Source organism: Scomber japonicus, chromosome 2 (assembly GCF_027409825.1).
Source record: "Scomber japonicus isolate fScoJap1 chromosome 2, fScoJap1.pri, whole genome shotgun sequence".
Lineage (NCBI taxonomy): Eukaryota > Metazoa > Chordata > Actinopteri > Scombriformes > Scombridae > Scomber > Scomber japonicus.
This window is the reverse complement of record NC_070579.1, coordinates 19030984-19082108: the sequence shown is the minus strand read 5'-3', so window position 1 is coordinate 19082108 and position 51125 is coordinate 19030984. Positions and strand designations below refer to the sequence as shown.

The 51125-nt window shown below is 37.8% G+C and overlaps 3 protein-coding genes across 7 annotated transcripts; 1 reads left to right on the top strand and 2 right to left on the bottom strand.

Annotated features, from left to right (window-relative positions):
• The first annotated feature begins 233 nt into the window (after window positions 1-233).
• cisd2 (CDGSH iron sulfur domain 2) lies at window positions 234-4872 on the top strand. Its single transcript, XM_053332426.1, has 3 exons — window positions 234-398; window positions 3219-3433; window positions 3652-4872. The coding sequence occupies exons 1-3, from the start codon at window positions 296-298 to the stop codon at window positions 3739-3741; spliced, it is 408 nt and encodes a 135-aa protein (XP_053188401.1). The 5' UTR covers window positions 234-295; the 3' UTR covers window positions 3742-4872.
• Window positions 4873-5132: 260 nt separating this feature from the next.
• Window positions 5133-17104, bottom strand: si:dkey-162b23.4 (sodium/hydrogen exchanger 9B2). 4 transcript variants are annotated; one of them, XM_053332424.1, is made up of 13 exons: window positions 17028-17104; window positions 15439-15692; window positions 14422-14623; window positions 13561-13731; window positions 11906-12048; window positions 11360-11487; window positions 10310-10485; window positions 9800-9906; window positions 9132-9281; window positions 8802-8910; window positions 7287-7423; window positions 6767-6986; window positions 5133-6466 (listed from the first exon to the last, which is right to left on the bottom strand). In XM_053332424.1, the coding sequence occupies exons 2-13, from the start codon at window positions 15559-15561 to the stop codon at window positions 6408-6410; spliced, it is 1725 nt and encodes a 574-aa protein (XP_053188399.1). In that variant the 5' UTR covers window positions 15562-15692; window positions 17028-17104; the 3' UTR covers window positions 5133-6407. The 4 variants fall into 4 exon arrangements, with proteins under 4 accessions (XP_053188399.1, XP_053188397.1, XP_053188400.1 ...); XM_053332422.1 differs by lacking the exon at window positions 17028-17104 and adding an exon at window positions 16407-16616; XM_053332425.1 differs by lacking the exon at window positions 17028-17104 and adding an exon at window positions 16407-16616 and having other exon boundaries at window positions 6806-6986.
• A 121-nt stretch (window positions 17105-17225) lies between these two features.
• On the bottom strand, window positions 17226-27832 carry bdh2 (3-hydroxybutyrate dehydrogenase, type 2). 2 transcript variants are annotated; one of them, XM_053331237.1, is made up of 10 exons: window positions 27798-27832; window positions 24961-25054; window positions 23346-23424; window positions 22486-22582; window positions 19621-19729; window positions 19208-19268; window positions 18924-19037; window positions 18333-18391; window positions 18062-18154; window positions 17226-17513 (listed from the first exon to the last, which is right to left on the bottom strand). In XM_053331237.1, the coding sequence occupies exons 2-10, from the start codon at window positions 25030-25032 to the stop codon at window positions 17460-17462; spliced, it is 738 nt and encodes a 245-aa protein (XP_053187212.1). In that variant the 5' UTR covers window positions 25033-25054; window positions 27798-27832; the 3' UTR covers window positions 17226-17459. The 2 variants fall into 2 exon arrangements, with proteins under 2 accessions (XP_053187212.1, XP_053187220.1); XM_053331245.1 differs by having other exon boundaries at window positions 27785-27813.
• Window positions 27833-51125: the final 23293 nt, after the last annotated feature.

Genomic DNA, 51125 nt, shown 5'->3' with positions numbered 1-51125 from the left:
TGGTTTTATTTTTTCCTAGGACGGCGAAGTTATGACCCGCCCTACTCATCCGCTGATTGGCTTATATTGATACTCTTAGCCAATCCCACACATTATTACAAAATTTAACAAGCGAAGATCACGACCATTAGCCAATCAGAGGCAGCGTAAGGCGGGTCATGACTTCGACGTCCTAGGAAAATAAAATTGACGTACCGAGTGTCAGCCTGCGCTCAGAAATGAGCGCAATGACATAAACGATCCCCAGGAACTATCCAAGTGAAACACAAAACCTGCACCATTGAAGCAATTCAAGATGGTTTTAGAAACTATTTCAAGGATAATTAAAGTCCAGCTGCCAGCTTACCTCAAGAGGCTTCCACTTCCGGAGACGATTGGTGGATTTGCGAGGTTAACAGGTAAAATGAGCAGCAGCTGTGTTGCACTTCTGGCTGTCCTGTGAGATGACTTTTTGAAATCTTCGGGGGGCACTTTTCTCTTTTTCTCTCTTTACCGCCAGTTAGCATACAAAAACAACTCGGGCATAGTTGTGTTGAATGTCAGTGTCCTACAGAGACTGTATTGTGTCTAGAAGTTCTGCTTGGCTCACACAGTATCTTCTGTCGTCGTTTAATTGTGCAGTCTTGTGCCGCACTTTCAACTAATTGATGACCTTAAAGGACATACACTGCTAAAACCAACTAAAACTAACAGAGGAAACAAAAATGCTGATACAATTTTGACCTTTACTATCAAGTAACCACAAGTAACAGCCTGCCCTAGCTGCTCTGTAAACTAATATCCTGCTAATCAGATATGGAAATATGATACCGTTTTCCTCTAGCATAGTTTGTGAGCAACTCAGTTTGTCATCTGATTATAAATGATGCACAGAAATGACATTTAGGCTTAGATTAGAGAGTAGCCTAGACACAGACTACTTCAAGATCATTGGCTTTGCTGGTCATGATCACCCCAGCAAATTGGAGAACTGTCAGCTCAAGTATGGGATATATGAACATTTATTTTTAGGGGCTAATATTATTTTGAATATTTTACATCAAACAAATATGAATGCATCACTTGTTAGGGATGTGCCTGTTTAACTCAGCAGATGGGTATTGGGGCTGATATAGACCTTATTGAGCAGATTGGGAATTGAACATAAATGTACCTAAATTGCATACAGTTTCTTGATCATTTAGTATTTCTCTACTATCATTTACATTCATTCAGTAATGATGGGCCACTTAGCTCTTATGGTAACTGGCCTCACGTTACCCTACATACAAATTAGGGCCCAACCGATACTGGATTCTTAGGGCTGATATCAATATTAGGGAGTAAATATATGTGATATGTTGGTCAGTAATCATATAGACATAAACACATACACACATTGTTTTGCAACAACCCCTTAAATGTGGTTATCAAACAGCTGTGACAAAGATGTAGTAGTATCAATTAACGTTATTGTATAAAATGATGTCAGCATACTGAAACAGTAAACTTCACTGGGAATTTAATAATTATCATAACTATTAGTCAACACAGATAATAAAAAAAGTATGTATATATTCAAATTGAATTTAAAAAAGGTGGAAAGTCAAAGCTCCAGCAACACACACATCAGGGTCATGATCCTGATGAAGGATGAAAGCCCAAACACATTGGTTTACTGATAAAGTTATCCTATATTACATGTGTTGCTGGAGCTTTGGCTTTCTTCAGACCTTTTTTTCCTTTTCCATGCATCTTGGAAGTAGGTGAAGTTGTGCCAGAAAAAACACCCTGTTTCAAAAAGGATCAGGCATACATAAAATGCTGCCTATATAACTTAAAAAATTAAATAATGGTGCAAATCAGACAACATATACGCTGACCGGTCAGGCTCTAATAAAACTAAGTCCAACTTATATGTATAGCATTTGCATTAGTTAAAAAAGATAGAGCACTGGTACATGATTGGCAGATAATCAATATGTTGTATAGTGCCTCAGTTTCAGAAATCTTCCGGAACTCTGTTTGCATGTAATTTGACCCATAGCTGCATCCGTTGAACTGAGGACACAGGGCCTGGCTTATTAACTTATTTGCAAATCTTCAACAACGGCTGTCAAGCATCCTGTAAAAAAAAAAAAACAAATGTGTTTTTACACAGCTTCTGCTTGAGTACAGGTTCACAGTATAAATAAAGGGCAGTGTTAGGTAGTTACAGCTGCGCTCCAGAAAACTGAAGTGAAAGTCCATCCTGAGACCGATCAGCAACTTCAGTTTAACCTCTCAGCTAACAGACGTTTGGAGGGTGTCAAGTTGATGCTAAAAATAACCCAAGAAACCCAAAAAGCTGAGCTAGGCCTGTGTTGCTGCAGTATTTTAGTGACAAGTGCCTGTCTGGATCAAACACACAAAGACTACAGTGGGTTTTTACTGAATGATAGATGTTGCCAAATGTAGTCTTTGTTTTCTGTCATGAATGAGTGATTGAAACAACCAGTGTAGATTGGAAAATGAAAGCTTTATTAGGTTTTCCCTTTGTCTGAATGTGATGGCATGTCACCTTTAAGAGATTAAGGATTAGCATTTTCCCATTAGGCATCAAAAGCCCGTTTTATTAAAAGCATTGTAATTGTTATAACAGTATTATCAAAACTTCCAGGAGTCAGAGTCTAACTCGTAGTAAATGACATAACTCAGCTGATCCTCTCTATGATTCTGTCTCCTCTCCATGTATGGAGGACTGTAGGATGGGTTATTCCCAAAGCACTTTTCCAGACTCGATGTGGACTTTCCCCTGATAGCTGTTTGTGAGAGATGACACTCAGCAGTGATCAAGTGTAATAATAGAGTACAAATGCAGGTCAGAGATACCGATATTAGGGAGTAAAACAAAAAAGACTGTTAATCTGTTATATATACAGAATATAAATATATATAATAGAAAGTGAACCAGTGAATGTTTAACCTGAATAATGACAGAAACAAATAATCAGTAATCAAAATACTAGCAGATTAATTTTCTTTGAGTGACTAATCAGTTAATTGACTAATCGCTTCAGCTCTAAATGAAAGTATTGGATGTCAGAGCCCCTATTAGGCCAGTCACCAGAAATGTATTTTTAATGTATGGAAAACTGTGGTTTCACAAGTTCACACTATCATTGCACCACGTACACTCGTTGCCATAATAATTCTGCCGTCTGTGATAACGTGGCGATGTGTTTTTAATGCGTGTGCAGTGTCCGAGTGGCTCCGGTTGTTGCCTCTCCTGGGTATCTTGGCTTTGCTGGGCTATCTGACCATTCGCCCGTTCCTGCCTAAGAAGAAGAAGCAGCGAGACAGCCTGATCAACCTGAAGATCCAGAAAGAGAACCCCAAAGTGGTCAATGAGATAGACATCGAGGACCTGAACAGTGCAAACGTGTGCTACTGTCGCTGTTGGCGCTCCAAAACTGTAAGTTGAATGAAACACAGTGTCCATGTCTGTGTGTCTGTGACAGTCTAACCAGCACAGCTATTTTTATTTAAGACACTATTATTGTTGCCTTTAATACTGGAGTGATTCATTTAAAACTCCCATGTATGTTTTTTTTGTTTTTTTTTTACTTCAGCGTAAGAGACATGGCTTCTGTATTTTTACTGATCAGTTAATTTTGTTGTTTCCTGTTTTAGTTTCCTGTTTGTGACAAGTCACACTTAAAGCACAATGAGCTGACTGGAGACAACGTGGGACCGCTCATACTCAAAAAGAAGATACTGTAATTGACCATTGATGGGAGTTTTCCTCTCACCTCCCCAGTCTTGAGTTTTCACTTCTTAACAGTTTCTCTCTTTTTTTTTTTTTTTTTTTTTTTATTTACAAAAGTGTCAGAAATGTGGAGTCTTTATTTTTGAAGTGGTCCTAATCTGGTGACACAAATGTAAAAATACAAATTTTGCTTATTTTTGTGCCCATTGTTAACTTTTCAGTTGTCATGTCTGCAGTAGTTTTGTAGCTCAGAAAAGTATTTTTATATAACTGTAAGTACAATTTTAGTCATGTCTCAGCCTTTTTTGGAGTCATTTATGAATCATTGGGACCACTTTGAGGAGAAAACTTGAAACATAATTGCAGTGACTTTATAATAGCTTTCAATGGTCGAAACTCATCAGGGGGGAAAATGCCTTTTTTTCCCCCCCAGATAAATTGTTGAAGGTTAGTAGTAAGAGTTGAATGAATACTTGTCCAACCTCTAATCCTGTAAGTTTGTTTAACCATTTTGTACTGTAAGTTTTCACTCTGGTATTATTTAACAGCCAGTCTTTTTTTTCTTTCTCCCTTTTCAGTGTGCCAAATGTTAACATGCTTTCAGGATGTGAAATATTCTCTTATAAGTTATTGTGTGTATGGGATGCGACTTCACATGCATTTTGTCCACAGCCTTCAAATGATAGAATTGGAGTTTTACCACACTTTGTATTGAACTAAGTTGCGTTCAAGCATTTCAAACAACCACACAGTTGAGTAAGAATCTAGTTTTAACCTCACTGCCTTTTTGAGGTTTCAGAGTAACTTTGCATTGTATAAGACTTTTGCTATGTATTCTTCTCTCTAGCTTCTATATTGCCAGAATAACTGTAAATAGTGAACTTCCTGCTAGAGTATCTCCTTAATTCATCAGCAATATTTTATACATAAATGGTTTATGTGGTCAGAACTGTATTTGCGTGTGAATGACTGAGTGTTTTATACTTTGGAAGATAATGATTTTAATATATTCATGCTGCGTTTTAATTATATAAAAAAAACATAAGGAGGTTTAACTTGACTATTTGGACAAATACAATTGAAGTTTCACTTCCCTTCTTTTGTTACTACAACTGAGGAATTCTTCAAGTAAGCTTGAGTTGAAATGTTTAAAATGGGAACTGAGATGACACATCACTTTCAAAAGTGTCTTACTCATTTTCCACTCATTTTCTGGCAGCTCTGTATGCCTGTACAAAAGCACAGCAGTCATTCAGTAAATGATAGCATGTTAACATGCTAACATTTGGTAACCAAATATTGCCATGGCAGAGACTACTGTCAGTTTTATTGAGTAATAAACCTACGTATTGGATTTTTAATAAATAAAAAAAATTCAATTAATCAGAATAAGTGAATAGTTTGACCTGCTGGTGACACTAGAGGAAGGTCAGGGAATCAAAAATGTCTTTAGGACTCAGTCTCTCAGCACCATGAATATCTGTACAGGATTTCATGACAATCTACACAATTATAGCTGTTGAGATATTTCAGCCTGAACCAAAGTGGTGGACTGACGGACATGTCCATCCCTAGAGTCATACCACCAGCACAGCTTGAAAAGTTTTGTTTAGAAACCAAAATGTTAAGTGATTGTGACTTGAATTAAGGACATTACAGAACAATATCTTACATAAACAATATTACCATCTAACACCAAAAGAAAATATTTGACAAACTATTGCTCAGTTTTGTATTTTATTATAAATAGTTGCTATCCATACACAGAACATTTTAAATTAGGCAATTAAAATACATTTAAAACAAATCAATAACATCTTTACATTGCATACTTGTGATAAAAATAAAAAATAATTGACGAACATGATGAAAAATCAACTTTGTTCCATAAACTAAAAAGGTTGGGTTTACATGAAGTTTGAATAGGGGTATGACCATTGCTGATCAATCAAAACTGACACACAGTGGTGAATAGCTCTTGTAATAGGAGTTTTAGAGTTTGCATATGACTGAGTATAAACCAATGTCAAGAATTATACATTCTCTGCAGCCTTTGTATACACCAACCATTCTCACCAGCAAAACACATTGCTAATACATTTTTTCATAAACATCTCACAAATACACAGCTGTGCAAATATCGTACTGACTGTTTCACGCCTAAAGACTTAAAATGTATGTAAACCGGGCAGTCTAGTTTAACATGATTAAATATTGCTACTGTTGGTACATTCAGTTATGTTAACTCTCCAAAAGTAACTGCTTATAACACAAAATACAGTATTACCAGCTTTTCAAATCCAAATAGTTAATTTTTACCGATTGGTAGCTATAAAAAGAAATGGGCAAATTCTGTTGATAGGAAGAGTTTCCACCTTTACAAAAATGTAAACCATATTTATGCCTTGCACTTTCATTTGTGACCAGAAACAAAACTCTCACAGTGTTCATAGAGCAGGATGGTGCGGACACTCAGATGTCGGTCATTTGTTTGGAGCTTGAGGCCTGGAAACCACCAGAGGCTATAAATACAGGATGATTCATGTGTTCCTTCAGGATAGCAAACAGCAGTAGCTGACAGATAGACAGACAAAGTGGGCCACTCAGTGGCTAGAGGACAGTTCAAATAACCAAGGTGTGAAAGCATATGGAAAGTCTTGCTGGATAAAGACAGCTGAGGTCAGAGAGTACTCTCATAGGTGACAGGAGTCTCATTGTCATCTTCACCGGCCTCAGTGCCTATGAGAGATAGGGAGGGGATGGAGAGGGAGTAACAAGAAGAGTGTCAGTGCAGAGCCAGTGTTCATATATTAACAGCAACAATGCCACTCTTGTGTGGATGTAAAGATATAAAGGCCTTTGATGACAGGGTAAACACAGCCAAACTAAAACTATGCAAATCTTTGTGTGTGTGTGTGTGGAAGCAGCTATCACAAAGGTGGAGAGGAGAAAAGGATACAAACTACTTTGACGCGACTACGAGGCGAGGCTTTAGAGGGGTGCTGAGCTGAGTTGAAATATTGAATGTCCTTTACCTACCTAAGAAAAAGGCTGATAAATTGGGTTTGACTCGCTCACCACAGGAGTTTTTGGGTTTCTGCAGCAGGTAAGGTCCAGTGAGCCCTATGATAAGAGCTCCTACAGGGGCTGTGAGAAGGATGGCGAGCACAGCCACAGTCAACACATCCATCCCATACTTCTGCAGCTCCTCGTTGTTCTTTGTCCTTGCCATGTCCAGAGCTGTGGAGCCTATAGCTGCCTGATGAGCAAAAGGATCGTTTCCTCTATAATTGCTCATAGAATGACATTTACAATACTTAAAATACACCTGGTGAAGGCCTGGTGAAGGACTGAAACGTTGTGATCTAATAAATATTTCAATAGTGAGTGAGACTGTGCAGATTCTTCTCATTGTTTTCAATTTATCAACACTTGAAATGAGGAAAACATGTTTAATCCAGATGCTCTCAAAGAAAAACACCCTGAACTGAGCACAAAGTTAAACTCCTTGAGGGAGGAGAACAATGCTGGCAAATATTTCAGCATTGACATACTGTACCTGCACTGTGGCTTTGGGCATCCATGCTAGGGCTATGAACACCTTTTCTTTCATGTTAAAGCCCCCACCCAACACGCATACAAAGGTGAACAGGACTCGAACCAGCAGGGCAATGAGCAGAGAGGCTATACCCAGACCTAGACAGATGTAGGAACAATACAGAGATTATTATAAGGTTGGAAAAAAAAAACACGTTGAAAATTAAATTATGCTCAAGAAATGTACTAAAAAGTAGTAAATAATAAAATTGTACATGTAGCAGATGTGCAGCGATTGAATTTTATTCCTCAAAAAGCAATAACAATATAAACGTCTCTTAATGTCGCATTAATCTAAACGTCTGCATTAATAGACACACACACACACACACACACACTCTCTACAGCGCACTCTTGCTCGCTCGCTCCAGATTCCGGGAGATTGTGTCTCATTTGTGTCCTACTCTGTCTTTGGTTATACACCTAAGTGCAGCCACTCGTTGGCAGGGAGACAGAGACAGAGAGAGAGAAGCGCCTGTTCTGCCGAAAACCACTTCAGTGAGGTAACGCCACATTTTTTGGCAGTAACAGCCTTGTAACGGGGGAAACAGTAATTAATTTGATTACTCGTTACTGAAAAAAGTAACAGCGTTAGTAATCATTTATTCCACTAAAGAAATATGATAACAAAAATATTTTTTTCAGCAAAAACTGGAACCTCTGTTTCCATAAACTTAACAGAAGCAAAGCTGCGAGCACAGAGTCATGGTGTAAGCACTACTGAGTGTGTTTCTTTGCAACGTGTTTGACCAGAAGTGCACGTGTAACCTTGATACAGCATAGCGCCACACTGAAAAAAGACTGAAGCAGGGTCAACACATTTTTAATAGGACTAAACACATGCAGTTTAGGTAACCACAACTGCTTCTCTCTTTTTATCAGCTTACAGCTTTTTTAAACATGTGAGTTCAGATAGATTTCTTGTTTCATTCTGTGTCCCTCAGGCGCTGTCTTCTTAAGCACAAATAGAAAGCATACAAAACACACTTATCAGCATCACAAAAATCATTTCTGGACAAGATGATGCTCTGAATTCATGTCACAGTGAATTTAGGATGTATTTGTCAATAACAATATTTTACAAGAAAAATGTCTTGCTGCAATTGTTAGGCTCTAATTACAGCTACTTGTAGAAGAACAAAATGTGTATTTTGCCATTTGTTCTTGCACAAACAATGTTATTTTGTTTGGAGAAGATTAAAAAATACTCTCCAAGGAGTTCCCAGATGGACACTCTTATAAAAAGTGTGCAGTATACGAGTACTAACAGAGTTGGAGATTAATATTTACTAGACTCAAGAGACAGAACTCCTCTTTTGGCTATGCAAATATATTTACATCCACACAGTCACATTTGAATCTCACGTTGGTAACAGCCATCTCTCTGAATGTCAATTTGGAGTGTGTGTGTGTGGGTGTGTGTGTGTGTGTGTGTGTGTGTGTGTGTGTGTGTGTGTGTGTTTGTGGTCAGTCTCACCAACTGTGAGTCCCTCCAACTCTGAGATGCGAATTTCTGCTCCAATTAATCCAAAGAGTAGTGGCTGAAATATGTCCCAGGCCCACCCGACCACTTCCTCTACACGTTCCTTAAGCCACAAAGAAATGTTAGTAAGGTTGTCTTTGACATGCAGCATTGCTAACAAATAATCACTGGTGTACTTAGGAAGGACATACTGTACAATCTGGTAGTTCAATGTGCTTTAATAAATCATTATGTAATATACATTGCCAAGTTAATATAGTCAAACTTCAGCTCCAAAGATGGATAACTACAAATTGAAAGCTAAAAAATGTTATGTGTTATTACCTTATCTTTACCCCAACCGAGCCCAGCCAGGAATGCCAACACCAGGGTGCAGAGGCCTCCAGAGCCAGGAAACCCAGCCACACCGCTGCCGAACACGGAAAAGACAGACAGACCAAGCACCAAGAAGGATCGCTTCATCACTATGTGTTTCTAAGGGAAAAAGACAGTCAATGATTACATACTGAATATTAAAAAGGTAACATTTTTTATTGGTCGTGTACACAAAGCATACAGTACAATGTGCAGTGGAATGCATCGTAGGCCCTCTAGTTTAGATTCCTACTGGTAAGATTAAAAATGAAATATAAAAATTGTAATTAAGATAAAAACAGATTACATACATACATACATACATACATACATAACATACATATATATCATCAGGTATGTGGTAATTGATGACACATCATACATAGTGATGGCTGATCTCTGAATCTACACTTCAATCATAGCGGAGTCTCCTTCATTTTACTTGTGTTTATTTTCCCACTTAAAGCACTCTCTTCAAAAGTCAGAGCATTAAATCAGAGGTGGAACACTTCACTGACTTTTTTCAGATGCCTTTGTTTGCTCTCCTCAACTTGTTTCATGCACAGGCTGTGAAGTTGTGCAAGGACTAAAGCATAAAACCATCTAATATCATTGTAATGATGTAAAAGCATGTCTACCTGGTCAACACTAGGAAAGTATTGGATGAGGAAGCCGAGAAGAATCCCAAGAACAAAGCCACCGCCCACCTCCAATACACCTCTCAGCAGGTTGTACCAAGTGGAACCTATAAGGATCAGCCGGGAAAATACATAAATGATATACAGGAACTGAACAAATTAATGTCTAAAAGATGTGTAGACAATATCATATGATAGTGACAGGGCAGAAATGTCTCCAAGCAGAATGAAAGCTTTTACAAGGAGTCACAAACAGACTGCAGATACGCACAAAAACCTTTATGTTTTTAAAATGTGCATCCCAGCACACTTGCACCCTCTGCTGAGCTTCCTTAAAACTGCAGAAGTCTGTTTATCTGTGCTTCTCAGTGTTGACCTACCCTGCAGTATGTATGTCACTCCCCCTGGAGTTAAGTTGATGTTGTGTTTCAGAAAAAGAAAACTCTACTCAGCAGTCATTTTCCCTCCCTTCTCTCTACACACACGCAAACACAAACATTGATACGTTACCTGTGGCGAAGGCCATTCCCAAGCATGTGGTGAACCCAGTGATGGCAAGAATGTCGTCGAAGCTGCCTGCTGCCATCAGTAATGTGGGGATGCCCTGCTCCAGGCCATAACCGTCCTTCTGCAGCACCAGCATGGCAGGAACCACCACAGCTGGAGACACAGCGCCAAGCACAAAGCTACAATGTGGGAGAGATGGATTGTTTATTGACTTACTTAACTCCTGCAAAGACATAACAAATACAGAGATGCTTTTAAAAGGAATCAGCCTTTGAATGAGACAGAATCAGTAGAACATTCCTCTAGAGGTTGACTAAGACAAAACAGACATGCGAGTTGAGCAGACGGGGGAAAACATTTGTTCTGGCTACCATCCACCCTTCACTGATAAGCAATGCATTCAGAGCAGAAATAGACCATCAGTGAATAAAGCTGCAAACTGCATGTTGCATTGCAGCTACTGAGGGTGCATGAATGCTGATAAGGCAGAAATATAAGAAGTGCTTATTTTGGAATGTACATTTAGCTTATCATAAAGTTGATACCCTTGTCCTGTCACTCAATCCTCACTCATCCATAAACTTTGTGGATGAGGTTGTAATGCAACCTAGTGACGCTTAGGGATCAGTGTGCTTTCTATTCTCTGCTGTATAACGTATACTTGCCATCAAAGTCTATGTCTTATTTCTAACGCTTGATATTCTCACTCTGTTACTATGTTACTATCTGACTCAGAGGAGTAAGAGCTGAACACTCTACGCCCATGGTAGATGGGAGCAGAGTGAATGGACCAAATTAAACACTTGGTAATGAATAAAAATGCATTATTTCTATTAGAAAAAAAGAGAAGGGAAAATACATGACGATTTCTTTTGACACAGAAAAGGTCAATGTATTTGATACCTATGGAGATCCAAAAAGGTCATATATTGTGAGGGAATGCAAATTAAATTCAGAAAGGAAGTAAATCACACTGTTAGCTTTCAGGGGCTCATCAGTATCAATGCTAGTAAATAAAAAAATGGAGAGATGGAGAGGAAGTGCTGTATTTACCCAAGGATGAAGCCCCATACCCAGGGCAAACCCATGAGGAAGTGAGACACCAGAGCGATGGTGCTGGCCTCTATTAAGCAGGGACCGATTGCCACACGCACACACACACCTTTTAGTTTCCTCAGCGCCTGATGACACAGACACATGCATTATTAAAGAAGTTCTAACAGTACAGACACAGAGAGTATGAAGTGTAGTGCACCAGATTTAAACTGTGGAAAATTCACAAAAAAATATTGCTCAATAATTAATCATACACTTAATTTTTCAAGAAAAAATACAAAGGGTTTGCAGATTACATCTTCTCCAAGGCATCAATTTGTGACTTTTTCCCTATTTTATATTATTGAAACTGATCAAATTATGCAATTTGGACAAGACATTCCTTTGTGTTTTGGTAATCTCTGATCAGCAGTTATGATAACTTAAGATATTTTGTAGACCAAGTGATTAATTGATGATATGAGATAATGCTAGTCTATATCTCTGTAAACCTTTCTCAGGTTTCTTGGACATTAAACTTAAACAATGGAGTAAGTGTCGTACCGAGGGGTCCAAGCCCAGACCTGCTCTGGACAGAATGACAGCCAAAGCTATGTTCCTCAGAGCGGCAGACCATTTGAAGTCAATGAACACCCACTCTTTTACAACTGGGATGTTTCTCAGCATGAAACCCATCAGCAGCATACCTGCAACAGAGAAGAGGTTGTAAGAGAGGAAAGGTGATCCTTTTTACCCTTCAATCCTGTTTATTCTTTGAGTCTAACTCTCACGCAACTAAAGAACAAGAATAAAGCTCATGTGTTACCTTTTGAACTTGCTGTGTTTAAATTGGACATTTGAGATACTGAGGCTCAGTGCGGGACTGTGAACACTGTCTTAAGATGATAATAATCCAAGTACTGTATCAACAATATCTAAACAAAACCTCTAAACCTTCATGATTCATCTGACCATTGCTCTGTTGAAATCATTCAACATGGCTAAGAATCACATTAACACACATTATTGATAATGACAGAATTCAAAATGTCAAGAGATTTATGAATGTACAGCCATGTGATGAACAATAATAAGCAAATTGATGACTGATGATAACTTTAATCCTTCAGACTGACCACAATCACAATCCACAATTCAAATTATAACACACTAATACTCTTGGTATTCGCTGCAAAAAATGTCAAAATACAGAACTAGACACTGAACTGGCAAACAAAACTACACAGGAAAAGAAAGTTTAGAGAGAAACAAACTCCAAGATCTATCTAGGTTGAACTTCAGTTCATCTTTTGATGGTATTTACAAATGAGGAGTGGCACCAACTTCCGAGATTTATCTTAATAAGGGTGCAGTCAGAGGCTTATGACTTCTGAATGCAAAACATAGGAAATTCTTTAACACCATTCTTTATTGCTCAAATAAGAAGGCCTTATGCTATCTTCCCATCAATTATGTGCTTTATAAGCCACATTTTATTATGAAAATTTAACTTTAGATTACACTCCACAAATGAGGCTTATGGAACCAGATCATGAAAAAGACTAGTATGCTGAAGAACACTGAAATGCATTTTCAAACTAATTGGGCCATAAATAGGCTAACCTACAATAAATACAAGCATAGCAAAAAAGAACAAAACAAAAAATATTAGTAGCTACAGTGACAATCCGGTGAACCGGCAGCGAATGTGCACTTGAAGAAAAAACTAACATGTCAGATAACATGATGATACAGTTATTCAGGACAATTTGCCAGTACAAGCTTTTGATCCTGATGTAGAATGAGAATTAGTAGATTAATTTGTTATATGATACGAAATGAACGAGGTAATTGTTCGAAGATGTGTAATACTTATTACACTATTCTCCTGGGCAGGCACACGGGCTGAACATCATCCTGATGCTGGCTGAAATATCTGACTTGGTTATCAACCTGCTACAACAGTGGGAACAATAGTGGGAAATAATGATTGCACAGCTGAGCCTTTACGCTTTAATCTGTATAATTGTTCTGTCAAGAAATGTGGAACATTTGCCCTATCAAACAAGCAAGAACACCTTTACCACTAACAGGTTTAGCATGTATAGCATCCTTATTATTACTAAATATCACCTTGGTGGAATAATCTGTGTAACTAAATATAAAATAAAAAGGTGCACAAAATACATAGAGCAAAAATAATCATTTCTTAGGCTTACCAAGGAGGGGCGGTAACGGTGGAAGTCTGGGAAAATGGATGAGACCAACCACTTTCCCACCGATGAGTGCGGCGATGAAGAGCACTGTGATGCCAAACAGGTTTCCTCCTGGAAGACATTCGTCCTCTGTGACAGACCAAACCACTCCAAAGAGCACACCTGCCAAAAGGACTGGGGAGGACACAAGAGATGGATTAGATTTATGATACGTCATTGACAACAATTATGTGATCATGATAGGGCTGGGCAATATGGATAAAATCAAATATCACAATATTATTGACCTCGATATCGATATTGCAACAATATTGTAGGGATGACTGTTGGTGCTTCCACAAAAACATGCATTGTTTGTTGAATAAATAATCATCAGTAATGTTCATATAATGACTAAGTGGGTTAAAGGCAAATAATAGAACAGCTAGAACAATCTGGAAAGTTCAGAAAATTACATCATTTTACTGTTATGCCACTTTCAAAACCAGGAGAAGATGACTCTTCCGCCATATCAGGATATTACAACATCCAAATTCTATAATACTAAAATTTGTTATTATTATTATAAATTCTAATATTGCCCAGCTCTAAATCATGAAGCATTTTACCTATTTGCTGTGTTGTAAGTGCCAATCACTTCCTCAAAAGAAAGACAAAAAAAAAGAGTGCTTTTTACTCACAGTCTGTGTACACATAAAATATAAATCTGTGTATTTATTCTCTATAAAATCGCTGCATTTATCAGATAGTTCAAAGTATATAAGAGACTGGTGTTATTTGCAGGTTTCTACCAACTCCAAGAGAAATAATGGAATGACATTAAACTAATGTCCTGAGCCACCAGGAGGTCCCTCCTGTGCATACCTTTGGTAACCAGAGAGGCCAGAAGGCCTCTCGGAGGACATGGGCAATATCTGCGAAGCAAGGGGCAGCAGACAACTGGCGGGTCTGTGTTGGTGCCGGCATCCACCACAGGGTTGCGTGGAATAAAATAGGTGGTTTCCTCTGTGACATTTGGAGTGGAGCAGCGTCGTACCACTACCTGGATTTGGTTCACATTTAGGTGCTGGGGAAAAATATTTATGACAGAACACATCAGTCACACACATTTTTATTACAGTATTTTATTACAGTCCTCATGATGATGTAACATGTTGCATTGACTCTTTTCACTTGCTGGATGAACTGTCGATAGCTTTCTATGCCTTACAAATATTATCTACACCAATATTTACCACAGTGGAGGTACATAATCATATCTGGGTCTTGCTGAAGTAACCAGACAGTCAAATTAAAGCAGGCATCTTACATAAAACACTATATCTAAGATGTCACACTGACACAAATATAAATGCAGTGCTTATGGGAAAGATTAGAGGAAAACTAGTAGATAACTGTAACATATGAAATGCCAAACCCTTATTAAGCGTTGTGCCCTATCAGTTTGTTGACACAGAGGTATGTCATGCCAGCTGACACACTATAGTTTTTTAATAAATAATTGACTGAGGGCATGATCTCGCCATTAGGTTGATAACTACAATTATGAAGAAAACTCTGTGTCACTGCTCAAGTGTGTGACCTCTGGGTGTATTTCAAATAACTTTCACATTTCAATTACAGGAAGAAATTATCTCAGTTTTAAATAAATTAAAACATGGGGGACTTTTATAAGACAAAGAGGGGAAATCCCATGGCAGTAGTCACATCATTATTATGCAGCTTCAAAGTTCTTATTTAGTGAATAAAAGACAGCAAATCTTTCTATCAAGAACCAATATTTGTTGTTTCAAACAAACTTTTCATTCTAGTCAAGGTAATTTAAACATGAATAAAACTAGATAAATTGTATACACGGTTAATACAGGTAAAATACTTCACCTCCACATGGTTTCCTGCTGGCAAAGCAATTCTGTCCAGCAAGGGGCTCGGTGCTGGACTAGGTGCTGGACTGGGTGCTGGACTCGGGTCCGGGGTGGCAGGTTTGGTCTGATTGTCCTCCATGGGGATTGGCTACAGTAGTTCTGGTCCACTCACTTCTCTATCACAATACATTAAGCCAGGAGGTGGAGCTGGCCATTGAAGGGCGTCTCCTTCACTTCTGCTTCTGTGTGTCCAGCTCTGACCACGGGCTCCTATTCATTCAATTTATCAGTAGAAAAACAAATTATTCTTTACTTAATCACTCTGAACAATAGTATTGGCACAGCTGTGAAAATTGGCATGGCATTAAATAAATTTAATCTCTCACATGGGCCTGTTTTGCCAAAAAAAGTGTTTAACAGTGCTCAATAAGGAGGGTTTTCATTTAGTTTCACTCAGGCTGGCATGTCAAACTGAGCGTCTATAAGACACCTGTAAAAACTTTTGGTTGCTGTGGGTTTCAACCTTAACCTCAAACTAATCCTGACTGGCATTAGTTAACACGGTTACTGAAGCTGCGGCATAATGTTGACATGTACTTTAAACTAAACTTGCGACCCACAAGTGTACGTTACTACAATGTTTTGACAGTAGTTAACGGCGACAGACGCTCGTTAATCCTATTGTGAACCGACCACACTAATCAATACTTACAGCTCCACCATATGGCGTATGCCGCTAGCGTGAAGTTAGTTAGCCGAAGTAGGTTAACGTAAAGTAACTGGATGCTATGGCAACTGGGCATCCCTCCACTGCAAACACCACACACGTCCCACTGCACCTCTATTAGCTAACATAGCTGAGCAAATGTTTGATGTTGGACTGTATTTGCGTTTGAATGGGTCGATATCAGCACTGCCTACACACGTGGAGAGGTGCAGACTACTCAAATGATAGCTAACAAATTTAGCCTGGCAAATCCATACCTCGTGATGCGGCGTGCCACTGTATCCATTATCGGACACGGACATGTCATTTTACTAAGCTAGTTTTAGCGAATTTACGGACCATACGATAGTTAACGACGTACTACAGCAGAGTATTTTACAATAATTGCCTGCACTTTAGCGTTGCCATGTACAATGGTTTCTAAAACAGCGTTACATTATATCCGGGAATCAGGCGAGGCTCTTATGTGTTCAGGCCATAGACTGTATATAGTTCAGGCTGAGTCCCCACTGATGAAGTCACAGTAACGTAAACGCATCACAGGAGTGGCTAACGTTAAACGTCGACATTGACCGTCCAAAAAGATCCGGTGACCGACAACATCTGATATCAGACTAAAAAAGAGAAGCATCGTTTAATTTGACTCAGTACTTTGACATATAGTTGGGTTTAATTAAAAGATAAATAAATCCTGTCCGATATTGGATGCCTCGCCTCACCAGTAGCGGGCAGTGCCCGCTAACAGCTGTAGGTGAAACTCCACATAAATTACCCCCCACTCAAAAAGCACCATAGTTAACGACTGAGACAAGTTCCTGACCTTCACGGCGGGACTCCTAAAATACATAAAGATATTAAAGAAAGAAAAAAACGCTCACCTCATATCGTAAACATTGTGAAAGCGTGTGAACTGACAGTGGCAGCGCTTCTTGTAGTCCTGTGTCAGATAAGGCAGCCGGGAAATGGGAATGAGGCGGATTAACAGTAGACAAACAGGTGTGTGTGTGTGTGTATGGGGGGTTAGGTTGAATGGAGAAGTCACCCAATAGTATTAACTGAAGACCCACTGATAATGGTGAAGACACAGATGGATGTTTAATCATATTTCATATTAATCACACTGAAATTCACACAATGTAGCTGTGACAGTCAATTTGTTTTGGCACCACATATGCACATTAGCAGCACAGATTGAAGTTTGAAAATCTTAAATAATCTTTGTAACATAATATGCAAAATTGATTTAGATTCATTTGCATCAAAAAAGAAGAAAAAAGGACACAACTGCATCCACATATGCCACATATTCTTCACAGTCTCCAGCCTCCATCGATGATTTGCTCGGTCCCGGTCACATATGCTGACTGCAGAGGAGGCAAGACACATGTCAGACAACTGGAAATGATTTCACTGATAACAAATTAACACAAATTTGTATGTATATCTTTAATCCTAACATTCTGGTCTTAATATTAAAAGATAAAATATAAAAAAATTCAGCCAGACACCAAAAAACACAACAAAATGAAATACATTGATTTCTTTTATTGTTCTCAATTCATAATGTATCATTATTTGGTAAAATAATACTTTATACCCCACAATGATTTTAAATTAGTTTTAAAGCCTCTACACTGTAGTATAGAGTTCTGGTAAGGACATTCTGAATCCTATATTTATTGTTGGCCTAAAGGCTATTTAATGAAATATAATCTAAAAAATTGAGAATCCTATGAATAATAATACATATAAATATATAAAATATAAATAATCACTATGTGTTAGTTTTAAAGAATCTTAAGTCACAGAACAAATACACAAACATCACTCTCGTGTCCTTGGCATTTCCAGCCCTGCTATCAATATACCTCATACATGCAAGATATCATTTCTGTTATCTCTAATGACTCACCTCATCTGAGGCCAGGTATACACAAAGGTACGCCACCTCTTCAGCTGTGCACATTCTGCCAGTTTTCTGTCTTGCCATAAAGTCCTTATAAGCCTGAGGAGTCACAAAGAAAGATGAGTCATAGATGTAGCATTCCTTATCTTCAACAATCAATCATCAGGATTTCCTCTAGTTGAAACCAAGACAAAATGAGGCTGTTAATGACTCAGGTAGGGATTACTGTCAAATGAAAAACTAAGTAAATTTTGGACCAAATCAAAGCCTACAGTACCTGTTCTGGGTCTGGTTGGGCTTGGATCCTACCCCTCAGTGATGGGGTATCAACAGTCCCTGAGGAAATATTAAAGAGCAAGCCAGACTTTCAACTCAATATATACTGAAGACAGAAATGCAGATAGGCTTTGACTAATTTGATGATTTTTTGTTTGTGGAAAAACCCTTCCTGGTGGACAGGGCACAACATTAGTACCAGACACGCATATTTTACCAGCCAAATAGTGGTAAAATATGTAAGCAGCTGGTAGATTTTCACTCACCAGCCCAAAAAAAACCAATGGTAATTAATGTAATGGCTTGTAAAATTTGAACATTCACTAGCCATTTGGCTGTTGGACAAAAAAGTTAATTTTATACTTGGCTGTTTGGGCTTTCAGCCTAATGGGCAAAAAATAAATCACTCATTTGTACAGAAGCTATTTAGACAAGTGTGCAGGGACAAACTCAAGACTTGTACTATAATTCTTTGAAATACACAATGTCCACACATCATTTAAATCTAAAAACATTAAAGTGGTTGTAAACTTGAGTAAGATTAAAAAGGACACAATGACGTGGTTCATTTTGGAGGCCGTTTGCGACTCACCGGGACAAACACAATTACAGCGAATGCCTTTCTCAATGAAATCAGCAGCTATAGATTTGGTGAGTCCGATCACTGCAGCCTTGGAGGTACTATAGACACACCGGTTCACAACACCTGTGTCAAGAAAACATATGTTACTCACACACAGGCACACGCAAAGCAATTATCTGAGATAAGAGGATTACAATGAACATGGTCATACTTCAGCGACTTAATGTCCCTTTAATTGAGCAGAATATTTGTTATAGAAGCATGTGCAGTGAGTTCTGTGAAAGACCCTTTACCTTTTATGCTTGATGCAACAGATGCCATGTTAATGATGTTTCCTGACTTTTTGGCCAACATCTACAATGACAAAATAAATTAGGAATGTGGCATATGAACTGATTAAAATTGGTATAATGAAGATTAAAATTATGTAACAATCTTTATTTTTAAGTAACAAAGAATTGACAAATGTGCTATGATCCAAGTTAAAATTCTCCTTTGAGATAGTTTGGTTAGTTTGCAGCCAAAGCTGGATTAGTGATTGGGCAGTCACTGCCCATCATGTCACAGGCTCAGAGTAATACTCCTAATCCCAGAGGACAAAGGATGAGAACAAAACGAAAGCATATGTCACTCAATTTACAACGGTGTCTATTTCATTCTCCTAGTAACGGGATAAAGCATGTTAAGCATTTGGCAAAGTGGGCACCTTAGGAAGGAAGGCTTTGGACATGAGGTACATGCTCCGCACGTTCACATTCATTGTGAAGTCCCAGTCAGCCTCCTCACAGTCCAAGATGGAGCCATGGTGCACAAACCTGTAAACAGTACATGACACAACTAATATACCTCATCTGTCAAATAAATGTTAGTTGAAAGACTTCTTGGCTGCCCTCAACATTTTACTGAGCCTCAAAGGTGGGAATTTAGAGACCTTTCTTAAGGAGATTGGCAAAAGGTCAAGGAGAGGTTAAACCTTAACATATAGGGATTTTGGAAATGTAGTTAAGCATAAACAAGCTTAATGTGGAGGTTGCATGTTGGCGGCAAAGTAGAACTGTGATTTATTTGTTATGCATTAACTGTATGTTTAAAAATAAGGCTGGTGATATTCTACATTTTTATTTTCCTCAACAAATCCCACGAAAAGACAAGAACCAACAATGGGCCAGATACAAGAACGTGTTCATATTTTTTTTTCTTTAATTTGTTTTTTTTGATGAGGTAAACCTTTATGAGTGTGCCACGTTGGATTCACCAAACACTCCTATCACAGTCGTAAATTAGCTGTGTAAACATGATGAATCCCACTTGGTGGACACCAAAAAACATCTCACAAGGGCACTCATCAGCCAGGGAGCCAAACTATAACCTCGATCACCAATATTTTAATTAAATGAATAAGAAAGAAAATCCAAGCCAGCTGACTCTGAAGACCAGAGCCAGCGTCTTCTATCGCAAATGTTAGTGACAGCCGATTATGTTACACCTGCTGCTGGACTGCTGTCAGCACAGACCTGCTAACACCTGGGATGACAACACAGGACAAGACAGCAGAAAAAGCTGGAGATCTGGTTAACAGCTCAGTTAGACAGCTACAAGTCATGTTTTATTCCTTTGGAGAATAATAAATTGGTGACTGGTACGACAGGTCTGCACCACTCGTAAATTTTGTCCGTACCTAAGAGTTGTAGCAAGAGTGGGTCATTGGTGAATGTGGCAAGTCCTCGTAAATCATACACATGATTTAGGGCACACTCATACTAGGCAATCGTACCACGCCCAAACACGTTTGCCCCCTAAAATCCGGATTATTTGGCTAGTGTGAGTGCAACTGTACCTTCCTTGAATATAGGTAGGGATGGTTGGAAGAGGTGTGCTTGAGCATGGTACACTTGGTCACACATGCGCACTAGGTATTCATATTTTTCTCCAAAATAAGACATTTTAAACTTCGGGAAAAAAGCCAATTTTCCCAGGAATCCCGGGAAATCGACGATTTTTAAAAGACAACACTAGCTTAGCCCTGGTAATTTCAAGCAACACTAAATGCAACGAGGAGACATTATGCATATATGAGTTCCCAATCCGACCATTTTTTGTGTATTATTTTATCATTATTAAGGCAAAACAACTCAATTTATGTCCATGGACATTATAATGAATAGGCTATAGGCTTAATATTAGTTTGCATACAGCGTGCTGTGTGGACTTCATTACATCTGCTGCATCGCTGCTACCACAATTATGGAATACTAAGTTTATTGTCTGTGACTGTGACCCTCATAAAAGTAATATTTTACAGATCTGCATTATATAATTATATTATATAATACATTATATAGTAGAGCTCTGAGATCTACTGACTCAGGTCAGATAGTTGAGCCCAGAGTTCAAACTAAACATGGTGAAGCAGCTTTTAGCTGTTATGCTGCACACAACTGGAACAAACTACCAGCAGAACTGAAATCAGCCCCAACTGTGAACACTTTTAAATCCAGGTTAAAAACACGTCACTTCTCCTGTGCTTATGATTGAGCTCTTTTAAAGCACTTTACATTTTAATCTTTCATTTGCACTCTATGTCCTTTTAATGATTTTAAAGCTAATTTTATGCTGCAATCTTATATTTAATGCTCAATTCTAGCATTTTATTTCTCTCTTTCTATTTTTCTGTACTTTGTTTTTATTATGGGGGTGGGGGTGGGGGTGGGGGGTTAATTGTATGTTTTAATGTTTCTGTTTTATGTAAAGCACATTGAGTTGCCATTGTGTATGAAATGCGCTATATAAATAAAACTGCCTTGCCTTGCCTTGCCTATAAACTAACAAAATTCGTTCTGTGCATGTTTATGAGAGTAAACTGTCTATATGTTTTTGCGCAACGTATGTGTCGGAGGCAACCGTATTTGAGTACACTTGGGTTTGAGGTAATATGAGTGGGGCCAATGGGGGACGAGGGGAGGGCATTCATGCTTCAGCATGGTACGGAACAATTGGCCCTAGTGTGAGTGCTCCCTTAAGAACAAATCTGTGCGTATGAGTGTTTCTTGCATCTGGTCCAATGTGTTATAAGACCTCCTCCTGCTTGTCTGTGGCTACTCAGCACCAAACTCATTAGTTCCTACTGAACATGTAAATCTTTAAAAACTGGAACCAAATATCAACTTTCATTCTCAAATAAAATAACCAATTTTTCAAAAACAGTTGGGTACTCTAGTTTTCAGCAAATATCAGTCAAACAGGAATAAAAAGTGCACTTGTTGCAACCTAGTTTAATGTTACCATAGGAACATCCTGTTCAGTGGTGTATCTTATTGATTCGCAACAATGGATCTATAGTACAGAGGAAAGTATTCACCTTTACATTCACAGACAATACTTGCTAACAAGATCTGTTCATGGTTGGTTTTGTTCTTTTCATAGGTTTGTTGGCAATAAGAAAATTGATACTTAATTATCATTTAAGCAGAGCGGATCAGTATAACTCCTTGTGGAGATTCAGCATAACATTAACCCTGTAAGGCCCACTGTTGCAGAATTACAACATCACAATAGGAGAAGGTGAACGTACCCTGCTACATTGAACAGCACATCGATGTGGTCATGTTCCTTGGCCAGGGCTTCCACTTGGTCTTTCTTGGTCACATCCACCACCTTAGTCTTGATACCTGTTGATAAAGCAAAAAAATAAAAAGCTTCAGAAATTTTGATGACAATTGCAGCATTTATAAACAAAAAACACATTGTCTTGATTGTTTAGCAGTTTAAAGCAGGTGAGATACTATAGAAAAAATCATGCTCACTGCTTCACATACACACAAATACACACATATTCACTTCAGGCAGCTACCCAGAAAAACCTCTATTGTAAGGAGGCAGTTATATGCAAAGTGCTTTGCTTGTGCGCTTCCTGAAATGAGATGTTAAGAGTGCTGAAAGATTTCAAACCTGTTCTGCCAAGGGCTAAAAAAGGCAACTTACAGACTGATTAGGTATATGTATGTGTATTTACAAAACCAGTCATCCTGTTGACATTTTAAAATTGCCATGATGAAAGGTGTACTACAAAGCTATGAAATCAGCTGAATTTAAAACAGATAACAAACATGTTAGAAAGGGGTTATTGTAAATATTGTAAAAAATATAATAAAAAAAAAAAATGTTGTAGTCTACAGTATGTTTTTATGTTTTATGATATTTAGGTTAAGATATGATTGGGGTGAACACTCATAGGCCATCTCTGCTAAAAACAGACAGGTACCGTTGTTAAGATAAACTATTGAAACGTATTACTGCCAAGTTACAGAAGTTATGATACATGAAGTTGTGAAGGTATTTGAGTGAAGTAGGAAGCCTTTAACCGGGATCCCAACCGTTTCACAATGGTTAACCAGCAGATGGCAGTGTCAGACCTTTAGAAGTGATATCTACCTTTAATGCCATCCAGCTCCTTCAGTTTCTCTCCATTGATGTCTGTAGCTGTGACTTGAGCTCCTTCCTTCGCAAATGCCTAAAGTTCAAATACTTGAGTCATGACCAAGAAGTTTCATAATGCCTGCACATAATGCTTTAAAACTCAATGAACATATGACATATGCTTTAGATTCTACAAAACATTAGGCTATTTCTTTACATAACTAAGGAAAAAAAGAGGCTTTGAGAGAGAGTCAGGGGTAGAGTCTGAACAGCACGTTGAATGAAAAATGTTCAATTCCTCTGACTTCGGGCAATTATGCAGTCCACAGTGCTAATGTCAAGATCTCATTATCAAGCGTCTATAGACACAGACTGCCAATTTCTATCCCTAATCCCTCAAAACCATCAATTTAAATCCATTCTACCTCTGGGTCAAGCGATTGCCGCTCTGTGGTTAAAGATGCAGTCACCCGCATCATTAACCACATAGGAGACCATATAACATAGCTAACCTTTACAGTCTAAATGGAAAATGCTCAATAGATCCGGCACACTACTATGCAACCTTGATACTATGTTATTCGAGCTGAATGATCTCCGATGGCGTAAATATATGTGTTTCTAGATTTCTCCACAATATAAAAGACACAACACAAACACAAATCCCTGTAATACAACACGTCATGTCAAACACTTGAGGGGAATGGAACCGACAATGACTCAATCTGGACATAGATGTGCGTGACATTTTCTAGTGTTGTCCTGTCTCTATCACCAGAGGACCTTGCAACTACAATACATGTATACAGGAGCAATGGACGATGATAAACATACACAACATATGTATCAATCATATTTTGATCATAATAGCTTGGTAAAACTAGGAATTGCACATGCAACAAATGGCATCACAGGCAGGGATGTGTGATTTTTACAGAGCTGTGATAGGGATTATTCTCACATTCTCTGTTACAGTGTGGTATTGAAATTGCTCAGCAGATGACAGGAAGGAGCTAAATAAGATTTGCCAGGCATTGATGAGCATGCTAAGAATGGGTTCGGAAATATTCAGAGACCCCTCTCATCCATTCAATGCATGTATTGTTCTCCTCCCCTCCCCTTGGGAAAAAGGTTGCGTAGTACTAAGAGCAGAATTACTTGTTTTTGTAATAGCACATCCTGAGGCAGTGAAGGCCATAAACTTTATTTAACTGTGTCCCCTAACAGCTTTCTTATTGCACCAGACTGTTTTATTTACTCTGTTTATGCTGATGGTTTTTTATTGTGCAAGAGTATTTTTGATATGTCTATGCTGTGCTGAGATATATCTGTATTCGTATTGTTTTTGTCTACAATGAGCGCACACCAAGACAAATTCTAATCAATGTTTCATTGACATGGTAAGAAATTATTCACTCTAAACCTGAATCTCATGGTACATCATAGTTTGGGTTTTGAATCACCATTACTGTTGCAGTGCAGCATCATTAAAATTTGCAAAAACTGGTTGAACTATGTAAGGAGACTCTAAATATACACAACTTTGAGTTTGCATACAACATGGTATAAAATAATCAATTTCCCCCAGCAATTTAGTATAGTAGTAGAAAGTCTTATTAAAGCTCATTACTATTGCAGCAGCACGTCCAATCCCCTGCGCAGCAGCAGACAACACAATCACTTTCCCATCCAGGCGGCCCATGGTGCACCGTTAATTGCTGCTGCTGAAAAAGAAATACAAAAACAAAAATAGAGCACTAAATAATAATCATAGGTTAATTTTCATGATGAAGCCTCTCTCTCTTAAAAAATTAAAATGTCCTGCTGAGGAAGGTGCTATTAGGAAGGTGTTTATGAAGGTTTATTTGAGAGTAATATCACACCTAAACACAAATCAAACACATGGCTCCTACAATCTGCAATTACTTATAATGTTTCCAAACCATTATTGATTAAAAATCAGATTGTAGGAGCCATGTGTTTGATTTGTGTTTAGGTGTGATATTACTCTGGGTGCTGGAGGGTGTTGAGCAAAGACCAGCCTGGCTGACAGGTTATGTAAGTTCACGTCAGTAATTGCAGGTGTTGCTGATGGGAAAGAAGACAGTTCTTCACTGTGCCCGAACAACAAAGTATGGCTGTGCTTGTTTTAACTTTTTGTTGAAAACGTATTGGAAGTGACAGACACTAAGAAATATGGATGCTGGTGAGAAAATAAACGCATTGTGATGTAAAGAACTGGAAAAGATTGAATATACGTTTTCTGAGTACGCGTCTAAACAAGCCAGCAGTGGCTAAATGTTACCAGTGGTACCTAGTTAATGGAAGCTTTCCCATTAAACTTAACATTATCTTCATTTGACACACAGGAGTTGATGGAGTTTACATTTCCAGCGGTGACAGCGGTTGTTTGAAGAAACTAAAGGAAAATAGTTTCACAAATTGTCGCTTTAACTTAATCTTTGTGGCATTTTCTGTTCAGCCATGATGTAATGATTGACAGGCTATTTCTCAACAATGATCTCTGAGATGCCTCAGAATTTGCAAGATGGTTTTACAGTACAATAGGAAACAGCTTCAAAGGAAAGTCTGAAGTGAAAATCTTCACACAGATTACATGAAGTAGTATCAGATCTTGTGAATCTGAATTTATGAGGCAGCTCTCCATAATTAACAGTTTCAAGTCACAAAGTCATTTTTTAAATTACAATATCATTTACAATGACATGCAGCTTAAGTATTTTTCCTTTCATCTTCAAGGTCAGACTCCTCACTGTAATAATAAAATATTCTTTAATATTCAGCAATGTTAATAAACCTATAAGGATCAAATTAATTGAAAAATTCCACATTTCCTGGTTCACAAAAAAACAGCCTCTCTTAAGATGGAGAGCACTCTTACTTTAGTCTGAAATGGGCAGTTGGAAAATACTGTTTAAAACTATACTTCCCTTATTTTCTCACATACAACAAAAATAGGTGTCAGAGTAAACAACATCATATATTATATGTATCTATTACCATCACAGGCCAACCCAAACTACAGATCTACTTATGTGCGCAGCTAAGGTGAAGCAATGACTATTTCATTTTCATTGGAAGTTTCTGACATGAAGCCAGCAGGTGACCACAGGGTGCCTTTGAGCTCTGTGTTGCAGACCATTGCCTGAATTATCTTTGTGTTTGGCACAGTTGGCTCTTGTCAGCTTTTATCAGTGGTTGTTTCAGCATGTTGAATCAGCACTGCAGGAACACAGTGAGAAACAAGTGCCTATTAAACCAAGTTAGTGTTCTCACCCATTTAGTACTCTTTACCTCTGCTTTTCCTTTTCTCCTTCAACATGATTGAGACTAAATTACAATACCCTTGTTAATTAGACAAATTCATCATTTTGTATTGAAACTATGGAAATACTGTAATCTCGTCTACAGTTTTGTTTTCTTCGCCTCGCTGGATTGTTCCTTGAGGTACAAATACAGATTACATTAGACTTTATTATCGCCTCTCATGCAGGTGCCAACACATGCAGATGTTGGAGGTCAGCTAGCTGTTGGCGATATAGTTTACAATAAGTTGAAGTGATTGATTAACAGGAGATGGGAGGTAATATAACTGTTTTTCTGTGTTGGGTTAGGTTTTTGAGATTGGCTTGGTGTATCAAAGCCCTGAACGTTGTGAGCCAAATCATGTGTGAGCCAGGTAATGCCCATATGTGCACATTGGGCCAAGTGATGATTCATAACTGAGTTGCATGCCAGTTTGGCAGTATCTATTTGATATTTTAGGCTTTTAGTAAGGACCAAGACTTTATGGTGCAGATATGAATGCCAGCTAGCATGTCTGCAATAACACATTTTTTCCATTTTAGTTGCACTATTGTTGTTGTTTCATTGTTGTCTAGTTCACCAGGGTCAGAGAGAAACATAATTTCAATGTCCTGTGCTGTCCATGTAGTTAGAATTGACAATAAAGTGGCTTTGACTTTCAATAATACATCATTTATTAACAGAAGTTAAATGGCTGCGGAGGTTAGAAAAATTGCAGGTGGGTAAAGATTAATCTGAAAAGTTGTTGCCGCATAGGTTTTACGACTGTTGCCAGCGCAATTACCGTATAGTTCATAATACAGGAGCAGACGTATTTTTGGCGTAGCTTGACTGTAGTAATCACGACCGGAATTGTTTTAATGTCAATAGAATTTCTCCTGCGCATACATCTGCATCTAAACAAGTCTGTGCATATCAAAACTATTCTGAATGATACTTTTAGCTATTAGCATATTTAACGGCACTCTGCATTACACGTGTCTGACTATTATCATGGTTACTACAGCGCGTACAAAGGCTGCTGAGGTTGCTGTTCATCGTAAGCAGCCTGTGGCAACTTTCATAGGGAAATATGAGAAATGTTATTTACAGGCAGGAAAGACTAATTGCAGCTTTGAAAAACTCACTCTTGAAACTCACCCTCTGGTCAGGTCAGACACACTGTGCAGCAGCAGAGTTGGAGCCGTCATGTGACCCTCATCTGATCACTGCTATTGGCTGCCGAGCAGGAAATGCACAGAGCAAGTGCACAGAGCAAAGAGCAGAATTCACTTCTACTGGCCGTGTTACATGTAGTCAAGAATGTATGACGTTCAGATTTCTTATATACTGTCTATGATTCAGATACATATCTCCTCTCTTTTATTGAATGTTTTACATTGTATAAACATTTTAGCAACTTATTTTTAAAAGCTAGGTTTTTTTCTTATAGTCTATGGTTTTTTTTAGAGCTATTTAATGCATACATGTAGCTACTATTTCAGTGCATATCAATTATAAATAACATATAATAGCCATATTAATTGTCTGGCTTTTTAAAAAATGCAAGCAGTTATAATAACTTTAAAACATGACAGGCAATTTCAGCCTTTTTAATCTTTTGGTAGGTGTGACTGTCTTGATAATAATCCACTATCTTCAGAGAGACAATTGAAACTGACCTTTGAGATCTGTTATCAGCAAGATTAGCCTAATGGTCGAACAGAGCAATATAAAATATGATCTTAATAATTAGCTGATGTGTCGATGGAAATTATCCTGCGTTTGTCATTTGAGAAGATCAAATGTTTCATACAAGTTATACTAATTAGACTTTCATTGTCTGTGCAAGCAATATTAGATATGTCAAATCTTCATTACTTTTGATGATTCACTGTCTGCTACCATTTTAAACCTCTGTTCCAATTATGCTATAATTCTGTCCTTCAAGTGCTGAGTTCCAGTGGTAACCAATACAAGATTATTCTAACATGAAAACACTCATGAAAGAATCATGTCTTTTGTTTCTTGGTATAAAATCATGACTTTGTAAAATGAATACAAGTGAATTTGTATAATATAATAATATAAATATATATGCTATAATATATATCAATGCTATATATTTTCAACATTTATTATTATTGAGACCCTGATAACATACAAATTCTGATCAATTAGAACTAAACAATATTAATATGAATAAATGCAATAAAAATAAAATAAACATTAAGTAACTTAACTGTTCTGTGTGGTAAGTCAATGCGCACACAGATACAGACACACACACAGACACACACACACACACACACGATAAAATATGTATGAACTATTTTCCATTTGCCATAGGCTTGACCACCCCATCAGCTGTTCTTTAAATGAGACCAAGGGGGAGTGAAGACTCTATCATTATCAAAGATAAGAGGACTGTGAGCCAGTCTGTTACACACCTGAGGGATACACTTCAATCAGTGTACAATAACATGCAAAGATCGAGTAAAGTGCTGGGATAATGACACCCTGGTAGTCTGCACCTCACATATTGAGTATCTAATACCTCAAACTGTAGGATCTATTTGATCTGAATATTTTGTCCAGTGATATTCTGTCTTTATAATAAATGTATGATTTTCTGATCAGTACAAAGTCTGTAAGCAAACAGCAATAAACAAGGTGTTGAAGAAACAGGACATCAGGAAATAAAAAAATAAGTACAATGCTTGCTCTGTAAAAATATGTCTTTATATATTCATTCAAAACAATTAGAATTAGTTTCAACAAATAAATAAGGTAATATTTTTCTACAGAGAAATTATGTCTCTTATTTTTCATCTTTTGGTTGTTTTTCTTGTTTGTTTTTTTGAGCCTCAAGGAGTGACAGCCTCCAGTTTCCCTATTCAAACTTAGCAAGATCCTTTTGGCTTTCCATCACACCAAGCAGATGCACTTTCTTTTGCAGTCCAAAGCTGAGCTCTCTGTTGGAGTTATCCAACAAGGTGTTCAAGGACTGTTGAAAAATCTCCTGCATTTCTTCAAAACAAGTTATTCTGACTGACCTCAAAATAGAACTACCATAGTTTTCTGACACACTGCTGTCTCACAATGCTGGTTATATAATGAAAACCACTGATTTATAACATCACACCTGTGTTGCAAACTGGGAGTGTGGAGTTTGAAAGACATTGACTTTTACCAGACTGGGAAAGTCTAATAGAAATATGCTATTGGTTGCATTATGGGGAATACAGGATAGTTGTTTGGAACTTGGCCCATAATAGGGACTAAAAGTCAGGATATCACAGCCTCTGTTGTATCGATTTTGAACATCTGACCATTGTCCTGTCCTTGTTGAAGTGCAAAACTAAATCTCTGCAGTACACTGTCAAGAATCTGTGCATTAGTCCAGAAGCTCCATTAGAAGTGACTGGTAGCAAACCTTTAATGGCTTATTGATTGAGTTGGAAGGGGGGAAAAAATGAAAGCGCTTTCCTCCTTAAGGCCACATATCCATTTAATCCAAAATAATTTGTCAAGACTAATTCCAGAGCTTCAAGTTCTTAAGCACCATGCCTGTTTTCAGGCGCAGAGCAGTTTTATATTCATATAATACTTAATTCAGTACATTGTACACATCTCCTATTTCTTCTTTGCTTTAAACAAAACAACGTGTCAAAACCTTGTACAAACCTTTGTTTAAAGCCAAACCAGTCAATACATGATGAGCCATTGCAGGACATAAACAGTGTTCAAACTAGAATCTCTATCTTGGGAGGGATCTTGAGTTTATGCAATTGAACAATGGATCAAAGTGAATTTGGTATGACTCATTTGTGCCGGAGAATAAAAATGATGGAGAAGGTGTGTTTTCTCAAGGGAAATAAAATACACAGGATTTTATGGTTTATACAAATGTAAATGTGCAATTATTAATGAACATAATGTGCACCCTTGAGCAACCTACCTTAGACTGTGGTTGCATGGACTGCTTAAAATGACTGTAATACATGTAGAACCCAAAGGCGATAAGGGAAAGAGAGTGAAAGTGTGTGGGTGAGGGGATTTTTTGATAACCGCAAATATTTCAAAAAGGGGTTTTGCAACAGAAACACAGCTGTGGCTCAGTTGTGTAGAATAGGACCCATACAAACTGAGCATGGAGCTTGTATCAAACTGTTTAAAAATGGCCAATCCCCATCACAGCATAGTGACAGTTTACAAACGGAGGAGTCCAGCCTCATTAATGACACGGCATCTAAAAGGTGCAGACATACAAGAGATTAATATATTATACAAAATATACAATTGTAAATATGCTCAGAGGCAAATTACATCTCTTTTATAAATTTAAGTCATGTTTTTGGAGGTACCGAAGCAGTATTATGTTGAAAGACTATAAGAATAACAGTAACCATTAAAGTTGTGTTTCACAATATTTTTCTGGTTGTCTGTCAGTGGTTTCAGTTAACAAGCACAGTGCATGACAGAGAGCATAATGCCCAGTTTTCTGTCACAACATACAGTAGAGAAAAGATGGATATTTAATTAGAAGGGTGCATATAAACGCATTCATTAAATATGTCTGTCAATATTTGAGACATAATGTCTACAAGAAAATAAAGTCTACATGAATAAACTAGGACAAAACTGATTCCATACTGATTTTTCCTCCAGTGATTCAGTTGTTACAGGAAGTGATTTGTGGAAAAAGATAATTTCTGTCTTTAATGGGAGCAACTTATTTGGTCCAGCACCTGTTTTCCTACTCCAGATATGTGCGCATATCACACAGTTTTTTCATGTTTTTAATGGGTGTTACATTGCAAAATACACTTGATGTAAAACTTGGAAGTTCACAGAAACATATCTAGTACCCTCCCTCTTGCTCTCTCATACTGTGAAGTGTCCTTGTTATTTATTTTACTCCAAGAGCCTGTTCACACATCTCAATCAGATCAAGTCATGTCATCGGGCCTCATTGTCTGCCAGTGAAGACTGAAATTCCTAAAAAAAAAAACTTATCAAGACTAAAAGACAATAACACTAATTATATATATCAGCATTTTTGAGACAGCCTTTCCAGGGCTTTCCATCTTTCATATGAACAAGAGGAAATGGAAAATAAATCAATTAAAAATTGTCTATACTTCCCTGACGTTACAAAGCAGGAAACAGGCCTTTTTTATGATTTCTGACAGTAAGCGACTGTTTGTCCTGGACAAAAATAACAGGAAGAGCAATTTAGAGCAATCACCTATTTGTACATTCATTCAGGATGTGTACTATTTGAACATCCACTGCATCATGCTAGATTTGGTCTGATTATATTTTTCAGCTGTATCCTTCTATTAAGAGAACTACAGTATTTTGACCACTGACAGCTGTTGCTACAGCACTACAGCTGATCCTTTTGAGGATCGCTGGTATTGGCATGAAGTACTTCAATTGCTTCCAGCATAATTTGGGGTTTTTATATGGGACGCTGATATTTTTTTTGTAATAAAATGAACTTCCAATCACAATTTGAAGAGACATTGTGATTATAAAGTTCCCTTGAGGATAACTTGGCTTCCTTCTTTAAGAAATTAGTCATTTTGCATTTGGTGAAGCTAGTTTGACAGCATTCTAATCTTCTTGAAAAAGAGTTGTCAATTTACACAGCATCAATAATTCCAATGGGAGTACAAAGATAACATATTCCAGAAATATTATTTAGACTACTGCACATTTTCATTTGTCAGAGGAACACCGCATGAAATAAACATGAACAAGGTTTAGACAGGAATTAGGTCTGGGCTTAAAGCCAGATAAGGATGTGTGATGTTTGCTTAGATTTGTTGCATTTGTGTTGACTTTGGAATTCCTTACAGTTATTCGTGAACGTTTCACACATACATTTATAATGTAAGACTACTGGCTGCTTCAGCAGGGTTATCAATAACATTGACAGAACAGTTACCTTCTCATGTCTGAATGTAGAGTGATTAGCTTAAACCTGCATTAATTGAATGTTTTAGCCACTTGGGGGCAGCACAACAATTTGGAAACTTAACAATATAAACATTAGATTTATATGGTGAACATATTAATAGACAGTTGTATCCAGCAGACATGACACAACATTAGCATTCATTTGAAATCACCTTTCTGGCCACCTAATGAATATTTTCTCTCTTTTGGTCTTCACTGCTTGCTCCAGCTTAACACAATGCTAATGAGAGCAAAGCAAAAATAATAACGACGAGAGGTCATGAAACCAAAAGAATGTGTTGAAAGATGCTTTAAGCTTTGCAAACCTGAGGGGAAATGCAGAGTTGGATGACAATTCTCTGTGGGTTAGTCAGTATGAGCGACCCATCTCACATTACACATACTCACCAGACCTACTGATAATATAAAAAACTACTAGTTAGAGCGGCTTTAAAGCTACTACCAGCACAATGTTGAATCTTGACTATAAGGGTGCTTGAGTTTTAAGCCATGCAAATTTAACTCTAAAACAATGCATATTGTGTCAAAAGGTGGGCAATATTTGGGTTTAAGTACATTTCTGGTTATGACCTTTTCTGGATTAACATGCACATATGTTGTTTCTTGTTTACTATATGCAATTATGAGTATTTTAACTAAATTATGCTATTCATATTCAAATGATAACTTTAAGCTTTTATTATTTTTCAATTTAGTGTGTTTTCACTTATTGTCTTATAGACATGAGCTGTTCTATTTCAGATGACCTCAACTGTTAAGAGGTTTTTAGAGAGAACAGGTTATGTAAGCGGCAACGTGGTTGATGGCTCAGTGTCTTGTCGAGGGACTCAGAGTACTCAGCAGCAGCCGTGGACACAGAGCTGAAGTTGATTGCCACAGATGCACTGGAAAATCCCATCAACAATTTCCAATCTGTCAGATTTGGATTCCATCAGAGCAGGAATATGACAACACTGAGTAAAGATTGATTGTTTGCATTCTTCCTCCTACAGGGATATTGCCAACTAAATGTCAAATAGCTGTTTACACAAGGCTTATTTCAAGCAGTGTCTGGCTCTTTGGAACGTTCGAATCACGATTTCGATATCCGAGAGATCCTGGCCAAAAGAGAATCATGTCACCAGCTTTGATAAATAAATCCCTTCGGTTGTAAATAGACCTTAATTTCTTTGATATTTTCATCACAGTGGCATCTGACAAACTATTTTCAAACCAATACTCATATTTCCTGCAGTACAGTGTAAAGAAAGAGAAGAAGATTATGAACAAGAGGCCAGAGGTTAGTGAAGCAGGCCTGTGACTGAGCGAACATGAATCTCATGACGGGATAGTTTGGGGTGGCGGTGCGGGGTAAAAAAAAAAAAAGGGAACGTCACATTTCTACAATACTATTAAAATGTTTTTGAGAAACAAACTTAAAGGAACAGTTTGAAAGTTTGGGAAATATTCTTTGTTTGATTTGTTATAGAGAGTTAAATGAGAAGATCAATAGCTCTCTTTTAAATATGTACTCATTAAAGCACTCCTTAAATATAGAGCTAAAACTGGGGGCATGATTAGCTCCCATTCCTTTCTTGTGAATTGACCCCACTTTATTTGCTTTGCACAAAGCCGAGGACTGAACCAGACACTAATTGGCTTCAGTGAGTGCAACGAGTTTAATACATACAGTACTAATGACAGTATAGTGTTTGATAAAACACTGTAAACCTTTAGCTGTTGCAGCCTATCAACCACACCAGGTCCAAGGGTTGAGGCTTAAATCTGTTTTTTTGTCTTAACAAGAGAGTAAATTTCACCTGGCAAAACATGATCTGACCATGTTGTATTCAGCTTCGATGCATCTGCTGCCTTACTTGGATTACAAGCAAACAGAGCATGTGGCTTGGCATGTGATGCTTATACACTGGAAATGTATAGAACAAATTATTACAGGTCAAATATCAATAAACTGTTCTCAACAGAAAGACATGAGACTGATGTTGATCTGCAATGCAAATAAATGTATTTGTAAAACTAATTATTTCTCCAAATGCCATGTTAGAGGGTGAATATTTTAGGGCTTTAAGATGTGAATGTATATATCTGAACAATATAGGAACTGGGGGAAATTATCTAATGACATTCAAAACAACACTGTTTATACAGTTACTACCTTATACAGTATATTGCTCTTTTTTCAGCTTTATGTTCTAGTTACATTTCCTCTGTGAGCTGTCCTGGCTGTCTGGTCTTGATCTCTATCCGTAACATTTCCTGGAGGGCTGTGGGGAAGAAGCCAAGATAGTCAGATAGGCAGCTCCAGACGGCCATGGCACAGGACAGGGTTTGACACTTGCTGAGTTGTGTGTCCTTTAACAATAATATTTGTGTTTGAATCACTCAAGCTTGACAAATTTAGATCTGGAGTGAAAGCAAAACATGGTTTTGCTTCATTCTTGATGGATGTGTGCACCTTCAAAAATACAAGAACTGGAAAACTTCCAAAACAGAAGGAATTATTTCCTCCCTCAGTTTTATCCTCCACACAGAGCTGGAAAACATTCTCATAGCTTCTCCTCTGACTCTGCAAAAATCCATGTGCTCTATTTAGTCATCTATTCTTCATGCTGATAGTAATCACTTACAATATATGTTGTGATTTATGTTTCTGTCATGTGATATACAGCTACTCCACATGTGCAAAATCAGAAAAGGATCCTGTAATATTTGTCACATTTTTCAGGAAAAAAACAGATCAACCTTTACTATGAATTTTTTTTTTGAAAAATGTAGATATGTTTTTATGTGGACCTTTATGCTTTCAGAAGATAAAGAGTGATGCACTAACAAACTTAAAAGCTACGTGGTATCAGTTCTTCCAAATGAATATGAATCAGGAATTGTTTTGTGGCATACATTTCACAATAACAACAACACATGGTACTATAGACATAATGTGAGTTAACCCAAGTTTGAACCCATAAAGCAGGACTCAGACACACTGCTTCAAATGCAATTTTATTGGGAAGTTGCAGAAATTGAGGTTTGGTGAGCTGGCAGCTGGAAGGCAGGCTGGCTAGACGCTGGGTGAGCAAGGCAGACAAAGACCTTAAATGGGTAACGAACCTGAGGCACAGGAAAACACAGGGTCAAGAAGAATTAAAGCAAAGATGAGACATACACTGACTAATGCCCAGTTTATACGTACTCGGTTATTTTTAAAAACGGAGACATTAACCATCGTTTGCACCCTCCGTTTAGACGCAAACGGAGAATTCGCCCCTGAAAACGATGCTTTTTAAAAACTCTGGCCAGAGTGGAGATTTTGGAAAACTCCGTTTGCATGTTTGCATGGTAAACAGAGAAAAACTGAGATTTGGGGAGCCGGAAACTGCTCCTGGGTTAAATGTGACATTGTTTATAATCTACAGTCTATCTTTACAATCTATGGTGATCATGGATGCATGCAGAATAGCAGTCACATTTATGCTGGTGCAATCCCTTTGTATTTGTTTGCATTTGTAAATACAAGTGTTGTATTATGTGGAGGAATGAAGTGACGTTGTTATTGTTGCTATGTGGGATTCTGATTGGCTAACGTGGGCTTGAGCTGCTCTTGACGGCATATATACACGGGTTAGTGTAAACGGTAAAAACGGTGTAAACTTTTTTTGTAAACGGAGAGGATGAAATGTCCGTTTATGAAACATAGTCTAATAATTTGACCTTGGCCATAATGTTAGTACCACACTGGCAAACTGAGCAATTTGGCGAAGACTGGAATGAAGAGCCAAGGTACATACACTGCAGGAGCTTGATGAGTAGATGGGTCGCAGGTGTGCTGGTTGATTGGCAGCATGAGGGAAAAAGAGTACCACACCCAAAGAGACAGACAACAAACAGGGAACCAACAAGAAACACAGGGGAAGGTAAATAGCAGAAACACTGTGGCTACGTTTACACTGCAGGCCTTCATGCTCAATTCCGATTTTTTTGTTTGGCTGTTCATATTACACTTTTAAATGTGGCCTGTCTGCAGACTGTGATGTGAACAGCTCATGCTCCTGAAGTGACCCACATGCTCAGTTGATCATTAATGACGTCACACACACAACGGTGTTTACGGAAGCGAACATGGTAACAACAACAGCTGGTGAAGTTACTGGTAGTCTCATTTATGGTCTAATGTTAAAAACAGTGTGTGGAGGCTGGCAGCCGGCAAATTTGTGAGCGGGTGATGTTATAAAGGAGGAAATTAATACTTTAAAGATGTCTTTATGTGGAGCATTAGCTGTGTGTTGCTGCAGAATAACGTCAAACCCCATTAAATGTGACCTGACTGTTCAGATTGCGGTCGCATTAAAAAAAATCTGATATGTATCCGATTCAGTACCACATTTGAAAGTAGCCCGAATTGGATTTGGAAATGTCAGATTCAATGCGACTTGTGCTGTTCACATTGTCAGAAACAAATCAGATATGGGTCACATTTGAACGAACAAATCGGATTCAGGTCATGTTTAACTGCGGTGTCAACGTAGCCATATCGCACCTTTTTTATTTTTCCAGAAGGGAGAAAATATTACTCCAGAAAACAAATGTACAGTTTGTAATGCTCTGGGCAGATTCCAATTCATGGCCTTGGAGTATAGTTCAGGCTCTTTAAAATGGATGCTGAAGTAGTGAGTGACCAACGGAAAAAGTCAATTATATTCTGTGACTGTGACAGCCACATTTTTACATTTTCAGTGACACTTTTGTCTGCTGTTTTTGGAACTGAACAAACTCTGTTGTAGAGAAAATTGACTCATTGTAGCAAAACTCTCAACAAGTCAGAAAGTGCTTTACATCTTCATGTCATGAGACGCTTTGCTAGAAGCTGTATTATTTGAGCGAAAAGGGTTGTGGTTGTTACTTCACTGCAGCGTTATCTGGATACAATTCACACTTTGCAGGAAATCAGAATCAATGACTTCTTATTGTCCCTTTTTGTCCTTATCCACATTAAAGGATTGATTATGTATGGAGAGTCAAAATGAAACTGAAACTTTTAGGTTCCCAACCCAGAACAATAGGTAAGAGAACACAATTCAAAATCACACTGACATTTGTAAGGATTTAAATGGCGGGAAAAAAATCCATTATTGCAACATAACCTTATTCAACAGTATTTCTTTTAATATTGCTACAAATAAGTCTGTTATAAGCCATCACAAGTTAAATGTCACAGTAGAAGAGATGACACCATGGGCAAACTGAGTGAGTAACAGTGAGTTCAGATATGACTGTAACAACAGAGAGGATCAAAGGTATTTTTAGACAGTGGAGGTTACAGCATGGAAAAATAACATTAGAAGAGATTATTGGTGGAATATGCTCAATTTGTGGTTTGAGGCTATACAAATGAAAATGAACTTAATTAGAATGACTTGCAGAATAATGTCCCAATGTAATATGAAGGCAATTTTCCTTTTACTTTGTCCATTCTGCTAGGGGTGAACACTAAGCAGGTTTCTCGTGTAGAGTGGAAGAAAAAAATGTAGAAAATGAAAAGAATATTGCTAGATTTATTCTCCATATATCCATTTATTTACTTGTTTGGTACTGTATAACCCCCCATCTCAATTTCACCTCATGCAGCACCTGAACTGAATGTCTTGGTGGTTTAAAGTCTTTAGTGTAGCTGCTACATCTACCAATTACTTTCTGGGAAACAACTTATCAGGTGTTTGGGTTCTTATAGACATTATGGACAAAAAAACTGGTTTTGATATGACATTTCAAAACAGTATATGACATGAGGTCAGTGGCACAGCACCTGAAGGAAAGGGTTTTATTTCATGTTGCTTATTATCATTCAATTGAGTTGTTCTGTTATCTCTTTTCTTTTTAAGATGAGACTGACAGGATGAAAGTCTTTCGATCTTTCTGCATCTGATGTAGGAAGACAAGCATTACTTTACCTTATTCTCTGTAAGTGAACATGATTATTAAAAAAAAGCAGATCCATGGTAGATGTCTCTAAAGCTACATGAAGCCTTATGTAAATCAGGAAAAACATATGAACTTCTAAAGCAATAACAAAGATAAGGGCTGGGTGAAGAGAAACTGAGGGCAGTAGAGTTAGATGAAGCTTCAGAGCAAAACACGGAACCAAGTAACAGCTACTAATATCAGCCCTTTTATTAATGGTTGATGACGAACTGGCAGCAAGTCGAGTGTGAAGCCAGTCTTATAAGCCGGCAGCAGGAGAAGTAAGTGGCAATCAGGACAGATGACTGGCAGGTGTGAAGGTAAGAGAATGCAGGAGTCTAGGAGCCCCCTCCTGGGGAATGACAGGGAGACCAGACCATACACAGAACAGGAGGGAAGGGAAAACAAAATGAAAAACCGAGGGGAAGACAGAAGGCGGACCAGATCCTGAAAAAACCTTTAAATATTTGTAGCCGTCTTTTACTTCAACAGCAAAAATATCACTTAACTTACATAAAAGTTCCACAAAACTCCAAATATGAAACCACATCCTGCGGTAAATTATATTACTAAGCAAGCCAGTTCTTGCTGAAATGTGCACTGCTTCTTAATATCCATCTTTGATGTTATAAAAGAATTGCATTTCCTAGTACTGCCAGCACTTGTATTACTGAAGCTATAGGCAAGTTTCAATTACTATAAGTCTAAACTAGCATGATAATGAATCAATAATCAATTCACTTGACAATCAAGCTTTAAAGGCAGCACCCAGGAGAAACCATGGGCAAAAAAGAAACACCTTCCTGCATAGTGATGTAGAGCTGACAGATAGCCCATTCCCTCAATTATAGGAACATAAAATGAAAACCTGAGACTGAACAGTATGCCAGGGAGTTGAAGCTTCCATGAATGCTTTGCAAGACCCCAAACACAGCTAGCACCAGTTTCATGAAAAATACATGACTGCTATTAAACAGCATTTTCATATTTCTATTCACAAAACATGTTTGCCATATAGTTTATCATGCCCATAACTGCTCACTTTGGCAGAAAGGCTCGCTCTAAAGCAGTTTTCTATTGTAATTAAACTGGCAAGGGCAGACATCCACCCTGGAACCCTGGGAATAAATTAGAACCAAACTGATTCATAACAGAGCGCTGATTACAGAGTCAGAGATTCAGCTACATTGATCTGGAATGAATCACAGAAATGCCTCCTTTTTAAGTAACTCTCTCTTTCTCTCTCTCTCTCTCTTTCTCTTTGTTCTTCTCTTTCTCCCTCTGTGTGGTCCTGTTGGTCTATGTTGGTGTTTGTGGCACCTTAAACTTCATTTCTCATTTAAGAAACTGTGCTGTGACAGTGAAATTACTGTACAGAGAGAATCACAATGCAAGCAAAGCTAGCATTTGCAGCCAGTGCCTCTATCTAGCCTTGACAGAAACACATCCACAGCACGCACCAGCCTATGCTATTATGTCCAATGGGTAACAAACAGTTATCTACTAAGGTATGGGGTCATCTGGAGGCTGCTGGATGGATGTGGGATTTTAATGCTAGTGTTATGTTTTTATGTGTGGGCCCAAGGCAGAATTCTACCCAGGTAGCACTTAATGGGGATCCAAATAAACAAATAAACATTGAAAAAGGTGTAATGAGTGAGGAGCTAGATATTCCTGTGTTACTATCACTACTACTTTGTCAAACATTGACTCAATCAATCAAAGTTTTAAATCTAAATGGGACTTTCAACTCATATGGACTTGTGCTACAGTAGGTAATAAAACAAAACCCCAAATAATTGCAATCAAATAGTGTATCTACTATGTCAAGACCCTCTTTTTAAATACATTTATGGATGAACATAGTAACAGTAAAAGAAAATGGATAGATGGTATTCAAATTGTAAGTACACTGCTTCCTGTGCTGTGTAATTATCCAGATTACCTGATTGTTCAGTGCTAAATATAGATGTGACTGTTGCTTCCTTGTCAGTAATGACTGTGATTTCTCCAAGACCTCCAAACTGCAATTATGGATGATGGTTTAACACTTTAAACAAGACGTGCCAGCAACATCTTAGCAAACTGTGAATTACGTCAAAAGCCCAACTCAATCGATCTCACTGTGCCTTCGACCACCTGTCACAGAAAAGCAGCAGAGGAGGCTGTATAAAAGATAATCACATCCAGCATCCAGACTACCAACTCTCCTGCCTCCTATGTGTTTGGGCTCTACTTGCTGCATTTTTCCCTTTACACCAATGACTGCACCTGAGGAGGATCCATCTGTTAAGCTCCTGTTTGAAGATGAAACACCAGTCACTGGCCTCAACGCACATCAGCAGCTACTGAACAGGTCAGGAACACACTGCAAGAGAAAGACAGGACTGCAGAGAGCATCATAATATTCTGTTTTGTCATACTGTATGACTTCCCTTTCCTGTTATGTGTATTTCAATCCACCTGTTTTTTATACACTATTCTCAATTTGCACATAAAAAGTTTGAGTGGGAATGTAGGGGATTTAAAATAAATATTGCAAAAAAGCTTTTGCATTTGGCTGAGTTGGAAAAGTTGGTGTGATGATAAAAAGCACATTTTACAAATTGCAATTGATATAAACTTAATGAATAAATCATATCAAGCACGTGACTTTCAATGTCACTCAAGCTTTTGCTCCAGTGAAGAGATGAAAAATGGCAGCACAGGACATCAGATCTGTTTGGATCAATCATACTGTACTTCAACACTTCGTCACTAAATCTAATACATAAAACATAATAATGGCAAATTTTGGGTTGTTTGAGGTTTGAGTCTTGGTCTTTTAACAATGTCACCAATTGTTTATTCGGATAAGCCCAAAACCTAATATTAAACATTACATTAGTCAATGGAAATGCAATAAATAGCTTTTTTTGTGTGCGTGTAGATTTTCTGTTAAATTGTCCCAAGTCATTTAAACCTAATGAGAAGTAGAGTCAAATTCTTTGTATCTTTCAACATATTTGGCCAATAAAAGTGAATCTGATTTTTATTATATACAGTATGGAGTGTTTCCCACAGAATTCTGAGAGACTACAGTGGTATGGTTTCAGTCTGATCCTGTAGGGGGGTCCGGGGGCATGCTCCCCTGGAGAAGGAGAAGAGCTGCTTGCAAAGATGGACACAGAGGTCAAGTGATGATGATGATGATGATGATGATGATGAGTAGAGAGCAAAGAGTGGACTGTGTTTCCTTTTAGTTTTTGCAGTTGCAACATGTAATCCAGTGATTGTGATCTTAAAGCAAGCAGTAAAAATGTTTTTCTATCTTTTGGCATTTTGGGGACTACACTTTTTTCTGAATACCTGAAGAGATTATTACTTTAAAACTATTGCAGATGTGTTTATTATTATTATTATTATTATTATTATTTGGTGTCACAGTTGATTTTAGCTTCTTTCTTTTTTTCTTTGTTTTACAATCATTTCTGCAGCTACGGCATACCTTTTCACCTCTCAAAACAAAAATGATTAATGTGTAATTAAGCTACATGGTGTGGAATTTTGACTACAGTATCCTTCAAACCAGGTGATTCCACTGCAGTGTTGTTGTGGTCCCTTTTTTGTGTGCAGAATACAGCTAAGTTAAACAGTTAAACAGTTAGTCAAACAGAGTGAGTGGTGAGGCCCTAAGAAATGATGGCTATGCAGTTTATTTCATCCCACTATCAAATAATGTAGAGGGACACCGATAGAGAGCTCATATCTTATAATGTGCACTGGCAACTTAATGAGATTTTTCCAATTTCTTTCTTTTCTCAATATGAAGTTCAGCAAATTGTCTGAATTAAAAATATTACAGTGTACAGTGTCATTATTTTCTCTGGGTCACCATATCAGTGCTGACTTGTCAGAAATATGTTAAAATGTAATTATTCCAAACATGTTCAGCAAAGAAAAAATGATGTTCTTGTGGTTCAGAAGACATTTTTAGTGTCATGCACTCATTTTAAAACATTACCTGTTACCATTTTTGTCATTACTAACATGTTCACATTCATTATCACCAATCTTGCCTCTACTTGCGCTCTGTCATTCACATATGGCAGGTCACACATTTGTGGGAATCACTGTTGACCTTGTGATTAAATAATTTATGGTTTGGTAATAGTACTGTGAGCATGGATCCACTGATCTTTACAGATTGTGTGTGATGTCTTGATAAAGCAAGATTTGATTTGGCTTAAGAAAAACTAAACAAAATACACTTGGGCAAAGATGATAATTCAAGAGATGATGAATCATTTGAAAATAATACCACAAGGGACAAGGCACAAGAACACCAAATTACATCTGTTAATTTAGAATGCATCCTATCTCTAAAGAGCTTTGCATGTCTACAATGCCAGCAAACTCATAAGAGATAAGATAAAATACAATCAGAACCCATCATATGGTTTGAAGCCAAACAGTCCTAATTAATATGAGTCTTAGTGTGGGAGTTCCTGTCAGTCAAAAATCCAACAACACTCATACAGTTAGCTGTGTTCACTATAACCAGTTCATTGTGTCCATATTGGTGGTGAGGTAAGACTCCACAGCTGAATAACAAGAAAGGAGCCTTCAAAGACCAACTCAAGATTGTGCAGAGAGAACTGAGAGTGAGGCTGAGGGAGAGAAAGGATACTTACAAGCTCCAGCAGAATTATTATATCTTACTGTAATGTATAATTGTTGTTTTGTTGTGTATGGTGTGATGTTGCATATGCCAGTGCAAAAGACGAATGTCCATATTATGTAAATTTAATAGAAAATTAAATAATATGAATCGGAATCTGAACGAGATGAATGTGCTTTTAAACAGGTCCACTATGGCACCTTGGTTGTCTCTGCCCTCCTCCTACCCCCCTACCACTATTCTGGACTACATCACAGCCTTGCCAACACCCCACCCCCCCTTTTCCAACCCTGCAAACAACACAGATGCCCCCTCCACTCAGACTTTGTTGCCTGGAACCTCTCAGGGCTCTGTCAGACATCCTCCCTTGTTTGAGTGCCAAAGAAGGTGCCTGCATCTGGCTTCAATGACAATAACCGATTTTCCTGACATTGCATATTTTGACGTCTAAGAGAGGTTGTTTTTTCCCAAAGTCACCTCCGCGCTACAGCAAGTGTAATTTCATCTGGACAAAGCAGACAGCACTGTGAGGATCATGTTCTTTGATTTCCCTAGTGCCTTTAACACAATTGAGCCCCTGCTGCTGAGAGAGAAGCTACAAAGAATGCAGGTGTATGCTTCCTCTAACTTTCCAACAGACAGATCCCAGTTTGTGTTGCTTCAGGGCAGTGTGTCTGAACAAGTGCTGACCAGTACAGGAGCACCACAAGGGACCATCCTCTCACTTCTCCTCTTTACCTGTTCACATCGAACTTTCAGAACAATTCTGATCCTGGCAACTGCAGAAATTATTGTATGATTGGAAATGCATCAAGGCTATCTACAGCAGGAGACAAAGCAGACCGTTTCTTGAGAAAGCTTTAATGCATGCAGTAAGCTGTTAGACATATTTTGTCTGTTGTAGCATGTGCAATATTCTTTGCTGCAAGTTGCAGGTGCAGCAGACATAAACAAACTGATCAGAAAGGCTTGCTCTCTTTCACAACGTGCTGATCACCTTCAGCAAGACAGTCATCAACAATGAGTGCTATCCTACCAGCTTCCTACCATCCCCCTATCTAACACATCTCCTCTGTGTTGGAACAGTGGACTCTTCTCACTTCTTATTATAACACGGACATATGGCTCACATGCACTTACACATTTATTCATTACATTTGATTACATTTTGTCCCGTCTGCTTAATCTGCTGTTTCAATCTGAATATATCCATCTGTAGTGTATAGTATTTACTTTTTATAGCCATTATGATGGAGGAGGAACCAGTAATCATTTTTAGTGCACATGGCTTGTGAATAATTGATACCTTTAATCTGTTCAACTCTCCACTAATTTCCAATAGTAAATACATTTTAAGGTGATATAATGGATTACTGGATTTTATTTTGTATGAACATAATGAGGAAATATTTTTAATAAATGCAAAATGTTCACTGAATGATAAGCATTATGGCAACTCAAGGTTCTTGTTAAAGAAAGAGGTCATGGTTAAATATTGAAAAACATGTTATAAAATGGAACAACACAACTAAAACAAACCCACATTTCTCTTTATCTATTTCCTGCACTTGGTATTCCCACTCTTGACCCTTACCCCCTATAAAAAATAAAATAATCAATGCATCAATATGTTTCATTCAAAATTTAATAGTCAAAACCCTTCACATTGTATAACAGAATCTTTAGGAGAAAAGGTTGACAACACTCATCCACTCCCAGACTCTCACATTCTCATACACACTATCTGTGGAGCATTAAGACAAAGCACAGCAGCCTCGGCTCATTGATATGCAGCTCGTGGATTAGTCTTCTTACTCTTTCCCATTGAAACTCTTTTAGGATTCACAGACAAGATAGAAGAGTTTGCCTTAAATCAACCATCAACTTGGTTTCTTCTGCTATTCTTTTTTTACTTCTTATGCCTCACACAGCTCAACACCTCGTCCAACAACTCAGCACACATTCTTGCCTCCTTGTCTCCCCTCCCAGCTCACCCCTGGGCCCTGCCATGTCGTCAACCTCTTTCCTGACCTTCACCAGCTATGTCAAGCACAATCTGCACCACTGGCCCTGCTAATAATGAAGATGGCAGAGAGTGAGAACAGCTCTCTTTTGCCTGGGCAGGGGAGACTGATGAGGTCAGCTAGCTCACCCCAAAGGTTTACTTTGCCCAGAAACAAGCACAGTTAAACATACTTTCAAACTGGCATGGTTGGAGCAAAAAACTGAGAAAACCCCACATCCCCCCAACTTGAATTTTATGAATGAGCTTAGAGTAAATGAAAAGAACAGGTGGAGAAGCTGCTCTTGTTCTTTTACTTAAATCATTTAGATCATTTACTTCTTTGATGACTTTGCAGAACATCTATCATTTGGGTTGATGTTTTCTCTCTTAAATTGTCGTATTGATAACCACAAAGACAAGATAAAATGTCAATCATTCTAGATTGAACTCACTGACCCATGAATATGAAACTGAGATGATGGCTATCACTTATTCATATCATTCCTCTGTGCCCATGCTTTTTCTAACACATATACACATCTACTCAAGGCTTATTCATACTATTGCACCTGAAATGATTCCACAGGAAAAAAACATGCTGGGAAAATTCTCCAAAGGAGGCAAAACAAATCACATAATCACATTATCACATTTACAAGACAAGATCTACAATTTAAAAATGGGAGGAGTCACACTTAAAAATGTCTGATATTAACTAAAATAATTATAGATAATACACCACAGTTGACAGGCTGATAAACAGTATTGTATTAGCATCCCTTGAACTGTTTTCCAGTGAGGCATGTAATGACTTTAGCTGCTTCTTCTGAAACAATTCATAAGATTAGTCAAGCAGTCAGCTCCTCCATATCTGTAAAAAACCTGCATCACTCACACCTCCACATAAAAACTGCACATGATCCCATTAACCTTTAGCGACTTCTAAAATCCTCTACCCGCTCCATGTTTTTAATTGCGTGGTATCACCTTTACAGAAGATTTAACAGTTTGATTCCCCAAAAGGTCTTGAAAACACCTGTTATTAAGCATCTTCAAACAGCAATTTAGATTCTGATAAACTCAATTAAAACCTACAAGTTCCAATAAAGTCACTCAAAAAGCTATTTAACAGTGTGTTTTCCCATCTGATCCATCAATCAATTCACCAATCATTGTCTGAGGACCCCAATTTACTCCAGCTAAACATTAAACATTAAAACATAATAAATATTTTAGCTGCCAAGGGAAAAGGATAATATCGACAAGTTATTTTAAATATTTATTTGTTTTAGTCAAAACTTTTACAGCAGAAAATTGTTCTCATGTGTCAATCTGACCTGGTTCATCATTAAGGAATCATTTTAAGATTACATTTTAATTACCCTCTCACCATCCCCCTAATTAATGCACCAGTTTAGAGTTGCATCAAACTAACATCATTCATCCATAATACCCCAGAGGTAAAAGTCCCTTTAATTTTTCCTGTACATAATGTTACATGACTTACAGTTTGAGCACTTCTAAGGCTTGGGTACTCTTAGATTTTGGACCAATTTTGGATTCATTCAGCAATGATAGTGCCCTCTTTTGCTCTCAAATTCAACAATGAAGCAATATGAATTTGCTACTGCTTGTGCCTTTGACTACATTACCAAAAAAGCAGAGGCTCCTGGGTAATGTAGTATTTTAGACATGCTCCCATTGTCAAAATGAATGGGCAAAAGCAGTTTGCAACAGTTTGCATCTCTCTCTCTCTCTCTCTCTCTCTCTCTCTCTCTCTCTCTCTCTCTCTCTCTCTCAAGGGACCAACAGTGTCCCTAGAGGAGATGTCCTTCAGTTGCACACAATTATATCTCAGCAGTGTGTGCTGTGTTAGATAAGCACTATCTGAGCCACTGGGGTTTCATCAATCTGAATCAACACTGTGGGATCTCCACGAGAGCAACCTAAACTGGCAGCCCTGAGGCTTGAAATAATGGATGACATACTGTACTAGCATATAAAAACTTGGAGTTTAAAGCTCTGTTTAATAAAGTTCTGAATAGTAAAATGTAAATAGTATATGTAAATATATATGTAACTGCTTAAAGGTAGAATATGTAGAATGAGCAGAACAACGCCATCTAATGTCTCGAGATCGTAGTCGCAACAACCAAAAAGTAATTCCAGGTCCGGTGCCGGATTTTATTTTAGCTCTAACTCTGTAAATATACCACTTTATCCACATGTCTAACCTTTTTAGGCGAGAAAGTAGCCCTTTAGATCCACAATGTGACGCTAATTTGTCCAAATAACATCTGCTTAAAGTTTTGTTCCTGCGAATTCGGAGCCACTCAAGTTAGCCGTAGCGAGTAACGCACTTCCGGTCATTTTCACAAAATAAAACACCCGTTGTCTTTTATTATTAAGAAAACCATAACGATAGAGTTGGTGCTTTTATTTTGAAAACAGGAAGCGAACATACCCTCGCTGTAACTGACTTGAAACCATAGACATATATACGTATATATGTTTATATAAACCACCGAGGTACATTACATTGTAACACGCCAGTGGGAGTAGCAGCAATGTCTCTGCATGTACTGCCTAATCCTAAACACCGATTGGCTTGTGTGTGGTGTCGTCAGAAGCAGAAGAGGCTCACGGTCGTAAACATCTAGTCACGTGTACTATGAGATGGACGCGCAGGTCAGGAAATGACGTAAACGGACCGTATATGGTTTGTTATTTGTGTTATTACATTACGTGTTGGACTAAATACATGGACATATTGAGGAACATATTCCGGTTTTATGGAAACGGATTTCATATTTCACAAGAATGGATACTTGGCGAGCTGTACATAAAGTCCTGAGTCATAAGATGATCGTTGTGGATAAAGGGAAGACTTTGAAGGTATGTAGGCATTATAGCTTTTCTCACTTAGCTGAGTGGCTAGCCAAGCTAATCGCTAATACTATTACGGCTGTGAGCAACCATATAAGTCGTGAGTGGTCTTGAATGAATCAGAACAATCTAAGCTTTCCAACAATGTACGGCATGAGTATATATGTTTAAGGGTTGGTGTTTAAAACATTCAGAAGAACGTGTGGCTACCTCCTAACATCCGTCCCGTCCCGTGAACGGAACAGCGTGCGTTAAGAGGTTAATGATCAAATATCAAAATCCGAATAGCGTCAGAAAGTCAACCCACTCTCCACATTTCCATTGCTACCGTTTTGATACTTCATGGTACACAAACAAATAGCATCTCATATGAAAGCTAAGACCCTGGCGAGTTCAACAGTACCACTATTATTGCGCTAAAAACTCAGTGAACCAGCAGCATACAAAGGTAAACAACCACTTATTTACAGTGACTAACAGATATTCTGTCTTACCTTCGAAGTTTTGTGATGAAAAGTTGTACTTGAGAGCAAAAAACGCTGGTTTTAGTGAGTCCAACACGGCCGTGTTTGTTTACAACTCCATTTCACCCAGTGCCAGCCTACAGTAGCTGCACCGGAACAACAGACAACCCTGGTAACCCGCAATTCCGGCCGTTAATTGGCTGGTACAATGTACACAGAACGTGTCAGAACGTCATTGTCGAACCGTCAAAAAATGTTAAAAATATTAATTCAGACTAAAATTTTTTTTTTTATGGAAAAGCAATACTTTCATTCTGTACCCCACAAAACGCCCCGTGGCTGTATTATTTAAAAAAAAATATAGCTTTTAATAAATATTCTACATATTCAACCTTTAATGTTTTATTTTTCCTTGTGTTATAGTGTTGCATGGAAGTTGATGTCTTTTTTCCGGTTCATTAACTAAAAAACTGTCATTAAGCTGTTAAAGTAATGAGTTTTTTGCCATTCAGATAATCTAATTCTATGTAAATGATACTTACAGCTATATTCAGAGATGATTTCATGGAAAGTGCTCTGTCGCTGCACGATATTGGCACCTGGTGAGTAGGCTGAGCAGGAAAACAGTGGTGAGATAAAATACTTACTGATATGAAGGAAGAATGTTGTGTCAGTGATTGCTTTATTTTGCCGCTGAACCCTTATCAATAAGCAGGAGACACTCACTCTGGCTTCTATTATGAATCTTCTCTTTCTACACCGGTGATTCCAGTACTTAAATGTTTGAAATGGATTGATTTTACCACAGGAATCATATACACAGATGGATTAGATCCAGGTTTTGTATGTTGCATTTTCAACATTGCCAAATGATCATAAGTGCACAACATACAGAAGTCGTTATACATTATCTGCACTGCAACATTTATGAGTGGACTCCTTGTTTAGTTTATAAATGCCATTGAGATTAATTTACAGCTCATTGTTACCTCCATTTAATTAAACTTGTTCCTATTCTTGATTAATTTGCACTATAGAGGATTTTATAAATTAATATATAAGTCTGTATGCCACATATGATAAAGTTAATAACGTTTTCACTGCCTGGTTTACATACATTTATTAACCATTGCATGAGGATCCCTCACAATCTCTCAAACACCCAGCATTGTGTTCATGTAGTTCAATAATAATAATAATAATAAGTCAGGCGGCATGACAATGGATGAATTGCAGATGGAAATGTCAAATGTCAAATCTGGCACAGGTTATACCGTCAGTCATTGAGAACTTGCACTTTAAAACTCATTTAAAAAGGTGAAAAGGTTGTGAGGCGAGATGAGGAAATAATACTTATTGTATTTTTTATTTTATTTTTATTTTTTTCTATGCTGGTTATACTTTATTACATATGTTACAAAAGCTGTCTTGTCTTTGTCCATTTTTTTTAGCAAGGGAAGACTGCATGAGATATCAACAATCGTTTTGTGTTGACTATAAAGTGTAAAATTGCTTTGTTTCATGTAATTGTTTTTATGTCAGTTCCAATTTGAATGAGTACAATTTTCAAAATGCAAGAACTGTGATTTTAATTATACATTATGGTGCTGACCACCATTGATTTTGTTATCTAAAATGAAATGTATTGCGGCATATTTACAGTGTAGTTATTGATTATGTGAGTTGACTGGTTGAATTATTTCTATATCACTGATTGAAATTGACAACATTTGTTTGCATTCAGGTATATACCTACTTTTCAACTATGTGTCTCACGACTAAACAGTATCTAAGATGGGCCAAGCTTATATTGTTTGATTGCTTTAACATTACAGAAGATTAACATATTCTGTGAAATATTTACCACCTGATGTACTCTACTGCTGATGGATGCTCATATGTACAATCCCATGAATGTGAACTTCTCTTTGGGCCTCGTAGTCATTATGCCAACTGAAACCTTTGACATATGGTGTCTTAGGGGGATGGGTGGTTAAGGAAAGAGCTAACATGTCAAACCTGTGTCCGTGTGGATGTCTTCCATCAATGTATGTTTTCTATGCGTAGTCCGGTCAGGTGCACTAGACACTCAAAATAGTATGAATGTCAGGAATTGGCAGAATCCACTTGTCTGCTCTACACACTTGCAGACTGAGGTTATGCATAACATTATGTATTCACTGTCATGGCAAAGCTAAGAGGTCTGGGCTGTGAAGAGATCGACTATACTGAGATGGGATTTAAAAAATATTCTCTGTGGATATGGAGTTCCTAACCTATAACCCATCTTATTGAATTCATCCAAAGCGTTCTTAAAGACTCCCTCCAGTCTTGGTTTAAGGACAGATAAAAATCCTCTGCTTGGAATAATGATCTCTGACTGCAGTTTTTCCACAAAAGACATTCAAGTGCCTGCTAAAAGAACTTAAATTACCTCTTATCCTTCTTTCTCATTGAAAAATCTATGAATCTGGCTATTCTGTATGAATGTAATCAAACTTCATTACGCCAATAAGTGGAATTTACAGTGG

Excerpts from the sequence above, each read along its gene's own strand:
- cisd2 (XM_053332426.1), top strand. The coding sequence starts at position 296 with ATGGTTTTAGAAACTATTTCAAGGATAATTAAAGTCCAGCTGCCAGCT. Across the intron at positions 399-3,218 it reads TGGATTTGCGAGGTTAACAG|TGTCCGAGTGGCTCCGGTTG; the intron begins GTAAAATGAGCA and ends ATGCGTGTGCAG. Across the intron at positions 3,434-3,651 it reads GCTGTTGGCGCTCCAAAACT|TTTCCTGTTTGTGACAAGTC; the intron begins GTAAGTTGAATG and ends TTCCTGTTTTAG.
- si:dkey-162b23.4 (XM_053332424.1), bottom strand. The coding sequence starts at position 15,561 with ATGGAGGACAATCAGACCAAACCTGCCACCCCGGACCCGAGTCCAGCA. Across the intron at positions 10,486-11,359 it reads GTATGGGGCTTCATCCTTGG|CTTTGTGCTTGGCGCTGTGT; the intron begins GTAAATACAGCA and ends CCCACATTGTAG. Across the intron at positions 8,911-9,131 it reads TCGGTTGGGGTAAAGATAAG|GAACGTGTAGAGGAAGTGGT; the intron begins GTAATAACACAT and ends TTGTGGCTTAAG.
- bdh2 (XM_053331237.1), bottom strand. The coding sequence starts at position 25,032 with ATGGGCCGCCTGGATGGGAAAGTGATTGTGTTGTCTGCTGCTGCGCAG. Across the intron at positions 19,269-19,620 it reads CCAAAGCCTTCCTTCCTAAG|ATGTTGGCCAAAAAGTCAGG; the intron begins GTGCCCACTTTG and ends TTGTCATTGTAG. Across the intron at positions 18,392-18,923 it reads CTGTAATTGTGTTTGTCCCG|GGACTGTTGATACCCCATCA; the intron begins GTGAGTCGCAAA and ends ATATTTCCTCAG.